The 60,948-nt window shown below is 45.0% G+C and overlaps 10 protein-coding genes across 13 annotated transcripts; 7 read left to right on the forward strand and 3 right to left on the reverse strand.

Annotated features, from left to right (window-relative positions):
• Positions 1-7,089: 7,089 nt before the first annotated feature.
• On the forward strand, positions 7,090-10,301 carry LOC127761087 (probable trehalose-phosphate phosphatase 4). Its single transcript, XM_052285305.1, has 11 exons — positions 7,090-7,462; positions 7,615-7,755; positions 7,866-7,937; positions 8,022-8,099; positions 8,192-8,245; positions 8,371-8,472; positions 8,621-8,698; positions 8,831-8,900; positions 9,100-9,170; positions 9,334-9,426; positions 9,537-10,301. Exons 1-11 carry the CDS (start codon positions 7,199-7,201, stop codon positions 9,615-9,617), a joined length of 1,104 nt encoding a protein of 367 aa, XP_052141265.1. The 5' UTR covers positions 7,090-7,198; the 3' UTR covers positions 9,618-10,301.
• A 6,850-nt stretch (positions 10,302-17,151) lies between these two features.
• On the forward strand, positions 17,152-19,309 carry LOC127761512 (uncharacterized). The gene is made up of 3 exons (XM_052285817.1): positions 17,152-17,557; positions 18,575-18,725; positions 18,841-19,309. The coding sequence occupies exons 1-3, from the start codon at positions 17,152-17,154 to the stop codon at positions 19,055-19,057; spliced, it is 774 nt and encodes a 257-aa protein (XP_052141777.1). The 3' UTR covers positions 19,058-19,309.
• Positions 19,310-19,972: 663 nt separating this feature from the next.
• Positions 19,973-21,026, forward strand: LOC127761387 (PLAT domain-containing protein 3-like). Its single transcript, XM_052285674.1, has 2 exons — positions 19,973-20,201; positions 20,268-21,026. The coding sequence occupies exons 1-2, from the start codon at positions 20,100-20,102 to the stop codon at positions 20,745-20,747; spliced, it is 582 nt and encodes a 193-aa protein (XP_052141634.1). The 5' UTR covers positions 19,973-20,099; the 3' UTR covers positions 20,748-21,026.
• A 6,060-nt stretch (positions 21,027-27,086) lies between these two features.
• Positions 27,087-28,455, forward strand: LOC127763765 (uncharacterized). The gene has a single exon (XM_052288558.1). The coding sequence runs from the start codon at positions 27,166-27,168 to the stop codon at positions 28,102-28,104; it is 939 nt and encodes a 312-aa protein (XP_052144518.1). The 5' UTR covers positions 27,087-27,165; the 3' UTR covers positions 28,105-28,455.
• A 1,157-nt stretch (positions 28,456-29,612) lies between these two features.
• Positions 29,613-34,053, reverse strand: LOC127761946 (inactive TPR repeat-containing thioredoxin TTL3). Its single transcript, XM_052286282.1, has 6 exons — positions 32,989-34,053; positions 31,744-31,939; positions 31,435-31,607; positions 30,986-31,319; positions 30,727-30,882; positions 29,613-30,165 (listed from the first exon to the last, which is right to left on the reverse strand). Exons 1-5 carry the CDS (start codon positions 33,900-33,902, stop codon positions 30,733-30,735), a joined length of 1,767 nt encoding a protein of 588 aa, XP_052142242.1. The 5' UTR covers positions 33,903-34,053; the 3' UTR covers positions 29,613-30,165; positions 30,727-30,732.
• A 6,115-nt stretch (positions 34,054-40,168) lies between these two features.
• Positions 40,169-40,973, forward strand: LOC127764167 (calmodulin-binding protein 25-like). The gene has a single exon (XM_052289004.1). It carries the CDS (start codon positions 40,200-40,202, stop codon positions 40,770-40,772), a length of 573 nt encoding a protein of 190 aa, XP_052144964.1. The 5' UTR covers positions 40,169-40,199; the 3' UTR covers positions 40,773-40,973.
• Positions 40,974-41,817: 844 nt separating this feature from the next.
• Positions 41,818-44,105, reverse strand: LOC127764166 (annexin Gh1-like). The gene is made up of 5 exons (XM_052289003.1): positions 43,865-44,105; positions 43,620-43,765; positions 43,305-43,523; positions 42,523-42,735; positions 41,818-42,272 (listed from the first exon to the last, which is right to left on the reverse strand). Exons 1-5 carry the CDS (start codon positions 43,938-43,940, stop codon positions 41,982-41,984), a joined length of 945 nt encoding a protein of 314 aa, XP_052144963.1. The 5' UTR covers positions 43,941-44,105; the 3' UTR covers positions 41,818-41,981.
• A 3,441-nt stretch (positions 44,106-47,546) lies between these two features.
• LOC127763105 (uncharacterized) lies at positions 47,547-51,020 on the forward strand. Of its 4 annotated transcripts, none has more exons than XM_052287715.1 (7): positions 47,547-47,947; positions 48,466-48,700; positions 48,798-48,972; positions 49,068-49,281; positions 49,362-50,147; positions 50,314-50,450; positions 50,555-51,020. In XM_052287715.1, exons 1-7 carry the CDS (start codon positions 47,900-47,902, stop codon positions 50,667-50,669), a joined length of 1,710 nt encoding a protein of 569 aa, XP_052143675.1. In that variant the 5' UTR covers positions 47,547-47,899; the 3' UTR covers positions 50,670-51,020. The 4 variants fall into 4 exon arrangements, with proteins under 4 accessions (XP_052143675.1, XP_052143676.1, XP_052143677.1 ...); XM_052287716.1 differs by having other exon boundaries at positions 49,071-49,281; positions 50,555-51,019; XM_052287717.1 differs by having other exon boundaries at positions 47,549-47,947; positions 49,503-50,147; positions 50,555-51,017.
• A 251-nt stretch (positions 51,021-51,271) lies between these two features.
• Positions 51,272-54,611, forward strand: LOC127763108 (uncharacterized). The gene is made up of 8 exons (XM_052287720.1): positions 51,272-51,677; positions 52,446-52,954; positions 53,036-53,108; positions 53,363-53,443; positions 53,532-53,595; positions 53,876-53,963; positions 54,072-54,156; positions 54,241-54,611. The coding sequence occupies exons 1-8, from the start codon at positions 51,567-51,569 to the stop codon at positions 54,322-54,324; spliced, it is 1,095 nt and encodes a 364-aa protein (XP_052143680.1). The 5' UTR covers positions 51,272-51,566; the 3' UTR covers positions 54,325-54,611.
• A 396-nt stretch (positions 54,612-55,007) lies between these two features.
• LOC127763104 (DIS3-like exonuclease 2) lies at positions 55,008-60,080 on the reverse strand. Its single transcript, XM_052287714.1, has 6 exons — positions 59,398-60,080; positions 59,249-59,302; positions 59,095-59,160; positions 56,082-58,292; positions 55,927-55,998; positions 55,008-55,843 (listed from the first exon to the last, which is right to left on the reverse strand). Exons 1-6 carry the CDS (start codon positions 59,794-59,796, stop codon positions 55,442-55,444), a joined length of 3,204 nt encoding a protein of 1,067 aa, XP_052143674.1. The 5' UTR covers positions 59,797-60,080; the 3' UTR covers positions 55,008-55,441.
• Positions 60,081-60,948: the final 868 nt, after the last annotated feature.

Below are 60,948 nucleotides of genomic sequence, written 5' to 3' on the forward strand. Positions count from 1 at the left end.
ATTAGGATACAATTCAAACTAAGTAGTCCTAGTCATCCTTGAGTTAGACTAGTGATTTTAACCTCCCAAAAACTCCTTGTGTTGATCGGGCGTTTATTTTTTTTAGCCATTTTCCTTATCCCCCAGGTAAAAATCCAATGGAGTAGGTGAGAATAAGTAGTTTTACGAAATTTGAATGCTGAAGGTAGCTATATATTTTGGGGGTGGAGTGAGTAGTACATTATATTATTCTAAATGAAAATAAATATACAATTATACGAAACAAACATATAACTCATAAATATTGACAAATTTAAATGCCAAAAATTCAAGCTTAGATAAAAAATAAAGTCAAACCACATAGTATAACTATAACATTGTAGTTAAAATCAATTAAAATTTACATATTTCATAGCACTGTAATTTTAGTACTATCAAGGCATAATTTTTAGGTGATTAAAAATTTACAAATTTCTGAAATCTAGCAAATCCGTGTGGGCGTGTGTATGTGTGATTTTAGAATGCTTAATGTTGTGTCTGCTTCATTCTATTGATAGATACCCCTAAAATGGATTGAGATTAGGTGCAGTTGGTACCACAACTACACAATAAGGACTGCAAACAATCTAGACCATTTGTGTTTTCATCCAACGATCCAGATTCGTTGTTACAATACACATAAAACAATATTTTTTGCTACAGTATACATGTGCTACAGTGCTGTGTTGATCTGAACCATTGACGCTGGTGCAACTGTTTAAGTTACTGTTACATTAGCAACTGTACTGGAACCCAATCCCCCTAAAATTTAGTTCTGGACGACGTGACTGACCTTGATGCGTGTCGTTACAGTACCCAAAATGTAACACTGCTTATAGATAATAATGTTAACGTGTCCCACCCTAAAAAAAGGACCTATAGCCATTGCGCGAATTGAAGAACAGGCCAAAGGCTACGCTGCACACCTTGGCACTGTGCGTCTGATCGCCTACGCGCGGCTACCACATCCAATTAAGCATGCCAACGTGACAGATCAAAGGGCGGAGTACTACGTGCACAGATACACCAGTGTGTCTGATATGGCTGCACAGTTTGGAAGCATGGTCATTACTACTTTGGGCTCCTGTACAAGTTTAGCGCCGGCCGCGCCATGCATAGGCCATAGTAGGGTGGTAGCGTCGGGCCGTCGGCAAGCAAGCATAGGGGATGCACCGTGCAGAGGGCATGCAGTGCGCAGTGCGGGCATCGAGATTGGCAGCCAGCCGGTACTTGCAGCGCCTTGGGATTGGGCGCACGGCAACCGAGGTGGGAGCTCGCTAGCGCTGCAGCCGGAAACCGGCCGGGCGGTCAGCGAACCAGACCGTACGTCCATGCAGCCTGCCCCTGCTGCCGCCTGTCTCGGCGCGGAGGCCTCTGGTCTCACTCGCGCACCGCCCAAACCGGCCCTCCTTTAAAGCGAGCGAACGACCGTGCGTGAAAGGATCGGGCATGCATGCACACACGCAGGGCGTGGTAGTACGGAGTACGTTTCTCCCGTCGTCTCGTCATGTCCGCCTCCCGCTCTGAGTTGACGTACGTGCATAGGAGTACGCCAAGAACGCCCAACTGCGCCAGGCGAGAAGAGACGCTGCCTCGGCGACCCGGCCCCGGACGGCGGGGGGGAGCTGCACGAGATGGCGAAATCGGAACGATGCGTGGGCGACGCGGATCCACTCAGCTACGCGCGGCTGGGGCGGGTTCGCGGCCGGGCGCGCGGCCTCCGGTGGTTGTGCCCCCATGGAGAGTACGGGGAGAGTGGAGGCCGGCCAGATCGTCGAGGCGCACACGCGCGAGGGGAGGGGGGGTGCGTTCCATGTGAGCGACTGACCCCCGCGCGCGCGGGAATGGCCGAATGGGCACGTACGCGAGAGGCACCGGCCGGGCTGTACAGTATTGGTAGCCCTTGTCGCGTTACGTACCGCGACCGGGTCACCGCGGTTGTGCTGGTGAAACGCCAACAACTACTGCACACACGTGTATGTGCTCGCGTGCTAGCCGCTTGTCGTTTTTCACCGTACGCGCGCGTGCAGTGTGCTACCTGGAGTAGACCGAGTGCAAGCAATGTAGCAGTAGCACGATATTTTTCAAACGTCACGTCCAGTTTTATGCAGCAGGTACTCCTTCCAACCAAAAAAAGATGAGAAGATGGTTGCATTCCATGGGCGCAAGGTACATTTTGGAGGGTATAGTTTATCCGGCGAACGGTCGCTAGTTTTTTTACTAGTGGACGATGGTTTAATGGCTTTATGCACGCATATATTGCTGTAGCTGGGGGTCACCACCATCCCTCCTTATCCGCCCGAAACACTTAGAAGGAAGAGTGAGTTTCTATTCTAAGTGTACGGGTGGAAAAGTGACATTCGAACAGGAAAATGGTAAAATGCTATTCGAGTTGGAAACACTATTCAAGCAATTTCTTATTACTAAGCCAGATCTGTTTTGAGTATTGTCTAAACCAATGACAGGTAAACTATCAGTCACTAGGTGAACAAGAAAAGGTGGTCGAATGGTCGAGATGGAAAAGACTACTTGCCAAGGAGAAGACTCTCTGCCATGAAAAAGGCTCGTTCTCATGGAGAAGACAGTTCGAGCAATAAAGATGCCACGAGAAGATTCCCGGGGACCACTCAACCACTCCATCCAGCTGGCACCAAAATACTATAAAAACCTTCGAAATGTACTAAATTGCCCTTGGAATTGCTAACATGGTAAGGGCACAATTGTAACTTTACATAGGCCCAATGAGGGCATAAGTGTAATCTCATATGTACAAGTTACAAACTATATAAAGCAGCCAAAACCTGTAGCGAGAAAGGACATATTGGAATATAAAAAATCCTATTGATCAAAGGGCGTGCATTTTGATGTTCGGGTTTATTTCTTAGGATAGGCGGGAAAAGAGTGTTTTTCCGTTTATCCCCAATCTTATCCGTGACGTTGGGTCACGACATATATATAACACTACGTTACCGCTATGACGAGAGCGAGGAGAGGGCCTATCAATGGCTGTAGCTTACGACGACCATGCATGTGTGCACCCCACATTGTTGTCCAGCGCAACAAAATTTTTCATATGTAAAAATATATTTTTTGCAAGGAAATGTAAAGAGATTTTGTACCACTTCCCTCGACTTGTCCTGTTTCAATAATCAAACAATTCTATTTGGTCAGATGATCAGCAGCTGGGTAATGATTTTTTTAATACTTTCTCTATTTGAAAATATAAATAAGATTAGTTGATTCAAGGGAGTTTCAGTAGAGAGTGCACTAGGTCACAGTGAACTTTGCTAGTTTTTTTTTTCTACTTCCTTCATTTTAGATCACTTGTTATTCTAACAAATCTCAAATATAAATAAGGAAATGTGACAATTTATATATTACCTTCTTAGGTACTAGCTATTAACTATGATCAACAATTGTGTGTGACTGAGTTGATGAAGGATAGGAAAATCACCTCTAAAAACTCTTTGGAATTTAGAGTAAAAAAAGTTTTGGAATTAATGTGAGAATGACAAGTATTTAACAAAATGAATGCTACAATGATAAAATAACTTATAATAGATGGAGTAATCTCATAGTGTAGGTAATTATGAACTGTATAAAATATTGGTCTGTCTTAACCTTGGACACATCAAGTCCAATTTGCTGCTCTTCCCTACTTTATTTGATCTGAAACATTATAGATTTGTTATGGCTGTTAAGGAAACGAGGCGGCAATTTGAGGTGATTTATTAGTGACAAAAGGCACTTTGCAAAAACAAACAAAGAAAAAGGCAAAAGGAAGAGAGGAAGAAAAGGATGCATACTTAGGAGGGACGCGGAAAGCGGTCTCGATCTTTTTATGCGACGATGTTTTGCCATCTCTTAGCTTTTCTTTTATTCCCCTTTCTTCTTCCCATTTTGCGCGCACTAACAATCCCGATAGCGACGGCCCAGAAAATCTAAGCTTTTCAGTGCCAAGTGCGCAGATAAATTTTCATCTCAACTGCGCATAATCCCTGATCAAGTGATCATTTAATGATATCTCTAACCATTTTGGGCAAAATCGACCTACCTATCCCCATCTTTCCGACCCATGAACACGTTACTCAATTCACTACGATGTGTTGTTTGCAGGTAGCTAGCTAGGCACACACGGAGATATGATATAGTAGTGTAGAAGTAGTTTGTTTTAAGTTGGTTTCTATCTTCTGGTTGTTATTGTTGCCAGCACTACCGGCATAGTTGGTAATGTTTTTTTGTTTCTTCTTTTAACCAAGCGTATCAGAGAAAATAATTTACAGCAGAAAGCTTGAGGAGATGCTGTCCAATGAAAAGTTAGTATGCCCCAACTTGTGTTTTTTAAAATTGTTGTTTCAGTTGACCATCTTTCTTGTTAGTGTACTGCTGCAGCACTTGGCTGGAACAGCAGTAATCAGTACGTGCATCTTGAAATCGGAGATATTTGACAGTTGCTAATTAACGTGCGAGAAACTGAAACTGTACCTTGAATATCAGACGACAGAGAAGAATATTAGTATGAGGGGAAGCTGAGGCACGCAAATAAGATCAACAGCCAAAACTTTTTCAGGTGTACTGTCCAGAAATTGCAACCAAATGAGGCCCTTTAATTTCTCTCGAACGGACTTGAAACCAAATGTCCAACAACCAGAAAAAGGTCTGGGACTACTCTGTGTTTCGTCCTATTGGTAGAATAGCAGAACAGCAATGCAAGAGTAGTTCTGCTCATGATAGCCATCAATTATCGGAACAGAATTAACTACTCCAAACTACAGTGCCCTGTACAAAGTTCTATGCATGATACACTCTCCATTCTTTTTGGAAAGATGTCCAGGTTCAGTGAATTTAGTGTCCTTGGTAGTGCCCAAGCACTGTTCCATTCTGCAGTACTGACATTGTGTAGCATAAGGTGGTATTAGAGTAAGGTTGTCTCAGCTCACAGCTGGAATTTTACGATTAACCTAAAAGGTTACAGTTTTACAATCATAAACCTTTCAAGGTTCACGCTTAACGTTTGGTCGATGTGCAGTTCGATCTTTACTTAGCGTGGTTGGTTTGATACCTTATTTTAAGCCCTTGTGGGGTCTTTTGGCCTTTTGGCCTTTTGGCCGGCGCTCTGATAGTCACATCACATGTTTTTAGTTAACGAAGTAGATGACTCATCAATTATTCATTAACTCCATCTTGGTAATATCTTAAAAGGAAAGGTTAATGTAGTGGTAAAATTTAGATAAAATTTGCAAAATGCCATCGTGGAGATTTTTATGATGGTTCTAAGCATATTGTCCATAAGGAAAAATATGAAGGCAGTTTCAGTCCTCCAGGGGTCAAGATTAAGGTTTTAATTTTTAGGAATATTGAGGTTATAAGATGTTGCGTTTCGTATTTCTTCAGGTTTGAATTTTACACAAATTATTGATACGGAGTTTACTTAATTAACATGATAAATTAATATTTTCAGAAGCAAACGTCATAAATAGCTTAGAACCATTGGGATCTAAACAATATAGTGGAAGCCTTTTACAAGTCTAGAGCAAATAATCTGTGATAATAACAAATCTGAAAAGAAAATTCTAAAAATAACATGGCCAAATAGATTTTGAAATAAATTATTTCCCTGCGGAAACCCTTTACTCCTAGTTAGTTCTTTTCGAAAGACGAGCAAAATGCCCATACTATACTATGGATAAAGAAAATATATAATAATATATCATAGACATATTTACTTATTTGAATATATGATATTCACTTGATTAAAAAATAGACTATTGTATAATATCAGAAAATATAATCATCACCACCACTGGTGTCTTTTATAATAGTATAGATACCAACTAACCATGCATCAATTCTCATCATAATTTTAATTGTCTAAGTATAATTGAAATAGCATTGCAACAAATCCGTGCATGTCCTAAAACTTACTTGACCATCTAGATTTCAAGTGATTAAAAGTTTAAGAAATTTTAGTCGCTTTTGATTGTTTCTTTTTCCTTATATATAACAAGTTGAACAACATATTTAAACATATAAAAGGTACAAAATTATATGAAATAAATTTACAATTAAAAAACTCATACCTGAATAAAAATAAAGTAAAGCAATGCTACTATATATAACAACAAAATTACAATTAAAGAGAAATAAAACTACACATGGCATACTACTGCAATTTTGTACAATCTAGTTTTTGTCTATTTTTTCTAATTAAATATACATATTAAGGTTTAACCTTGTTTTTTTAAAAAAAATGAGACGCCTTTCTTTATGTAAAGTACGTTGGCAACAAACCAACTTGGTTAAAAAAAAACTTTGCTTCACATCCTCATTTGCGGTTTGCTTTGTAATCATAATTTTGTCAGTCCTTTTACATACCGACCTTGACAAATGTGTAGGTATTTGAACACACATCTTGGGAAAAAGGATTGCAATTGTAGGATAGAAGCACGGGCAAACCATTACGCAACTGAATGCCCGATGAAAATTATGAATGTGCTAGAAGCCACTTAAATTTTACTCAGTTAGCGCTTTTAGGATTGGATTTCCCGTTTAAATTTTACACCTCTTGGTTAGTTGGCTTCACCACTCATGCGTGCGTACTTCTTCACAAATGGGGCTACAGTCGGTGCCAATGATACAACATGCTCACAGATCCTTCAGTTTGTGTAGGCGTACACTTCACAGATTTGGCACCGGGGCTCCACATTGCCTCTTTTGGCCCAACGACATGGCCTCCCCCCTCTCCCCCACCTCCATCTTCGCCATTGGCTAGCGAATAGCAGTGCAACCCTAGCTCGCGCCTCGCGGCTCGCGCGGGTGGACTCATGAACTCGGCCTACGCTTTACACTGGGCTAGAAAACAAACGATACGGCAGGGGATGCCCCCGCCGCGGCCTACCAGCTAAGCAGGCGAGCCCCCCCCCCCCCCCCCCCCCCCCCCACACACGTAGGATCCACATATGGTGACATGGGATCCACGTGGCGGCCCCCCACGTGCCCTATCGCTGGGCCCACTCCTCGCAGCTATAAGTACCCCGTCCCCTCCCACTCCGCCTCCACCCACCTCTCAAACTCTCGGAGAAGCGAGCACACACACTCACTCCCTGTCTCCTCCTCCTCCTCCTCCCTTGAGGCTGTTCGTCTCGACGAGTGCTTGGCTTTGTGTTTGTGGTGTGTGATCATGACGAACCAGGACGTGGTGGTTTCGGAGATGGGCATCGCGGCAGGCGCGGCGCTGCCGGGAGGACCGGCCGGCCCGGCGGGCGGCCTCTTCGCGTGCCGCAGCGCGGCCGCGTCGATGAGGCAGACGTACCTCGACCTCGCCGCGGCGGCGGTGGCGGCGCGCTCCGCGAGCTGCACCAGCTGGGCCGACGCCATGCGCGCCTCCTCCCCCACCCGCTCGTCCCGCTCCGCCTCCGACGTCGACGAGTTCACCGCCTGGGTGGTGAGTGTTGTAGCTAGCTAGCTAGCTCTCCCCTTAGCTTGCTTGTCCTCTCCTTCTCGCGGCGTTTCTCGCGCTCGGTGCCCAGCCCCCGGCTATTGCCTTTCTGGAGTAGTGTCTCAACCTTTCTCTGTGTTTCTTGGTGGTTCGAACAGAGGAAGCACCCGTCGGCGCTTAGCAAGTTCGAGGAGATCGCCGCCAAGTCCAGGGGGAAGAAGATCGTAATGTTCATGGACTATGACGGCACGCTCTCTCCCATCGTCGCCGACCCCGACACGGCCTACATGAGCGACGCGGTGAGCCACCAATCCATGCATCGTGCCGCGATCTGTTCCGGCCACCTCTCCCATCTCTTCTCTTTTGCTGATGACGCTCTCTTTCCATGGCGGTGCGCGCGCGTGCGCAGATGAGGGCGGCGGTGCGCGAAGTCGCCAAGACCTTCCCGACGGCGATCGTCAGCGGGCGGTGCCGCGACAAGGTACATTGCCGGAGCCACTCCTCTCGCCGTCCCAGACACCGTGACACTCTCGCGCGTGTATTCTGATTCCTCTTTGCCCTTCAGGTTCGCAACTTCGTCGGCCTCTCCGACCTCTACTACGCCGGCAGCCATGGCATGGACATCAAGGGACCAAGCTCCAACGTATGCTCGCTGCACCTCTTCATCCAATCATCTCCTCATTCCCAGCTCACTCTCGCTAATTAATCTTCTTCTTCTCCCATGACAATCTGCAGCCGGAGTCTGCCCTTTGCCAGCCAGCAAGCGAGTTCCTCCCCATGATCGACGAGGTACTAACCTGCCTCGCTAATGAGGATTAATTAGTAGCTGGACACTTGTCGATTTGTGATTAACCCGCACTGATTACTCGAGACCCATAGATATTAATGGTGATGAAATATTCACATTTTGTCAGGTGTACAAGACGCTGGTGGAAAAGACGAAATCTACACCTGGAGCCAAGGTGGAGAACAACAAGTTCTGCCTGTCCGTCCACTTCAGATGTGTAGATGAAAAGGTAGGCAGGACTCACTCTATCTTGGGATACCAACACAACAGCTTCACTTAATTACACTGCTTTATAATAACGGGCAGCTGCATCATGTGCGGCCATAATTTATCCACACCCATCGTCTCAAGTCTGAACCATTACTGCTCTCTTGCAGAGATGGAATGCTTTGGGGGAGCAGGTCAAGGCCGTGATCAAGGAATACCCAAAGTTGAAGCTTACTCAAGGAAGGAAGGTAGGCATGCATAATCTTGTTAATCTCTAATGAACTTACCAAGTAATTACCCAGAAAATCAAATCAGTTAGAGATACCTAGTGAGGATCTATTTTAACGAAGATTGCAACTTTGTTTTTGTCTTTTTTTTAGGTTTTGGAGATCAGGCCGAGCATTAAGTGGGACAAGGGCAAGGCTCTGGAATTCTTGCTTGAATCGCTGGGTATGTACGAACATCTGGACATTTTGTCTTTTCTCCACCTTCTATGAGACCATGACTCTTGCTATCTTTTTAATTAACCTGTTCGTGTCAGCGTCGTCACAGTCGCTTTCGTTTCGGTTTTATTTCACTTGCGTTCCACACCACTGTCGTAAAAAAATCGGCTGATGACACTTTGCCCCTATTCGCTGTTCCTCCCCAGGATTCGCCAACTGCGGCGACGTCCTGCCGGTGTACATCGGTGACGACCGCACCGACGAGGACGCCTTCAAGGTAAACATCACATCAGTTTAACAAGAACACAACATAAATGCATGCATCTAATCATCACTTTACCGATTAATTCATGCTTGCCTCGGTGATTCCGACTGGTGTTTGTTTTACACACATGCAATTAACTTGGTCAAAACCTTTTGCCTCGCTATGTTGAAACCAGGTGTTGAGAAAGAGAGGTCAGGGCCTGGGAATCCTAGTCTCCAAGTGCCCCAAGGACACCAACGCCTCCTACTCTCTCCAGGACCCAACAGAGGTAAACCCAGCTCAGACAAGAACATGTCCAAATATTTTACCTTTTTGTACGTATACACACGAGCACAGCACGTACAGAATATATAAAACGTTTTTGACCCGTTTCTGCAGGTGATGGAGTTCTTGCTCAGGCTGGTGGAGTGGAAGCGGAAGTCGTCGTCGTCGTCGTTGATGATTCGTCCGAGAGTGTAGCGGCGACACGGTGTAGAGGCCGTAAGAAACTGAAACTAAGATGGTCAATCATGCGAACATGCGAACATACCCCACCAACACCACGTACTACCCCCATTTTTTTTCCGATGATTTCTGTGGTTGGCCTCTGCGACGGACTCGTGGTGGTTACACGCTAGCTGTTCGATTCCGTCCCCTGTGCCGCCGAGGAAAAGGAGACCACCGAAAAAGAAGAAAAAAAAACTCTCGCTTAATTAGCTCTCGATCAGATTCCGGCATGTTTGGGCGCGCAGCGGCCGGCGCCAAAGCAAGCATGGCTCCAGGCATGTTGGTCACTGGTGGTGTTGCAGCTGCAGTCTAGAACAGTAACCATGTCTACTACCCGGCAATGTGCTACTACTATTACTAGTAGTCTACTGCTGCTACTGCTACTACGACTACGACTACTACCCTTGTTATTATTATTTTTTTGGTCCCATGGACTTGGAAGGCATATGCAAAGAAACCTGCCATCCTAGACCCTTAACAAAAAGAGAAGGTTCTATCTCCATCGATCTGTTCATCACCCCATGTAAAATGTACTACTACTAGCTAGCTAGAGCAAGACTTAATTCATCCGTTTGTCGACAGTTCGTCCTCGATCTCCCTCTGTAAAATGTAATGGAGTTAATTAATTAATAGCAATGGATTATTTCGCATGTCGTAGTACCTCTCCATCGATCTGGGATGCTAACTTTCTTTGCTCTTTCGATGATCTCATGACGACGAAGATATACTGTGATGTGAGCATGCATGAGCACCGGGAAACAAAAGGAGGCCAGGTGGCTAGCTAACACCGTACACATACAACACCTCGCGGGAAGCATGTGAACGGCTTGCTGCAGGATCTCCCTGCATGATCACCTGCAGGGTTCTTGCGTGCAGTGACAAACTAGCTAGCTAGCTCCAACAAGATCGCAGGGCATTGTTTACAGGATTAACCAGGTCGCTCTGATTCGTGTCGAGCAGCCGTGATTAACGGGTACATCTCGCGTGTACGAACGTGTGATATATATTAAACGGGGGAGGGTTCTGAATTGCTTTTCAGCCTGTGCTATACTATGGAAACAGCTTATTAAGACGGAGACGTGTGTATCAGAGATCTACACATGTACACCTATATTACTAACCCAATAGCTCGATCATGTTGATGATTCCTTGATCAGAGACACACGATAGGCTGGCTCTTCCAACCATGCATGCTGTGGTCCTGCCTCGCTGCCCGTCAATGTGTGCAATATGCAATGTATTCTATATGTGCTGCATCTTTGAATATTGGTGTAAGTTCTTGATATGATCAGATTTGCCGGTAAAAAGTAGAGCGGAATTAAGCACAACCTAATTAACAATCTCTGTGCCTTGTGGCCTTAATTAGGCCGCAACTCCCTCTTAAGACGACTCATTAATATAAGTATAGCCAATTGTTAATCATCGGTAGATGTATAGTACCACTACTATATATACATGCATTAAGTGAGTGAAGCCTCTCCCCCCTGTCCAGATGATTCCTCACAATGATTCGATGCATATTCTCATGTGATTGCATGGCCATAGTACAGTTCTAGAGCACTAGCTCATGTTCTTCTGCTGGAAAAGCCAGTGCTACTTAAAATGTTCATCTTTATCAGAAATCATTCATATGTGGAAGCAAGCCTCTGCCAAGATTGAGCTAGCTAGCTGACTGTTTGGGACCACCAAAGTTGCAATTATCTTTGATGTGTCACTTCCAGTGACCAATTGATCATCCTACCACTTTTTTCCCAGACGCAAAGCAGGTTTCCTAAGACATGAAAATGAGTAACTGCTGCTGGAAATGAAAGCATTGCCGATCCAATCACGCACACAATAATGCGCCCTTGTGTGTGCTGGATTTAGTAGGTCCTTGCCCCTGTTTGTCCTGCATGCCCAGTATATACCAATGTGCACTGTACTGCAGACACCATAGCACAGGAACTCGCAAGCTAGCTAGGCCATTGGTGGTTACATATTCTGATGCAATTTATGATTGGGATTCAGTGGTACATCTGATACTAGAAAACATCCGCCAACCGAAACAACTTTAATTTGAATACTGCTAACCTAGCTTATCAATCGCCATCAAGCTGCGAGCCCCGCATTTCACTGCTCCAACCAACCAGAAGCACCCATGCACACACATCCTCCTCACAGCTGCAGCGATCCATCGTCCTCTGATCTGCAGTCGTCTCTCTGATGGCCACGCAAGGTAGGGTTTTGTTGGACCCCTTGGTCCTATGAAAGGTGGCATGTATGCGATGCGTTTTACGGGCTCAGAGTGGCCTCATCATTCGTACTTTATGCCTTTTTGGCACCAGCAACCAAACCCCTCTTCTTGGGGCTCAACTCATCATCCAAGTGTTATTTGCTGCAATCAAGAGCCGATAAAATGCATGCGTATCTCTGCAGCAAACGACGGCGCGTGAGTTGATGAAGCTGTTGCGTTGCAACATCCGTCGATGTGGATATATATATACCCAGGTGGTGATTTTGTGCCATACCATAGGGTCTTTATCATTGTTACTGCTGCAGTGTCACCATCTTAACTGCTCCTATATATTATCTCTCTCTCGGCTGGTAGCGATCGAAACTTTCAGTACGTGTTATATGTCTTCTGTCCCTTGCTGTAGAAGCAAAAGATTGCAGTTTTGCTAGCTGGCAGTCTATACTAGGAGTCCTAAAAATGTAGTAATTAACAGAAGAAAATTAACAAGCAGCTGGTCTCGGAATCCTTTCTTGCGTGGATAGATATATGATATGATCCAAACAGGCATACTACACTCGATCACTAGCTAATTATCCCTGCATTGTTTCCTATAAGTTTTAGCTACACTAACCCAAGCCAACATGGAATTATTAATTAAAGCCGGCGCGGTTTTGAGCGCGCGCGCGCGCGCACAAGCGTACAGTCACTGATCGTGGTACTGATTATAGAATTGGCCCCTAATCTGGCATTGAGATCCCCAAATTAACCAAGCCAGCGATTAAAGAAGAGGTTAAAAAGGATCAGGGCAATAAAATAGGCGATGCAACCATTATAGGGTGCAGCGAAATAATGCTTGTTTATACAGATCCAAGCTGCTTTGCGTGGATATTTTACGCCAAAGGCCTCGTAGAAAGCTGGCTGCGCTTGAATCAAGTGACAATGGCGAGCCAGACCCCCACAAGCCCCACATGGCTCCCAGGTGGAGAGATCTATCCGGTATCCACTATTCACCTAAACAATCTAGAACTCTTCACAAGATGCATATATAATTTTTACATGCCTCAATGTGGCACACTCCTGTTACATGTACTAGTGCTACTATTATTGAGTTTGTTACTGGTAGAAGATTATATTAGCATGGAGTGCTTCACATTTCCAGAGGCTTATCACTAGTTCTGTTAGCGAATAAAAAGGTCAGAAGGATCAGACACACAGCAGGTGAAGTGAGTGAGAGAGAAAGGGGCATTTTTTGTTTGAGAGATACTGCTGCTGCTGCTGCTAATGCTTTTTTTAGGTAGATCAAAAGGAAAGGGGTGACTGGTGATCGAGGCACAAATTATGTGTAAAGGAATCTGATGGTTGAGAAGGGAGTTGGAATCCACTAAAGCCATGGTGCTTTTTATTCTGCAGCACCACCTGCAGTGCAGTGCAGGGGTATTGAGGTATTGGTACACAGGCAAGTGTCCAGAAAAGGCTTTGACATTTGACAAGTGCCCCCCTTTCCTATGTGGAAAGGTGTTGAGTCCACTGTGTTTTAGCTCATGATTGGTGCCTAAGCCACCGTATAAAATAACTAACCCTAGATGACCCTCATTATTGGTGCCTGGTGGTGGTTGGGTTGGGTAAGTAATTGGGTTTTGATCAGTTGAGCTTGGGTCTCTGTCTCCGATCGAGTCACATCCTGAGAGAGGAGCCACTCCTGCTAGTGCCGCCTTCAACACGAGCCCATGCAAAGTGCGACCAAACAATGCAGGGCAGCCAGCCAGCACAACTCCCGAGAATCTAATGCCTGCCCAATCATGACCTAATCTAGCTAGCCAGGTGTTAGGAGAGGAACAACTGTCAAAATGCCCTTCATGCCTGCATCTGCATGCCAATTCCAGATCTTTTATCTGCCCATACCCATGCGCCATGGGCCTTCTGCATGCATATGCCTTCTGAGTTTACTACTACTACTAGCTTGCTCCAAAAGCATTGCCCCAGGACTAAAGATGGTCGATCGATCGATCACACAAACTCATCCCTACTGTATCTTATTCCTGCCTGATCCGTAGGCAGCCTGTAGCAGCTAGCGTCGCATAGATCAAATCTTCCATGTACAAATTATATATGTACTCTATCTAGCTAGCTATACTACCCTGCAGGACGGTGGAAAGTGGAATTATAGTTACCAATTCGTGCAGCTAGCGATTGGGATTTGACGTGTTGACGAGAACTGTTCGGCTTTGGCGTGCCGGCCAGCTTTAGCGACCAGTAGACCCGGGGGGCCTCGTCCCGCCGGCGTCAGATGTGTCGCGCGCTCGTCGCTCGATCTCCTCCTGTGGCTGCGGGCTCGCCCACGGCGCGCCCTAGGCGGGGGCTTTTTCCGCGGAAAAGAGGCGCGTATGCTTCCATCCGTGATCCGTCCATCAGGTCACACTAGGCTATCCCCATCGCGACCGCGACCCCGGCCGCGAGGCATGGGGGCCATATACGCGTGTCGCCGCCTCGGCCGTGCCGGCTGCGGGTGGACACGCGCGCGCGGAGACGACGGACGACGAGCTAGGCATTACGGCTTGCGCGCGAGGGCCGCGGTTTTGCAGGGAGGGGCGCGCGCCGCACGAGGCCGCGGTTTCGGTGTAGGAGTTGGCGGTGTTTGTTTTGTTTACTGACCCGGGGCGGTCGCTACAGGTGGCGGCGGCATGCGCGCGCGCGTGCACGCACGGCCGATCAATCTGCCTCGCAGGCACGCATCGTACCGGGCCAGCGCGCGTGAGATCGATGGGCGTGTGTGACCGTACCCGTGCGGGGGTTTGTTTATGCGTGGGCGGATAAGTTTAGCGTAGCATCTCAGGGGGGATCGATCGATCAACGTGCATGCGCGTGCGTGTACGTGTTGGTTTTCAATACGTGGAGTGCTATGTGCTTCCAAAAGTTTAGCCATCTGTATATTAACTTATACAGTACCGTACTTGATTCTAAGGGTGACTTAAAGAGGCATGTACTACATACTCCCTCCTTCCTTAAATATTTAACGCCGTTGATTTTTTTAAACATATTTGACCATTCGTCTTATTCAAAAAAATTTATAAAATGTGTAAAACTATATGTATAAATAAAAGTATATTTAACAATAAATCAAATGATAAAAAAAATAATAATTACTTAAATTTTTCAAATAAGACGAACGGTCAAATATTTTTAAAAAAGTCAACGGTGTCAAATATTTTGGGATGGAGGGATTATGTAATAGTAATATGCGTTTTACTACCTCAAAATGCATGCAAGGATATGCTTGGATGGGTAGTGTTATCTATTATAAGATCCAAGCGCGCGAATGAGTCGTGTACTACGCTATATGTTTACTCCCGAGTCCTAATTAAACTAGCTATCGTATCGTGCCATCCCTAGTTGTTGGCGTCCTATTTGTCAGGAAATATGAATCGGATCTCGTGTACAGTCGTGTCCACCTTTTCCCATTAATGAAGATCATGTGGTGGTGGTTCAAGTAGTATTGTTTTTGCACGCACGTAGTTACACGTAGCGATTGTCTGACCATGCCGAATGTATGGTAACATTGTAACATGTTCGTTAATGATCAATATTAAGGCCTGGCCTTCATTGGTTGACTAGCCAGCAATAGGAACAAATGGATGTACTAAAGTGCTATAATGTAATGCAGTTGTACTAGTCCTCAAGCATACAACTGCAGATCAAGGAAATGACAACACTAGTAATTAACTAGCTTAACACTGACGTTTCTTTTATTTCTTAAAACTTGTGATAAGACATGAAGAGCATGAAGTACTTGATGTCAAACTCAAATTTATTCTCTCTATATAATTAATTATTAAACTGCCAAAATGTCCAATCGAGTAGCAACCAATTAGGATTTCATCGATCTGGAGTATCCAGCTGACTGCACACGCTGCGAAATAAATATGCATAAGTCTCATCTTCTTATGTTTCTTTTTTCATAAAAAAATGCTACTTCTAGTTAAGTTCTGATTGGCACTCACGACCAGCTAGCTCAAACTAAACTAATGAAGCTTAATTTGATTGATTAAACAAAGATCGATCGAACATTGCCTCCTTCCGGAGTTGTTAAACCGTCGCTTCAGTTGAGAGTCCCACTTTCAGTCTTTCAGAGTGACGGTTGTTGCATCTTCACTTCACATACATTATTCCTTCGCATGTCCTTTTAATTTCTGGTCCTGGAGCATCGACGATGAATGTGACAGAAGAAAACAGAATATATATCATAAGATACTGTACTTATATGTATAGTACTATACTGCACACATAAAGAAGCTGAGAAGTGAAAAAATGCAGTGTAATGGGCCAATGACTGCGATATGATCGATAATGACGCCACTAAAGAATAAGATCGCCGAGAACATCACCGTGTTGCTGACTGTACTTGACATCAACTCTTGTCCTTCTCGGCGCCTCGGCGGCGAGTCAACTGTCCGACCTGGCGCCGCCTGTGAAATATCTCCGTCGTCCAACCATCAGTGACCCGGTCGTGAAAGTTTTTTGCAGGCCCACTGCCCAACCGAATCACTATAGAGAAAAGTGTGTAGTACTACTAATAATTACCAGTTGTTCTATCCAAAAAAAAAAAACCAGTTGCTGGTATGTGGAATTTTATTAGTACGGCTTAACTAGTGTAATAGTCATCGTCAAGATTGTCAGGTTGGCGTGCAGCCACACGCACATGCATCAATTGTGTCACGTGTGGGTTTTACAGGCAAGCAGTAAGGTGAAGAACGTGGTTGGACATGGAATGATTTAATCATTTTGTTAGGAGCGTTTTTTCTTTAAAAAAAGGTTAGAGCATATTAATATTGTAGCTGTTGGATAAGGCATGTTTGGTTGAGTATTATGGATGTACAGTCCTTTTAGAGAAAAATGACTGTTTTGGTTTGATGCCAAAACTTACCCTACCTAATAATTGGCAATTTAAATAGTACTTTGTAGATGTTTGGATTGATTCCAATATTTGCAATAGCTAATACAACTCATATAGTCCAACTCTACCAAAATATTGGTAGTGCCAAAACATACCTAAGATTTGGTACTACCAATGGTTTGGTAGTGGTAGGGCATCAAACTAAATGAGTCCAAAAAATATTTTGGGATGGATTAGCAGCCCAGCCAATTGCAAAGAATTTGGCCCATATGTGATATTCAGCTTTGGGTCTAAATTGTAGTAGCAGTATTTGGCCCATATGTGGTTTTGCAGCTTTGGGAGTTTGGGCCCAAATTGTTTCTCAGGTCCACTAGGCCACTAGCAAAACCCAACGAACGAACGGCATGCGGCTCGAGACGAACACGGAGATGAGTTTGTCGCTTCTGCAAGGCTACTCCTCCGCCGACGAAGACGACCCAGCCGCCGCCGGCGCCGGCGCTGGCGAGCTGAGCGACTCCGGCGACTCCTCCGCTGAGGACGCCGGATCAGACGGCGAGGAGGCTTCCGCTGCTCCGAGGCCAGCCGCGAAGCCCCGCCCCCGCCCAAACCCTAGCCGCGGGGATGCTGGCGGCGGCGGCGGGGACGGCTCATTGCTGCCCTCAGCACTGGATGCCTTCGCGGAGATATCGGGCCCGCCGGAGTTCCTGAACAATAGAGTCGCCGAGCCCGAGGAGGCCGTGGAGGCGCTCGGAGTGCTCGACCGCCGCGGCAAGGGCGGGAGGGGAAGTGACAGCAAGCAGCCGCCTCCTGGTGAGCCTTCTCAGCTAATTGAAGCGAGTATTGATGTTCTCTCAGAAGTTTATTAATGAGTAGTGTTTTTTAGACTCGATTTGACATCTGCAGTACTAGAATGAGCCCTCTATTTCGTCCCTTTTGGCAAAGCAATTATCAACGTAGGTTCAAATCTGACATTCTCGGAAATCAGAATAGTAGATTACACTTTCTGGATTGAATGATACTATCACCTATACTTGGTGTGGTGATCTTCCTTTGATGTATAGATATTTTGATTACAGTGTGTCTGTGTTGGATAAAAGTTCTACTAGAGTCAATCGCTTCAATTCTAGAAAGAATTGCAATGTGCTGGTTGAGATTTTGGTCCAAAAATGGGTAATCTGCAGTGGTGTTGGAGGGCCTTGGCCCTTGGGTTGTTCATACTGCTCAGTGCTTTGATTGATGTGTGCCTAGTCTTTCGTGTTAGATGTCTATACAGATACTAGGGAATGCGCTCGCATGGAATCAAGATCTTGGCACAATTGGATGCCTGCCAAGTTCCAATTGAGGGGTGCAGCGCAAAAGAAGGGAACATTTTTTAGCCAGGCTTTCTTTGACATGGTAGCTCCAATTGGCACCCCTGATACATGTAGGACAGTTAGAAATTGGATCTTACATTCGCATAGCAAAATAAGGGGATAAATTCATTCATGTTATGCGTTCAATGGTTGATTTTTTTTTTCCAAAAGTACCGTACTTCACGTTTTGCATGAAAGTACTGTCAAAGTGCAGCATGTCCAAAAAAAAAGTTCCCATCGCTGATGACTGTTTATAGAATGGGCTCTGTTCTTACAACTGCTTTGAATCGGATTGGCAGTTTATATTTTGCAAATTATTGATATGTTTGGGCACAAGGTACATGGTAAATCGGATCTGATCACTGTATGCGCTTCTATGTGCTTAGTATTAGTGTGTCAAGTTTCTGCGATAGCACTTATACTGTTTCCAGTTCATGTTACATCTAAGAGTGATCTGACTGAAAGCCTTCTCCAGGTGCCGTTGTGGTCGCAAAACCTCAATTGGTTGCAATTCGTGAACGAGTTAGCAGTGGAACAAATGGTGCCAACCCTCCAGTTTCTACTGAAGGAAAGAGAATAATAGGTGCGGCAAATCCTGGTCCAGAAGATGCTGCTGATCTTCTTAGGTTGGTCATTTTTATCAATACTACAACAAGATAACTTGAAAACTTAGCTGAATTCGTTATATTCCTGGTTAATTATTTTACTGCTCTTAAAACTGTGTTTCTTTTCAATCTGTAGAATGTGCCTCCAATGTGGTATACCAAAGACCTATTCACACGCACGAGGTATGGTGTGTCCTGTTTGCAACGATAGACCAGAGCAGGCAAGAGAGCCAGAAAAGAAGAAAGGATCGACCGTCAAAGACAAGGAGAAGATCAAAAGGATGAGGGGGCAATCATCACACGCTTCGTGGAAGAGTGAAACTGAGATGGCCCTGCGGCAACAATTTGACTGATTACTAACTAGTGCCACCTCCTATACTTGGTGTCATGTGTTATGTACACTGCGAGTACTTATGTAATCCTATCTTCATCAAAATCCCGTAGAACTGCCTCCAAGAGTCATAGTCGGTTCCCGATTGTGTTTGCTGTATTTTCAGTTTTCCACCATGAATATGGATTTGCTCGATAAGCTGAGAAATGTTTCCTTGCAAAATTCCGTCGAAGCCAAAGTTTGAGCCAATTGTATGATCATTTACTATTTTTCCTCTTGCAAATTGTTCCTCAGACAAGACTGGAAGTGGCAATCCTAATGTTGGGTCATGACTCATGAGTGCCTGATGCTGTAGGACTGATGCGGCATCAGAATTCTTCGACGCAAGGAATGAAATGGGTTGGTTGGGACTTGGGACTTGTATTTCGTCTCCGAGGCTCGTCCATCGTACTGTACGGACAGTTTTAAATTTTACTATCTATAAGCAGGGATAGTCATGTGGTGTAACATGGCCAACGTGCAATCGGTCCAAGGAGATAGACACGACCGTACCAAGCAGTAAGCAGATCCCTCCGTCTACCATTATTATTCGTCCTCTACTTTCTCGGATCCCTCCGTTTCGTGCCTGGTTGCCAGTAACGTTATCCGGCTCATCCAACCTGTTTTTCACTGCCATCCTGGAGCCTCTACTGGTTCATTTTGCAGTTTTGCTGTGAAACCAAAAACAGCGTTAATAGTGAAACTTCTGGGAGAAAGACAAACAGTTGCCGCCAGATGTACGAAGCAGGTGGAGTAGCCATGGCATATGGCCCATGGGGCCTATCCAGCATGATTTTCTCGTTAGAATAATGCGCGTTCATGTCCGATCGAGACGAATGCGGCCGAAGAAATTTTCCGCACCATCAACACTGTGACAGCGAGGCCCCCACCGCCACGAGCCCACGACTCATCAACTGCTTCCATTTTTATACTGATCCACATCCACTCCCCCCGATCTCCGCAGCTCACACACCGAAACAACACACATCGCCACTAGCTCCCTCGATCCGATTCGGATCGGATCCATGGCTAACCTCGCCGCCTCCCTCCTCTTCCTCCTCGCCGTCGGGTCGTCCGCCACCGTGCCAGCGCATGGGCGCCGCGACCTCCTCCCGACTCGCATCAAGGTACGTCGGCCTTGGATCTCTGGCACCTCGTCATCGATCGTTTAATTTCTCCTTGCGGCTTCGCAGCTGGTGAGGGGAGCCGACGCCGGCGCCGGCGCCGTGGCCGGCGGGGACAAGATGGAGTGCGTGTACACGGTGTACATCCGGACGGGGTCGATCTGGAAGGCCGGGACGGACGCGAACATCACGCTGGAGCTTGCCGGCGCGGACGGCAACGGGGTGGGGATCACGGACCTGCCGTCGTGGGGCGGCCTGATGGGGGAGGGCCACTCCTACTTCGAGCGCGGCAACCTCGACATCTTCAGCGGCCGCGGCCCGTGCATGGCCGCGCCGCCGTGCTGGATGCGGGTGGCGTCTGACGGCACCGGCCCGCACCACGGATGGTACTGCAACTACGTCGAGGTCACCGTCACGGGCGCGCACAAGGGGTGCGCGCAGCAGCTGTTCACCGTCGAGCAGTGGCTGGCCACCGACGCCGCGCCCTACAAGCTCGAGGCCATCCGCGACAAATGCTCCGCCGCAGGAGCGGGCGCCGCCGCGGCGTGAGCGAGTGACGCGGCCACGCCGTGGGAAATAAGCTCGTACCCTCACCTCGCGTGTTCCACGGGGCTCCGCGATGTGGATGTGCTACTAGTCGAATAACCGGGAGGCGGGAGCCGTGTGATCTGTGGTGAGTGGCATCTGTAGACTGTGGGGGCTATTCATGTTTTGATTTGTAAAGATGGTAATCCGCGTGCGTTATCATGTACGGTGGATGCTACAGACTATCCGACTAATAACTTTGCGAGTCGCCGGTGATGAACCGGCGTTGTGTTTCCTCGGTTACGCATCGTCGTGCCGCCTCGTCATACAGAACAAAATGGAGGAAAAATCGCCTAAGACAGCAACGCAAAGTGAAATAAATCCAGCTCAATGACAACAATGGAAAACTAAATAATTAATCGGTATTGCTAAAAATATGTCGCCACAAATTATGATGGATTTCAATCGGTTGTTTCAACCATCAGATGGGATGCAGAAATCACCGCATGTGTACACATATCCCTCCGATTCTGTTCTCTTCTTTTGTTTTAACGTTATTTGCTAATCAGGATTACTAATTAATCTTAAAAACTAAATATCTGTGTCATCACAAATTTATAGTTTTGTGACTTACATCAACTTACATATGTAATTTTGAGAATTACATATGTAATTTTAGGACTTACATATGTAATTTTGGAATTTACATTGTAAATACATTAAAATTACATACGCAATTTAGGGATTTACAATGTAAATACATGCCGACTATTTTTTGATGAAAAATATGGCGCTATAAATATAGTTACTCCCTAATTAATTAATGCGCCATAATACTATGAGCTAGCTTTCGGATTTTGCGCCTAAAGTCATAATAAATCTGGGATATCATTAGCGATGGATCGACGACTTGCTGGGTATCATCAGCAGGCTGGCCCATCAGCTCATGGCATGGGCCAGTAATGAGCCTCCCCTGAGGCCCTGTGGCAGGCAAGCGCGCGCCCAATTAGCCTCGTTTGTGAGGTCCAATTTTTCGGCCCATCGTCGCGTTTGGGCCAGAATTTTAGTTCGACGCTCGAGTGGGCCCCAGCCTATCAACAAGACACAGAGAAGTATTAAACTTCCAGATGCTCAGATAACTAGTACCCTCGAATAAAAAAAAAGGATAACTACTACCCTGGGAGAGTTTGTTTTTGAGAATTCATTTTTAGTTCAAAATCCTAGGTCTAAATTCTATTGGTTCATTTGATCCGTATCATTACCAATATACTGAATTAGAAAAATACCATTACCATACCATCGCCATCAGATTTTCCTTCCATCTTCATTCTTTCCTCTTCTTCTCCCATGGCGATGGTTCAAGAGTGAGGCATCAAGACGATGAAGAAAGGACCATGAGTGACCGATCAACGACGGGGTCCCAAATTTGCTCCTGGAGCAATAAAGGAAACTGAGGAGGGAGGAGGCCAAGCCACGCATCGGTACTAGAGTGTTAGCCTTGCCGCTCTACCACCCTGACCGCCCTTGCAACCTCTCCATGCTGACCGCGCGTCGCCACTAGAGGCTATGGTATTGAGCCCGTCTGCTGGAGCCAAACTCTTATCATCTCGCCCACTAGAGTTTGCCACTCTTTGTCACGTTGCGAACCTCCTCAAGCCACCGACACAAAGTTCTTCTCGTCGAGCTCCTCGCAGCCAGCACCCTCATCGAGCTCCTGCACCACTAACGACCTCCTCGAAGCACCGCGCTGAAGTCTTCTTCTGCCTCTTCATCACTACCGCCATGAGGTGGTGCCATCTTGTTCTCCCTAGCATGACGATTCTGCTGCTACTAGTTAAGCTTCAGCACAGGAATCGGTGAAACCGAGGAGGTTGAATAAGCGCAGGCCATACATGGAGGAAGGAGAGGAATCTAACATGGATAACAAAAAAACTAGATGATAATGGCATTGTTATCGATTTGACAAAATTTCAGTAGCACCCAATAGATATCGCAAATAGTAATGATATTTTTTTCGACAAATTTGCTAATGATATTTATGGATCAAATTAACCCAAATTTTATTGTACTCAGATAGAAACTGACGGGAATATGAATTCTGCCGAGAGACGGCCTCCCTTAGCGTGCCGAGCAAAGCAACTTCGCAATAAATCGATGGCTTTGCCACTGCTGCCGGCCGGTGGAGCATGGGCCTAGCGCCCTAGCCACCCATTGCCGTCCCCCATACCTTGCATCCCTCTCAAGTGCATCTCCCCTTTCATGATTGCACCAAATGTTCTTAAATTTGAGCTAACTCCCTTTTACAATCTTTACACATCACCGGGTTCACTCATGCACACCAACCTCTCCCAGCTTATCATTGGCACACAGATAAACAATCACGGCGACCTCATTAGTATTGATCGAAAGTGCTAATGGTACAAGAGAACCATCATTAGGTGAATTTTATTATCTCAACAGAAATAATTAACTAACCTAGTAACCTATATACTACCGGTGCCCATCGGATTGAAAAATAAGTCCACTAATATATGCAGTAGCGTTTAGTTTGCTTTGAAGTTTCATGGGCAGTTCTTGTGATGCTGCAATGATCAATCTCTCTTCTAAATAAATTCTGCGTCGCCGCTTGACAATTATTAGGTTTGGCGCCACCGCGGCAGCCACACCTCTTCTCGCTCGTAGAGACCGTGACAGTCACGAGGCACTGGACCTCTCATCAAGTTATGGAGCTGTACACAATTCATTGCACCACGGCACGAGTTGTAGTAGTGGAAATGCAGATATGTTCACCATACTGCATATCCTGTAGCATTGCCATTCGCCGCAGCTGTAGATGCGAGCTGACGAACGAACTGTGCATGCACGCGCACTGCACTTAAAACACACAAGTATTCGATCGGCAGAAAATAAAGTTCAGAGCAAGAAGGTCCAGGTGCCATACCTGTATCTTGTAGTGGTACGACAAAAGTAGTACTCCCTCCGTTTTCATATAAAAACGTTATTAACTTTCACAAGGTTATTTTTAAAGTACCTTTAATGATAAAATAAGTTGTGACAGAATAAATATTATTTGCACATTTCTTTAACAAGATGATAATGATGAAAACATCATATAAAAATAAAAAAAATCATTATATTTAAAAACGGAGGTAGTGTCAATTCAGAATTCAGATTCGGTCATGCTTGTTCCAGATTATCCATCACCACGGCAGATGCAGATTATGCACGGGCGCGTTATATTTTGTTCCCAAATTAAATCTAGCGAAGATCACCTCTCAGTTCAGTCTACAGTATTCCTCAATTTTTTAATAGATGACACCATTAATTTTTAATTAAATACACGATTAACCGTTTGTTTTATTTTTCTCGCAAAGGCATAAGATATAAATTATGCTTAAAGTATTTTTAGCACAACAAAATAAATGATAGTTACGTAAATTTTTGAGTTATTTTCATAAAACTACATGCATTTTAACACGTTGTATCACTAAACTACAAATTGAACGCTAAAGTCATCATAAAACTACAAATTTAAAGCTAAGTATATCAAAACTACCTATTTAATATTGAAATAATAAAGAAATTGCATAATTTAGAGTTTAAATTCCTATCACTACTATTATATTGGAGTTATAAACGTTATAGTTTTGTGGTTAAATTGGTGCTAAATTTATATCAAAGTATCTATAGTTAAAATTTTCTTAAATTTTTTTAATAAGACAAATTCAAACCTGTATCCGAAAATTAACGGCGTCATCTATTAAAAAGCGGATGTATTGTTGTTGACGAAAAAAATCGAACACACCGGTCTGGGAGATCTGCTTAGCTCCTACGCAGGTCCAAAGATTGATGAGATGCGGGCGTGCCAGTCAGTTTGATACTGCAACTGACAAGATATGCAAATAGTAGATCTAAACAGCCGATCAGCTGACAAGCCGATGGAGTACCCAGCCGATAGCCAATACCGATACCAGCCGATAGCGATAGGGTTTAAGCAATCGGCTATATGTCCAATGTGAATAATGATATAAAGGCAATCGGCTGATGATAATATAATATAGCAATATAATCAAGTAGAAACCAATCGGCTAACAATATGAAATAGTAGAACAAATATTGATCCGAAGGTTAAAGCACATATCGGCTGGAGGTCCGATGTCATAAGATCCACAAGATTAGATTAAACAGTAAAACCTTTGTTGCCATCGGCTAAATCCAACTTATATGTATATACAATCCCTACAAGCCGATGCAACGTCCAGATAACTTATCGGCTAGCACCCCGATAAAACATTAGCATGAACCTACCAGCTTAACAAGACTTATATTATCAACAACAATCTAGTAGATCGAACCTAACCGATGCAGCACGAGATTGTATATGATAATCTAATACTCGATGAGCCGATAGATCTGTCTAATGTGATGGATATAACAAATCTATTTAGAACAGCATTATGATTGTAGAGATATATCGGCTAAGACAGGAGATCAGACCTAACCGAGACAGTCCCAACTAAACCGATGCGTCTCTAAACACAATGCAATTAGAGATAGAATTGAGATATCAGGTAGGCAAATATATCAACCAATCCAGAGCGATCCAAGAGATCGAATCGATGCAGCCTTCAACAACACCAACGTAGCCGACAGATTCACCAGGACCCGACAGAACGTAGGACTTACCCCTTCGCTGGAGATCGAAAGCCGATGCAGCCTTGCGTCAGGTGCCCAAGTTCCGCCGAAAGATAAGTAAAAACCTCAGGGAAGAGGGTGGCGATGCGCCGAGAGTATTATTGATCGATAGATTGATAGATTACAATGACCCCGGGTGTACATATTTATACCCATAGGGAGATACTAGTCCTTGTCGGACAAGAAAGAAACTAAAAAGGAAAAGATAAAGTCCTTATCGGACACTAAACACACTTTCCTAAAGATAAAAGGAAACTAACAAACTATGCCTAATTAATAGATAACTGTCATGTCGCATCCTTCTTGAACTCGAACTCTTCTAGATAAGCTTCCTTTGATTGATCCGACTCCACCAAGAACACGACATCGTGGCGACTTGACTTCCATCGGCTGATTCTAGAACTTTGAAGCCGATGCTGACTCTAAACCGATGGTAACTTTGGGATTACCAAATTTCACTGTTAACAATTGTCAAATAGTTTCTTTGGTTTTAGTTCAGATTATACATTTTTTCCCCTACATTAAGTGAAATTAGCGGCTCGCCGGTTCGTTTAAAAAAATACCGTATAATCTGTATCACCGTATATAGTCCAGCATAGCATTAATAAGTTAATCCGCGTACTTCGGGAGTATGGCAGTACTTGCTTGCATGCTACGACGCCGGGTTCTTCCGTTCAGAGGAAGATTAGTAGCGGCAGTGGTACAAAAACTGGGCTCCTCTTGCAGTAGACAGTGGACGGACAGAAATAAATTTGGTGCCGTGCAACGTACACGACATACACACATACCCTTGTCCTCCTGCTCCTGATTGGATCGGTAGAAAGGTGGCGGATGCTGGATTATAATAAAAACCCTGTAGATTACACCCATAATAAAATGGTCAAGGACCACGACACCACATAAAGACACCCATCCCCGTGATCAACTACCTCAATTAGCCTCCCAAGATCCCCCTATAATTTACCATAATTTATTCAAACAGGTGGTACCTCTCCTCCGGGTTAATAATACTTATCGTTTTAGACAAGGGCACGATATAAAAAAAACTTTAACCATTATTTTTTATTATAATATGTATAAAAGTATTAACAAATATATGATTTTATTAAAGTACTTTTTAAAACTAATCTATACATGTAGTCACCATATTTAATAGACAAATATTTTCAATACAATTCATAATCAAAGATTCTCAAGTTTGACATCACCTTTATCTAAAATAACAACTATTACCAGCACCGAAGGATAATACTAATTTGAACATATTCACCCTACTACAAATCTTAATAAAATCTGAACAATGGTCTATTGGAGTTATAGTGCTATAATATATCATTTTCCTTAGTAGGGCCGAGTTTGGTTCTAAATTTTTTTTCGAACTTTCAATTTTTTCACCACATTAAAACTTTTCAACACACATAAATTTCTAACTTTTCCATCATATCGTTTTAATTTCAACCAAACTTCCAATTTTAATGTGAAATAAACACACCCTAGGTTACTGTATTTTGGCACTGAGGCGGCACACATCAACAAGGGAACGCACGAATCTCAAAGCAGATGCTCAGGCCGAACGCCTCCATCTCTACCGTTCACTGCGCCACGTTGGTGTCCTTTTTGCATGATGGATCGCTCGCTACGAGTTTTTTTCTTTTTTAAGCGGCAGCGGCAACTGGAAGGTGGAAGGCTCTCCTCTGCTTTTAAGACCAGCGCTGAGACAGATCGAGCGATCAGTCGAACAAACGAGATGAAGGGAGGAAGGGGGAGCAATGGCGCCGCCACCGACCTGCTCGTCTGCTTCCCGTCGCGGGCGCACCTGGCGCTGATGCCGCCCAAGGCGATCTGCAGCCCGTCGCGGCCGTCGGCGTCGGAGCCGGTCAAGCGCCGGCACAGCACGAGCAGGTCCGGGCCGCCGCCGCCGTCGGCCGCGCTCTTCAAGGCGGCGGCCAGTGGTAGGAACCCGAGCCGCCGCGCCGCGGACGTCCCCGTCGACGACGAGCCGTCGTCGCCGAAGGTGACGTGCGCCGGCCAGATCAAGGCACGGCGGCCGGCGGCCAAGCCCAAGATCAGCGGCGCCGGCGGCGGTGCCGGGGGAGCGAAGGCGGCCAAGAAGGCGACGTGGCTGCAGGCGCTCGGCATCAAGAAGGACGCGCTGCCGTTCTTGAACGCCGTGCACGGCGCCTTCCGCCTCAACGTCGCCGGCTGCTTCGGTAGCTTTCCCGGCGCCGTGGTGGAGTACACCTCCGGGGAGGATGACGACGACGAGGAGCTCGCGGCGGGGAAGGACACAGAGCACGGGGCTGCATTGGCCAAGTGGTTCATGGTGCTCGAGGAAGGCAAGAAGGTATCAAGCAGGAAGCGGGAGCAAGAGCCGCAGAAGCAGCAGGAGGAGGAGGAGCAGGACAAGAAGGAAGCGGACGTGGCGCCGCCGGCGAACGCCCTGATGCTGATGCGGTGCCGGTCGGCGCCGGCTAAGGGGTTGCCGAGGAGGTTAGGAGGAGATGCAGAGGAGGAGGTGATCAAGAACTCCAAGAAGGAGGAGGAAGAAGAGGATGAGAAGGAGGAGAGGCTTGTGCTCATGAGCTACGCCCCTGACTTCTTCAAGGTATCCGTCGACATCGCCAAGGAGACGTGGATCGTCGGCGGCGACGACGCCGTCTTGCGCTGCCGGAGCTGGAAGAGATGATCACCACAAGGATCGTTCTGTGAGCAACGTATGTGTGTTTTGTTCTACTTTTTTGCTACATGCTTGCCTTTTCTTTTCCTTTTTTTTCTTCCCTCGGAGAATTATATATTCTTCTTTATATAAAGCTCATGTAAAGGGTTCGATGAGCACGCAGCAGATTCTTCATTTGTTCTGCCAAGGCCACCACAATGGTCTCTCTGCAGAAGGATTTCTGCTCTGTAAATAGTGCTGTAATAACCTTTTACTAGATGCTAGTACACGGTGAATAGTACTTTTGTTTGTGAAATGTAACGAGTAATATATATATGATGAGCTGTATAGCTCACTTTAATTTCCTACTTTCCTAGTGGAGTTAAGATACAACCATTAGCGCTTTAGCCTTGTATGATAGATTGGAATCTCTATGATGAACTTTTCAGAATATCTTGTTTTCTTTTTGCAAACTGATAATCATTTGCTGGAGTGGTTGGTTTACCTCTGCTCAGCTCATATTAGCTGTGATAAAAAGGCATGATCTTAATGTTGTATTTGGCCACATTTTTTAATGGATCAGTCACAGTTCGTTAGAGAAGGCCATGTTGTTGAAAGAATTGTCCTTGTATGCCCAGAGGCAATTGTTGCCACTGTTGTTATCCGACAGATGTACAGGGGAAGTAGTAGGTGGATTAAAAGCTGGTTCTAGTGTCAACTCGGATTTCTTTTAGCCCATTTTTTGTCATTCCTTTTGAATCACTACTTATTATTACCACATCCATTTCAAAATATAAACATTTCTATATTCTTTAGGAAAACTACGTTAAGAGAATTCAGTGGTCAAATTTTGAATTTTGAGTTACTCCTTTCCAAGCATCTCATTGGTTGAAAACGTAAAGATTTCTATGTAATGGAATCAGTGCCTAAAAATGTTTATTGCGGTACAAAATTTAAATCCTAGAAATGTTTATATTTTGAAACATATGGAGTAGTTATTAGTCTCCGACCTCTGTATAATGTGCAAAATTTTCGGAAAGTGCTAAGAGAAGTTGATTTTTCTAAGTTTCAGAGCATAACTGAACCATCTCACCTGTTACGATCTACAAACTAAATCTTATGGAGTACTTTACAATTATTGAGACCAAACTTAGTGACAAATTTTCCGATTGTGTTTTCTGAAAAATCAACGGAAGGTTGAATAGCAAACAGATGCAAGCATTTTTTAATTTTGAGGATTTACATAAAAAAGATCATTTAGAGAAACATTGAACTTGTAATAGAATTATAATTCTTCAGTAGCCCTGTTTACTAAAGAGTTTCTCTAGTTTTTATGAACTAAATCTGCTCGCGGGAAGTGTACATCTAGAGCTCACATTTCTCATCCCCGGAACTAGCATTAGCCTGCCTTAACTGCTGGACATTACCAATTATGTGTTCAGCTTTAACAGATTCTGGACAAGCCGAAAAATGCAAACCATTCTCAATGCCACATAACAGGTTCAGAATGAAGAAACTACAAGCAACCATATGTTCAGACATCCAGACCATTGTGCCAACCAAACTGATAAATGAAAGCCATGCACTACGGTGTGCAGTACTGAAGTTCAGTTACATATACGCACCATCAATAGTACAATCAGTCACACGGCACAGCATTTAGCAATGCATGTCCTGCAAAATTTTGTACAGGCATCCGGATTCCAGATATAGTTTCAGCAAGAGGGAGCCATGCTCAAATGGATACTCACTCATTTTCTGTTTGGGATGGATATTAGTTTTGTAGTACAAAGTACAACCCAGTATGTTTTTTGTGTGAGGCAAACTTAAATCTTCAGAAACTTTCATGGTTGCTATCACTGCCAACCCACATTCAAATTAACTAGCTATACTTCTCGGTGCAGCAAGTATTATGTACAGTTTCATTATTCTCAATTCTCTTGTAATTTGGCGTATAGTGCACAAAAAAAAGAATCATACTGACTTGACACTAACAAACCGCGCAATGGTGCGTGCTGCATTGTTTTGTCCAAAGTCTTGTCCTCTTCAGATCTTGCAGTTGATTTCGGGTAGCCGACAGATTAAAGAAGCCTACAAGGAAGAATAAACTTATATAGAGATCAACATGCCAATGCTTTGTTCTAAAGAAGAAGCACAGGCGAGAATCTCCCTAATTTTCAAACAGCCTTTTTATTTCTTTATCTGCGCGTGGTGATCAACTGCTGTCCTTGACCTAACCAGTTAAAATTAAGGTAGATAAAGAGTACTGAAATTCTTTTTAGAGCCGACACAGTAGTGCCCAAGTACTATAGGGACTACGATGCAGTTTTGGATTTGTTTCTTTCCAGTATGCAAGCAATCTACACAATGTCTCCCAGAAAAGTACCGATGAGGGCTTTTTTGAAATAAAATTAAGGAATTCAAGGGCATGAAAATATGTCTTCACTGTCCATTTTACTTGATTTTTGTTTGATTGAAAAGGACCTGGTTTTCTCTACGACTGATTTATCATTTTCTAGAACATATATTAGCAAATAGTACATACTTATATTTCTCTTTGGTGTAGTACTATGGTGAAACCTAGTAGGAAAATTATTTTGACGGTATATTCGATGAATGTAAACATGAATTGGTAAGGCTAGCTGTGGTTACATGGCGTCACTGTTGTGATCTGCTTGCAATGCCCCCATTCCTCTGGCTCCGGAGCTTGGCTTCGACCTCGGACAGCGCCTTCTTCACGTCCTCGTTCTCCGGGAGTTCTTGGATCAGCACCTGGTAATCTCGCAACGACGCTTCCCATCTCTCCAGCTGATCACAAAAACACAGACAAAAAGTTCGTTGACAAAAATGAGATCGCGCATTCATGTCAGGTATGGCGATGAAAATTTCCGGCACGGCGGAGGCAGCGAACCTTGACGTTGCAGTCGGCCCTCCTGAGGCGCGCCTTGCTGTACGCCGGCCGCATGGCGAGCGCGCCGTTGCAGTCCTCGACGGCCTTCTCGTACCGCGCGAGCCTCGCGTGGCACGCGGCGCGGTTGCAGAGCAGCACGGCGTTGCCGGTCTCCCTGTCGAGGCCCTCGCCGTAGGCGGCGCACGCCTCGGCGAACCTGGACGCCTTGAAGAGGTCGTTCCCGCGCAGCCTCGCCGACGCCACCACCTTGGCCCGCCGGTGCACGTTCGCGATCTCCCGGTTGCTCGGGTCGAGCTGGCACGCCGTCTGCGCCGTCGCCACCGCGTCCTCAAACCTTCACACATCCAGCATGAACACGACGGCATCAGAATACAGCCATCTCATCTCTGTTGATCCCCATTTGATCGAGGAAGAGGAAAAAAAAATAAAAAACAACGTTGAGAACGAACCTCCCAGCAGCCATGTCGACTTGAGCACGGATCATGAGGACGTAGGCATGGGCGACGGTGCCGAAGAACTTGGTCGATTCGTCGACGCCGAACCGCGGCGCGCCGCCCAGCACAGCGTCGGCCTCGTCGTGCCGGCTCAGCTTCACCAGGGCCTCGGCTTGCAACGCCATGACCTTCCAGAAAAAAATTCCATCGTGACAGAGACGTATGATCAGATCGCTGCATTTGATCGGATGCTGGTCGTGTCGCGTAAACGTTTTCTTTCTTTTTCTTTTTCTTTTTCTTTCACGTGGCGCGAGGGACGCTCACCTGTGGGGCGCAGTCGGCGCCGTCGGCGACGGCGGCCTGCGATTCCTGCAGCACCGTGATCCAGTTCCTCAGCTTGCGCGCGTCGCCGCACTTGGCGACGCGGCTCTTGACCGACTGTGCGCGCGACACGTCCGCGCCCGTCGAGTCGTTCGCCGATTGCTTGAAGTGGTGGATTGCCTTGTCAGGTTCTCCTAATCTGAGCAATAACAGCAATGGCTATGTTTAGTTCACACTAAAATTGGAAGTTTGGTTGAAATTGGAACGATACGACGGAAAAGTTGAAAGTTTATGTGTGTAGGAAAGTTTTGATGTGATGAAAAAGTTAGAAGTTTGAAGAATTATTTTGGAACTAAAAACGGTGTAAGTTTACTATCGATAAAAATCATCGTGGTGTTGTGTAAACAAAACAATGTCAGTACTCAGTACAGAGTAGGCAGTAGAAAAATGAAGTGTGTGTGGACTTGTTCTCTGACAGATCGCAAAATTCAACAAGCTAGTACTAAGCTAGTGCTGCAATCATTCTCTTCAAAAAGAAGTGTGAGAATGCTTGTCGAGGAAGTGATTAGCTATTGGAATTACCAATCATCAATGTGATCGCAAATGGCTAGAGTAATTTACGGCAGAAGGTCTTGCTTGACCTGCTAAACCAATGATCAAATGTTCCAAAGGAGCACATGTATCAAATTGTACTATTGCCTAATCACAAACAATGGGTAATTCCATTTCTTAAGGGAAAAGTTTGAGATTTCCAAGAAAGAATAGCAGTACCCCTACTCAACCATGAATTCATTTCTTTCAAAAAAAAAAATGAATAAGTCATCATTGACAAAGAGCCAATGCTGATGCAAATTAGCCATTCCATTAACTAATTCCCCAACATCTAAATTTGGTGCACCTATTTTCGGCCAAAATAATTGCCTACGAAATATTAGTGGGTAAAGTTGAACAATCAGTTGTCGTCTTGTCAAAAGCCATGATCAAATCCCTTTTCCAATAGAATTAGATCATGCTACTATAACTATGGTGCTAGTCAAATCTGATTTCCAAATCAAGTCACGATATGAACTGACCTAATTCCAGTTTTTTTTTTTACTAAAGACCTAATTCCAGTTGATCAGTGTCCTTAAGAATTCCTGTGCAAATACTAGTTAATTTCATTTCTTTTGCCGGATTCCTTAAGATTTCAATTGCACTAATGACATTGGTGATGAACAATCTGAACGCCCAAATGCGGAATGCGCGTACCTGAGATACAGCCCGCCGAGGCGGTGGTGCGCGCGGCCGTACGACGGGTCGATCCGGACAGCCTCCCTGCAGTCGCCGACGGCCTCGATGAGGCGGCCGAGCGCGGCGAGCGCGGCGGCCTTGTTGCTCCAGTACGCCGGCCGCGTTGGATCCACCATAATGGCCTGGTCGTAGAGCGCCACCGCCTCCGCGTAATGCCCCTCCCGGTACTCCTCGTTGCCCATCTCCTTGAGCTTCTCGGGGTCCGTCCGGTGCGACAGCGCGCGGCACAGCTCGGACGATGCCGGCGGCGCCCTCGGCTCCTTGACGATGTTCCCGAGGCCGGAGAACGCGTACCCGTTGGTGGCCTTCCGCTCGTTCGCCGGCTTGTTGGCGGGGTTGCGTTCCAGCGAGCTCCGCGCCGACGCGCCGGGGACGCCGGCATTGAGGTTGCCGAGGTTGCGGTGGAGCATCATGTTGCCGGAGGTTGCGCGCACCAGTTGCGTGGTGCCCTTGACCCTCTGGTGATCGAGGATCATCTTGTCGAGCTCCGCTGCCATCCCGGTGTACTCCGCGGCCGGTGCCGCCGACGCCGCATTCCTCGCCCCGCCGTTCGCCGCCTTCGTCGCGTGTACGGCCCTGTCGCTTGCCGGTGCATGGGCACGCTGCGCGCCGTTGTTCGTCCCTGGGAGCAGCTTGGCCGGGCGGTGCGCGAGGGACGAGTCGTCGTGGACGCCGCCGCCCTTCCGGTGCGCCTGGTTCGCCGGCGCGGAGGCCGCCTTGGCCTCGGCCTCGTGCTCGTGCTCGGCGGTGGCGGGTGGGACCCCGTTGATGCGGGCGATGGAGGACATGGAGTTTGACCGGCGTCGCCGGAACATGCCGCTGTAGATGCCGAACATCGCGCAGCCGGACGGCGGGCGGCGCGACTCCGTCATGGCGACCGGCGACGTCCGCGGCCGCGCGCCCGCTCCGGCCGTTGTGTCGTGCCGCGTCGTGGCGAGCGCGCGCACCGGGAGGCGGGGAAGGGGGTCACGACGAGGACGAGGGAGCGCGGGCGTTGGCTTCTGGCTGGCAACGAACGGCGGGGTTGCGAGGTTGGGGTGGGAATATTTTTGGAGGAGGGGGATTTAAATTGGGGAATATTTACATGCACCCGCTTGTACCTGTTCAGTTCATCCTGTGGGCCATTTTGGGCAAGTTCTATTATCCTTCCTCTTTTTTGTTTTATTTTGTTTTGTTTTTCTTCTTGGAGAGTTGGAGTAGATATGAATTTCTTGGACCATGGTTTGGTTGGGGAGGCATTCATGGTGGGAACTGCTTGGTTGGGTCGAATGTCTTGGAGTTTATTAATGTTCTACTGTGTTGATGAAGTTTGAACCATAATTTGAATTTCTTTTGTTGAAATTTGAGGCACATGGGCACCAACGAAATTAGTTTCTTCGGGAGAATATGCTAAGACAAAATGGGGCCACTTACTGTTTACCATCATAAGACAACAGAGGTTGATGGAATGGCAGGGTCAAGACGATTAGTAGTACGCCTCTGTTTTTAAATATTTGATAATGTTGACTTACATGTTTAGAATGAATAGGATAAAACTTAAGTGACGAAAACAACAATAGAGAAGATCGGTGTAGTGTAAAAAGAGTAGAGAAGCATGAGGAAGGTAGAAGGCAGCGGACATGTCGGGAGGAAAACTGGTGTGTGACCTGAGGTTTGCTGAAGTGTTGCTAAGAAGAATGGTTTATAATTCTTTCTTAAAAAAAAAAAAGGAGAATGGTTTATAGCTATAGTCGTTGCACTAATCTCAAAGCAATCCCAGGCTCAAAAAAAATGTTTGGTAGTACCAAGCATGAACATATGTGCAACCTCGTGAAATTATTTTACTCCAGTGCCTCTCAAGAAACGCTTATAAGGGACGTGGGTCAAAAGGTTGGTACAGCATGGCTCGCTTCCTCAGTGCATGTGTAGCATGAGTTTGCTTGATTGTTTTAACTTTGGTTAAGAGATGCTTGCTGTCCGTCGCTCTGAAAATTGGGTGTTAGGCGTGAGAAGAGAAGAGAGGAATAGAGAAAATTGAGAAAATATGTAAAACGAGATAAGCTACTAGTGCGTAATTAATTTAATATTAATTATTTTAAACATAAAATATAGATTATTATTTTTTAAAGCATTTTTTTTATAAATAGTTTTTTCAAAAAGTATCATTTAGTAGCTCGGGAAGCGTGCGTGTGAAATACGATGTTCTTTTTTTTTCTCCCTTTTCAACTCTCAAACAGCATCAGCTTGTCAACTATCAGGCAAATTCTGATCAGAAGACAGATAACACAACAGCTATGCATGATCCTTTTATTTTTCACTACTACTACTAAAAAACAAAAACTTGGGGCGGTTGACTCCTGACCACCACTAACCTGTTGGATCGCTGGAAAATGTTGGACCAGATCAAACCACGCTGGCACGACTTAGCTAGCAATCTGGACTTGGGTTTGTGTTGGCCATTTTTGTGCTCCACTATTATGTGCACGTACGCACCGTCACCGACGACGTGAATCGTGATCGATCGATCTGCTCCAAAACGTGTTCGACGTGCTAAACATGGATAGCACATCACTAATAATAGCGTATTGCGCGTTAGTTGGCAAAGCAGCTAGCAGGTCTCCCATCGTTCTGGGAATTTGGGGTCACTGTATTTTAGACCAAAAAGTTAAGCAGCACAGGCACGAACAAATCTTTCTGTGGTCAGCGTCGTTTCTCGCATCATTGCATGGTGTGACGGCAGATTGTTATGATATCATAAAAGTATAAAACCGTTGCCGCGTAGCATCATCGGATTTCAGTATTTCAGACTGATATATGAATAGTGGTTCGTTAGAGCTAACAACCCTGGTGTTTGTGGCTGATGCCGATTACCGACAATACAATACTGGCCGTTGACAACCGGTTGATCATTATTATAAACCTATTCATGGTTTGCTGCTACTGTCAATTGCAATTTGCAACCGAGCGTTGAAGAGCATGTGAACGTTGGATCAGTATGTGCCATGAAATTAAGTATAGTTAAGCAATCACTAAGGCCACATTCCTGATCTCCCCTGTCAGTTTCCTGAAACTAACTCTGCAGCAGGAGTTAAGCGCGATCGAAAAGCGTTTCCATGTAAGAAATGCCAAAACACTCCTGTCTCGGAAGAATTGGTCGTCTCTCTGTCGTACGGAGTAATGCCTAGGAGACGTCCAAATCAAAAGCCGATGGCATGTCTAAATCGCACTACGAGATCGAAACCGCCCTATTCTCAACTCAAGCGCAACTACCGTTTCAATACAGTGATGAGCAGCATGGGACAGCGATGCGCATGGGCTTACCGGACCATCCAATAGTTACTGTCCTTTATACTCCCAGAATAAGTCTATTTTACTCCCCTCAACTCATTTCCTTGAATCACATCCCTTGATTGCAAAATCAGGTATAACCCATCCTCTAACTCCAAAAACCATTGCAATCGACTCCCAGGGTGGTTTCGGAGGCAGTTTCATCCGATGTGGCAATTGACTTGTTGCGTCATCAAATAGGACCCACTTATCAGTGGCCTCCAACTCATCCTCACATTTCCCCCTGACCCCTCCATCTTTCATCTATTCCTCTTCTCTCATCTTATCAGGGTTATTGATACCACATATCCAATAGTAATTGATTAAGCTCGGTGAGGCCCATCATATACCAAGTCTTATACGAAATCATAGCTCGTATATAGAATGAGTTTCAGATAAGGAAGGACTAGTAGAGTTCTATATAAAAACTATAATGACTATTCGAATTGTATCCATATTGGTCTCTCTAGTTCTACTTAGACAAAGGGACATCTATGGGTATAAATACAATATCCCCTAGGAGGAGGGGAGACAGACCAACAAGACACAACAGATTGACACACTAAGCCAGGACAAACCAATACGCCACCAGACATCGACATCAGAGATAAGCCTAGACAGACCTCATCCAGTGCCTGTGGAGGCCGACAAAGAGGAATCTAGTGCTATCTCTGATCTCGACGAGTTCATATTCGAGGAGGAAGACTACCCTGTCATCGACTACGTGTTGGTGTTCGTGCCACCATGTCGACGATAGTTATATAGGTTATCCCAAATATTGTACTTGTGTGATTCAGTTGAATAAAGAGCAACACCGGCTTTGGCCAACATGAGTATGGCTATTACCTGTCAGATAAGGGGCCCTAACCTGTATAAAAACTCTTTTCTCTATCTCTTTTACCTCAATCTCGGTACCAACGATCCCCATACCATGCAAATACAGTAGTCGTGACCTTAAACGTCGACACACCTTCCATCAATAGAGGTAGCGCAGCGGTGACGGCGCACTAGGGAGGAGCTCGCCAGCTGGCCAACAGCGCTGCACGAGTTGGAGGAGCTCGCCGATCGTCACGCTAGTTGGACCGGCAACCTTCTCCAGTTGGATTGGTCGGCTCGCTCATCCCACTTCTCGGCATCCAACTTCATCCACGCGCTGCTTGAGTACTCTAGGACCCATGTTGCACGCGCTACTCTCCGAGACCCACGTTGGCAGCAAGACCGGGGAGGGGGGAGGGGAGGCTCGTGCTCTGTCCTATCGCCGCCTCCTCCATCCACAGTTGCTTGCCGCCATCCATTTGAGAGAGAGAGGGGGTAAAGAGGAAGGAGAAAGGGTAACTGACAGGTGGGCCTGATATTTATTTTTATTGTTTTACCACTGACATGTGGATCCTATTTAGATTTGTTTTCATTTTAGTGCCACATAAGCGCCACGTTGATGTCACATGGGGTGAAGGTCAAGTTAACCCGCTACGTAAGTGTCATGTAGGATGAAACTGCTATTAAAACCACCGAGGGACTCTACTTGTACCGGTTTTTGAAATTGAGGGAGACGTTATACCCGTTTCTGTGGTTGAGGGATGCAATTCACCTAAGGGCAAGATATGAGGGAGGTCAATAGACTTATTCCCTTTACTTACTCATTCCCTGCCTCACTGGGCCTTACCTTTTGGACCTTCCAGGCCATATATGGTTGGGCCGAAAAGGGATTACGTGAGGCCCGTATTTGGATTCCCCCACATATGGTTGGGCCAGAACTGGATTGTCATGTCATGTGCGTTTACGTAGTGGAAGTTGGGCCAGAATAGGACTGTGACGTATGTGCGGCCCATATTAGTCGAGAAACGAGGTTACGGTTGCGTACGGCTCAAAATTATGTGATGGAGCAGGATCCCGTTCTACTACGTACCAATATACTTGTCTTCAGAAAAAATAATAAAATCATACTAGCATATACTAATGGATTGTGCCTTGTGGGTCTCTCTGCTTTGATTGCAACCAGCTCGCCATGCCGACTCACTTCATCATGGCTAATCCTTATCCATTGTTTGATATAAAGCGGATTTTTTTTTCGAGACAGAGATAGGGCGGTTTGATTTCATAATAAATCAATGAGTTTTCTTTGTTTATTAGCGAGCACTTAGCTCAGTGATAAAGCCATGCCCGCTCCAGCCTGCAGCTGGCCGGCACATCGGTGCCTCCTTTTTATCAGAAGATACTGTCGCATTCGCACGTGCATGACTTCTCTGTGTTAACTGCTAATACGTGGAGTACGTCAGTAAAATACCGCCTCCAAAATTGTACCAGCGTATAGTAGCTTTTTAAGGTCTGTTCACTTTAATGACATTTTCAACCTTACCAAATTTTAGTAAAGTTACTAAAAAAAAAGTGGCTATATTTAGTTTGCTGTCAAATTTGATAACTATATAAGAAATCATGCAAAAATTTTGGTAAGTATGCTAATTTTTGGTAAGTTTTTTTTTTTTGGCATTAAAGTGAACATGCCCTAAGTGTGTGCAGGTATGCGGTAATTGATTAATTATCCCCATGCTTAATCAACAGGCCGAGAGTTCAACTACGTTGACGCCACGATAGCAAGTCACGAACGCACTGAATGACGCGTGTCGTACTAGTTAGCACATATATTCCTCGTCTATCTCACTGTATGACATCGTATACATGGTTACGTTACACATTGACGGTATGTACACACCATCTCCCTTGGCAGCTAATTAGAAGTCGTCAGTCAAGCTAGCTAAGCTAAGCTAGCGCGTGCGTCTGGATGATAATATTGCCCACACGATTCTTCCATGCGTCGACGTTATGGAAACTGTATGCTTGCTAGATCGATACTGCTGTACTCTCGTCTGAACTGAGTTTCAGCTACGTGATACATCGACCATCGTGACCGAGAAATTATTGGCGTACGTGAGCTTGACCACGGGATTTCAGTTGGGAATCCACTAGCAGCGTGGTCACACGAGAGAGCAGCATCCGCAAACCGCAAATCATATGAACTACCTGTCATCGAGTTCATATCTAGAAAGAAATGGCCAATGGAACTATATCAAGTGCAACAAAAAGGTTTGCTTTACTCGTGAACAGAAGTTAATCTACCGCGAAAAGCAAGATGTGTTGCATGGAGAGGCAGAGCAGAGAAGAGAGAGTCCGTCCTACTTGACCTGCCGGAAAAAGCTTAGCGATCGCATTGCCATTTCACAACGCTCCTCAACTGTTTGATCTGCCCCCCACTGGCTTGTAGAACACCCTCCTTGTTTAAACTGACGATCACTTCACGAGCACGAGCACAGGAAGAACTAGGATAAGGATCAACTCGCCATGTACTAATGTACAGATTAATTACTAATCGAAGTCAAAACAACCCAACTCGATTGTTCGATACACTACCGTCTGATTAAACATTTAGGTTCCGTTCTATTCTACAACGATAGTTGGATGAAAATAAAAATTTTCGTGGCACGCTTTTCAAACTGCTAAACGGTGTGTTTCGTGGGAAAAATTTCTATACGAAAGTTGCTCTAAAATATCATATTAATCTATTTTTTAAGTTTATAATAATTAAAACTCAATTAATTATACGTTAATACCATCTTATTTTGCGTAAAAAAATTAATCTTCACCTTCATCTTTATGTTTATCTTTAGGAGAAAAACATCACCTTATGTGTCTGCTTGGCCCAAAAGATCGTCTGCCTGGAGAATATACTACCGGGATAATCACCGAAGAGGTAAAAGAATTTAGACCCAGGCGGTAAATTCCAGCTAAGTATATATAAGTAGCCATCAAACGCAGCTATTCCACTGGCAAACCTACACACACTATTGAGCCTCTGTCACGAGAAGCCAATGTACTCGTGCGACCACGAATGCACGGCGCCAACGCACACCGCGTTCGGCGCCAAGTACCAGCCGTGCATCGGTGTCTCGGGGCGCCCTGACCATCACGCCGTCGGGAGGCTGCAGCAGCCGGCTGGCAAGGCCGCCGCCGCCGCCGTCGTTTCCGCGGCCGCGCAGCCTCAGCGCGCCGCCAAGAAGAGGCATGCGGCGGCGGCGCCGCCGCGCCCGTCGGCGTCGACGTCGCGCCGCTCGTCGACCACCGTGGTGGCGACCGACGTGTCCAACTTCCGCGCCATGGTGCAGGAGCTCACCGGCTTCCCGGCGGCCGCCATCTTCCGGCCGCTGCCTCGTAGGATCCCCGTCCACGCGGTCAACCCGTCGCCCGCGGTGCGTGGGTACGGTGGTGGCGCGCTGCAGGGGCACGGTTCGGACACGGCGACTGCTGCCGGCAGCAGCAGCAGCAGCAGCCCGGGCGTCCCGACCGTGCAGCTGATGCAGTGCTCGCCGCCCGGCGTGTTCGATGGGCTGCCGGACCTTGGGTCGCCGGAGTTCGACTCGTGGCCCGATTTGTCCGACGAGTAACCTCTCCTTGTCGGACTGGTCAATGGAAGCCAATACAATACTGTAGTAAAGGTTTGGTAATTGGCAGTACAGTACTTTCTTTCTGCGCATGCATCTCTTAAGGTTAGTGTGTTACAACATCCTTGAAAAAAATGATGGCGTTTGTACTCAAGCTTTCCCAAATTTGCAGAAATATGCGTTAATACACTCATGTAATCTCAATTCTTGGTTGGCTTTTTTGGACTTCGTTACTTACAAGATTGGTTGAAATTAGTCTAGCAATTCTGTCGGATGTTCTTCTTTCAGAGAGAAAAAAAAGCTGTCAGATGTTCAACTACTTCTTGGAATTGACCTGTCTGTTAATATTGTCTGTCTTAATCGGTTGTTGACATGAGCCGGCCTAATGGCATACAAGCACCAGTATACACCGTCACGAGTGACAACATTGCGCGGACATACGAAAAACGGAAGGTAAAAGATCGCCGCTGACATGCTCAAAGAAATTAATTCATGTACTGTAAACAGGAAGAGTACAAGAGCCTGATAAGTTCGTGGAAGAGGTTTCAGCGTACAAGTAACAACTGTCATGTACTCACTACTGCAGGTTGCCACCTTCTGATAATCTCCTGAAGTCAACTCCTGATACACACGAACCATGTAAGAGCCATGCGTAGCAAGTTACTACACTGTGACAAGTCTTGGTCACTCGTGAAAATTGACAGCCGATCCAATCTACGCCGCAAAAGTGCCATAGTATTCCGGTCATCTGGTTACAGCACGAGTTGAATATACCATGAGATTCTCATGGGAGTACCCGACAAAACATGTTTAGCCTTAAGAACAATTAAGTTTCCACGATTCTATGATCTCCTATGTCTGTAACCATCCTCTGCTAACTCATGGCACCCTATTCCCGAACGATGTAACTGGGTTTTTTTTTTAAAAACCCTATTCCCGAACGATGTAATTGGTTTTTTTTTTTTTTTTGAAAACTACCTGAATTCCCCACGCAACAATAACGCTTGATAATGAACCAATACTCCAATAGTATCTGAAGCAGCTCAGATGACAAACCAGTATGCAGGACAGATTTTATTATATGAGCACTGCTATGCAGACTAGCTCACTTGTATCATTCAGAAACAACAAAATAGAACACAGTTCTATGCAGATCTTATTTTCCGATCAAACAAGGAGGATCAGACAGACGAGATGGAGCAGATATACACCTCACTCTGCTCCAAGGAGGGCAAGGAGTATATCCTCGTAGTCTCTGGTTGTATCTTTAGCAACAGCTCGCTCCAATGGGACACTGTTTCTCTTCTGGTAGGCCTCCTTTATCAGCTTCAGGTCTACCTCGGCACGAGTTGTTATGATCCTTGTAAGAGAGTTCTCGTCTGTGCCCATTCCTCCTAGAGCCAATCGAATGACTTTCTCAAAGTATCTGTCAGGGCAAGTGAAGCATCTTATGATCGCCCTTAGTGTACCAAGTAACTCGTCCTTAGGATCAGCTTTAAGATCCTGTCAGTGTGCCAGAATGTGTTAGAAGAGTTTCAGACAAGGACAGGTCGGCAAACGACATTATGGACCACTAGCAATGTGTAATAATTTCAGTTCCTAAAATACCATGTTCAGTGCAAACAATGGCATGTTACTGAATGAAACATTTCAATCCAATGCATGTTATCATTCAGCTTAGTGATTGGACAAGGAATGGTAAGTAAAATGTTTTTCAACGGGAAAAAAAAACGGTTATCAATGCTATTATTACCTTAGTGATTGGATGGCCGAACTGATCATTGTAACTATTGAATGTTGCTAGTAACTGTGCTTTGCTCCTTGTGGTGAGAATCCTGATGATTTCATCGTCACTGTAAGCCTTGTCATGGATCTTCTCATGGAGTATTTTGGCTTCAGAATGTGCCAACGATGTGTTCACCTCTGGCCCATCATAGCGATATACAGTCACAAGTGGCACCAAAAGCTGCAAGAAAGAAATAAAAATAATTCATTTTGGTAACAAGGGTGTTCTTTTTTTAGCATTGACGTATGCAATTTAGTAGTATGTCACAAATTTTAAAGCACAATAATAAAATGGTCCAGTCAACGTAAACTGAGGAGATGGTCACATTCTAGTATACAGACCAGGGTAACTGAAGTGATATCATCTCACACAGCTAGTAACTGCATTATCTTCTCAGATATGATCATCTAAGAACTACGTTACCATTTATCAATGCCCACACAAAATACAAATAAAAAAAGTGGAATTGCAGTATACTAGAGTTAAATTGAAGAGATGATTTAGATCCTTAACAAAACAATTCATCTTCAATATTGAGTTATCCACTATACACTACATACTAATCATGAGAACAAGGAGATCAAGAAGTAAACATCTCGCATAAGTCTATTGTCATGATAAACATCTCGTATATCCCTGAGAAGCATAGCAGCAAGTGTAAAATTCATGGTTTCTGTGATTATGACAGAGATATCGATCTATCAAAATTTCAAGAACTCCGTGGTAGATGATAGATTCAGGATCATCACCTTACGGTAGTCGCCGGTGATGTGCGCCGCGACGTCCTCCTCGAGCGACCTCTTGAAGCGCTCGTGGTACGCCTGCTTCGCAGCGAAGAGCTGCGATGGCGTGCGCGTGCACGCGATCTCGACGAGCGCGCGGCCCCCCGGGTGCCACTTCCTCGCCTCCTCGTTCGCCAGCACCGCGTCCCGCTCCGCCGGGTCCAGCGTCCACTGGATCACCGCCCTCTGACAAAATCCCAACCCCCACACGAATCAAATCAGACAGATAGCGACGGAGCTAAAGGGGGGAGCCGATTAATCCGCACAAGCTAGATCGGGGACCTCGAATTTGCCGTGGATCTCGTCGTTGAGGGCGCGGAGCAGCTCCTCGCCGTACGCCTCGGCGTAGGCGCGGCGGATCGCCCGGCGCTGCGCCGCGTCGCGGTGGGCGAGGATGGAGATGATGAGCTTCTCGTTCGTGCCCCACCCTGCGGGACCACCAGTAAAGCAGATCGCGTCAGCACCCGGTCCGGCCTCGCGCCGGCCGGCGGAGGATTAAGGCGAGGACGGCGGAGCGCGCGCCTGACCTTTGAACGCCTTGCGCAGCTGCTCGCAGTCCTCGGCGACGGGCGGCACGGCGGCGGGCACGGTGAGCGTCGCCATTGATCCTCGCTCCGGTGATCGATCCAATCACGGTCTCTCACTTTATGCCTCAGTGAGATCGTGCGACGCCGCGGGGCGCGGCGGGGAGGCGAAGGGGATTTATGCGGCGGGGAGGAGTTCGAGGAAAGTTTGGACACGGAGTGTGCGTGCGTGCGCGCGCGGTCGGTGACGGTGGCGACAGCGTCGCGTCGCGTCGCGCAGGCCGCAGGGTATGGAAAGACACGATCACGGTGGAGAGGTTGGCAAGGTGGGACCCGAGACTTCAGTACGTGTCCGTGCCTGAGACGCCACATGTTGGGCAACTGGACGCGGTGATGGCATCAATAGGAAGGTCTTGATGACGAATAATTTAGCTACCTTAAGTGGATTAGGTGGTGGTCAAGACCGTCCAAGGCGTTAATGCGTGTGACTGTCATCATTTGCAAGTTTGTAACCGGTAATATGTGTGACAGTGTGACTTTGTCAGGATGTGTAAGTTTGTGGATGTTTCTCGTTATGGTATTATTAATTGTTGATCTTTACGAATATAACATGCTATATTAGAAAAAACAATAAGTTATATTTCTTCGTTGATTTGTGAAGGTCAGTTTGAGGGGCTTTTATGTTCCGATTAATATTCGTTACCGTATTCGTTTCGATTCGTATTCGCTCCGTATCTGTATTTGATAATATTCGATTCCGTTTTCGTATCCGGGTTTCCGATTCCGATTTTGATTTCGAGAAAAAAAAATGAAAACGAATATGATAAAGGTAGTTTCCAACCGTATCCGATCCGTTTTCATCCTTAGTCCAAGAACAACCATGTGTGCGCTTTTCATAGTGCATTTGGTGGTGGCGATAGATTACTTGGATTGGGGGTGGCAGCACGGAGATTAAATTAAATCATGCTGTATTAGGGCTGGTTGTAACAATGTGATTGGGACACTAGCTTGTTTAGGCCGATGGTTATACTTATACGCCGTTGCTTAGCGCGCCTAACTTACTATTGACGGATCATACAGGGTTACACGCGTAACCGTTCTTACTAGGAATTAAAGCAATGTGCACGCAAGGACGCAACAATCCTAACATCCTTAGCAGCTTCACATCTTCACCAAAACTATTGCCTGCCCTGCCCGGCCGTCAATGGATGGCCACCACAGAAAGTCGGAAAACGTTTTGCTGTTTAGGCTGTCTGATGTTTGAACTTTCTAGCCCATCGTTCCCTTCCTAGGGTGTGCTTAGTTCACACAAAAATTAGAAAGTTTGGTTGAAATTGGAATGATGGGATAGAAAAATTAGAAGTTTGTGTGTATAGAAAAATTTTAATGTGATAAAAAAGTTAGAAGTTTAAAGAAATAATTTGGAACAACTCTAACTAATGGATACCATACACAATTCTGACTAGTGCAACAGTGACTGCACAGTTAGGCACTTATTGGGCACAGCCACGTAGCCAATTGACCTCCAAAGTTTCTCTCGAGATATGGCTATATTTAGGTACAGTGGTGTAAAATTTTGGCGTGTCATATCGGATATACAGACACACATTAAAAGTATTAAACATAGTTTAATAATAATACAATTACAAAATCCGCATGTAAACCGCGAGACGAATTTATTAAGTCTAATTAATTCGTCATTAGCAAATATTTACTGTAGCACCACATTGTCAAATCATGACGTAATTATGCTTGAAAGATTCGTCTCGCAATTTACACGCAATATATGTAATTAGTTATTTTTTCGTTTATATTTAATACTTTATATATGTGACCAAATATTTTAAAGTGACAGGGCTAAATTTTAGCGGGGGGATAAACAGGCGCAGTAGTGCCGGTAGGGCGATGAATGCATGGCCATCGAGAGAAACATTAAATGCGTTTGTTTTCCTGTCGTTGTTTTTTAGGCCCTTTGAATCACGCGAATAGAAAAATAGAGGAATAGGAAAAATATAGGATTCTGACAGGAATGTAAGTGTAAAATAGAGGATTGTAAAACACAGAAAAAACATAGAAATGACTGTTTGATTGGACCACAGGAAAAACACATGAATTCGAGGAGAGATAAAGACTCAAAGGATTTCTTCCATGAGGTTCTACCTCTTATTAAAATTCCTCCAAAACTTGTATGGGAAGAGGCATTCCATAGAAATTTCATAGAATTCCATAGTGTTCATTCCTTTGATTCAAAGTGCTTTGTAGAAAAAATTCCTATAGAAATAAAATCCTCTAAAATTCCTAAATTCCTATAAATTTCCTCCGAATCAAAGCGGGACTTATTTTTTTCTGGACGGCCAGCTTCAGAGTTCAGAACGAACATAAAACAAGCATTTTGACGCGATGATGATTTGGAACGTACGTCACCGTTCCTGCGTCATCGCTTTGCCTAAGGTTTCGATGAGGATTGAACTGGAATGAGATGAACACAGAACAACCCCGCACCCCAATCTTTTTTCACTTATGCTTATGTTTATTAGTTAAAATTTAAATTTTTAATCTTAGATTTAAAATTAATTTTAAGTTTTCTTCATCAAAATTTATTTTTAGCATTTGCTTTTAGATGGTTAAGAATACATATATAAAAATTTTATTCATAAATTATTTTTGTTTGCAAATATGTACCCGAAGTCAAATAAATTTGACAGAGGAGTATTGAGTCTATAAAACCTGGACAACAAAAGCTTGAAGAATTCCTACCTGTGGTAAAACAGCATCGTCCACGGTACGGTGCGCACACAGACACACAAATCGAACACTCTTGCACTAATAAATTCATGGTGTGTTTAGTTTTTTTTAAAGTTTCTTAAGTATACGAACACACATTTAAAGTATTAAATGTAGACTAATAATGAAACAAATTACAGACTCCGCCTGTAAACTGGACAAATTTATTAAGCCTAATTAATCTATCACTACTAAGTGTTTTACTGTAGTATCACATTGTCAAATCATGACGTAATTATGCTAAAAAAATTCGTCTCGCAATTTACATGCAAACTGTACAATTGAATTTTTCTTTTCATATTTAATGTTCTACGCATGTGTCTAAATATTTAATGTGATTTTTTTTGTTAAAATTTGTTGGGATCTGGCCTCAGCAGAGATCTTCTCCGACGTCCCTGACGAGTTACAGTAACAAGCTACTCCAGCTTTCCATGTGTCAAATCCAGGCTAGTGTGATAGTGTCACGCCCGCTATCCTGTACCGTTGCACATCGATCGTGATTTGTCACGTGAAATTTCATTACCACGCCAGAAAAAAAAAAAAAAAAGCCCGCCCGGGCCGAGCCGAATCGCTCGATTATCCGTCCGTCCGAGCGCGTCTATCTCCCACCGCCACTTTGCCATTGTCACGAAAGGCGCGAGAGCGGAGAACCAGTTCCGCTTATGGGCAGGCGCGGTCGCGGAACCTTTGAAACGTGACGACCGAGACGTGACGTATCCGAGCCGCGCGCGGAGGCGAGCGCGACGTCGCTGTCGCGCGGCCCGTTTCTGGCGCCCTCCGCGGCGTCACGTCGCGGCGCGGGTCGGCCACCGCTGCTCTTCCGGCGCGAAGAGTCTTGTTGGTTGGGTGACTCGATCCCCATCCCCAACCCAAAGCATATCCCTCCTCCGGGACAAGCGTTCTGGCGCGCACTTGGCCCAGCGCCTAACTCCCTTTCACCCAACACACGGTTCGGCGCCGATGCTAGCTGCTGCTGCCTCGTCTCGTCGCGTCGTAGCCTAAGCACCGCAACGCTAGAAGCCGAGACTGGTCTATGGCTAGGCTAAAGCTTGCCCGATCTGGAGGTTAGGCGCGCGCCGCAACGGGGGGCGACGATGATATAAATGGCCACTAGCGCTAGCTACCCCTCCTGCTCCTTGCCGAATTGCCGTGCACAGTGCTTTTTTTTCTTCTTCTTCTTCGTCTTCTCCCTTGCCATCTCTGCGCTCCGATCCTTGGTTGAGCTGCTGTCTTGTTTGTTTGGCTGGATCAATAATGCATGCGTCCGTGGGGAGGAGATGGGGGTTTGATCCTTGCGACGAGGTAAGTGTTCTTCAGCTTTGTCGTTGCATGATGCATATATACTGCTTTGTTTCTCCAGCTTGTTTGATCAGTAGAATCGATGTAGTATCTTGTACTTTTGTTGTGATCTTGCTCAAAATTAATATGGGTATTGGCCCTCCAAGAAAGAACTTATGGTTATTGTTTGGTTGTTAACTTGTTATGCTTGAAGTTCTTTTTTTTTTTTGAGAACAATTATGCTTGAAGTTCATGTACGGAAACGGAGTCGTATGTACTCTGTATAGTTCAGTACAGTAGTTGGTATGGACTGGAGTTGATGCTGCTGACTTTCATTTTGATCTACTACATCTGATCTGCGAACTAGATGAGAGTCATCAGGAAAAATTGAAGAAATAATAACTAGCCGTTTAACAGTACAGAGAAAAAATATCATACTACTAGTACAGAAAGATTGGTACTGCTATAAATTTCTTACTGTTGAACTGTAATGTTCTAGTAGCTTTTCTGGACTACTAAAGATGAAGCGATTTTTTTCTCAGGTCACCCACGTTGTTATGAATGACTTTGCTCTGATGAATGACCACACCGTGCTGCTTCAAGGCCATGACAAGTCAAGGATCAGCCCAGCTGGTTATTTGACAAGGTCAGGACCTACACAGGGCGGTGGCATCAGAAACAATATTGGCTATTGTGACGGGAGATCCATCAATGAATCCTGCGGTAAAAGAAGCACTTATCCACCAACTTACAAGAAAGATGTCACTGTTCCAAAAAGTACGCAATCTTGCTTGTATCTTTCCTTTTTGATAATGGAGCTTTTATGATGGATAGTTCTAGTCTAAGACCATGTCTATGAAATGCATTCATTCAGGTACAAAACCAAGCATTTTTGATGCTGATGAATATGTCAGTGTTAGCAATGTTTCAGACGTTCCTTCGTCAGAAGGCAATACTATGCAGGATGAGCACAGGAACAAAGGGAAAGATTTGTTATACTGTGATTGGTCTGAACTGCTCAACTTGGATGACCTCGAAGCAGATCTGAGGTAATCTCTTGCTGCCTCCAGCATCTATCTTTATCCATCAGAAGCTGAGTCCTTTATGTGAATCTTGAACATTTTTCTTTCATTTTTTTCTGAAGAAGTTTCGAGTCCACGTTTGAGATAGGAAGTAATCACTTTGAAGATCCACTGTGGTCTTCAGTTTGCTTACCAGATGCCCAGCTAGTACCAAGCAGCTGTCTCTTGGACAATACCAATTTGTCAACTGTTTCGAATGAGAGCACAACAAAGTCTATATTATCATCAGTTTCAGTTTCCGATACTACTAGTGCTGAACCATTGTTCCTTGACCAGGTACTTCCAAACTTTTGATCTTTCTAATTGATTTCCCCCTAATTTTATAGGTTAGATGATGCCGAGGGTTTCTTCCCCAGGGTAGCTTCTCTTGTCATTCCGAGAGTCAAGATCTCTGGCCTCTTCAATATGCAACAAATCTCCAGATCATATGTTTCCTCAAAATAATCTTGGTTCCATATAGGAACATTTTAACATTTCTCTTCAATTTATCTCTGCAGAGTAATATGGCAAATCCTATCAACATACAACAACCACCCAGCAAAGGAAGAAGTTCGGCAACTTTGAATCATGAAGCACTTGCCTGTTCTTCCGGGGAAATCGAGCGATTTTCACAACATTCAGATGTTGATGTTTTCTACCCATTTGACAATGTAACAAGCTCGGAACGCATAAGTGGCTGTGAGGGACTAGAGGCTATCTTTTGCACAAATCAGGAAATGCTAGCCCCAACAACATCAAGCATCATGTGTGATGATGAAATTGTATCTTCATCGACTTTCTCAGCACCGGATCTCGTTGCAACCTACGTTCCGCGTTCGATGAAGAGATCTCATGATCCACTGAATGGAACTCCAGACATGATCCTCGACGAAATGGCTGGAAATCCACTAGAGATGTATTTCCCTCCATCATTGACTGCATATGAACACCCAGAACATCTGAATAACGTTACTTTGACACAAACACACCAGTTTCCTGAAGGATTTGCAGGTGACGATGTTCTGAAAAGTGCAGACTTACAGTTCCTCTCGAAGGGAAAGACTTCAGCAGACTTATGTGTGAACCCTTGCTCACCACTGATTCTAGAAGCTGTGCCAGTTAAGGATCTTGGCTTCCATAAGCTTCAGGAAGGAATGAATCAGGTATACTAATAGTATCAGTAACTTAGAACACCCTCTTGCAACCCTTCTAGCTATGTTGCATTCTTCAGGAATTTGTGAATGCAATTAGCTATTATTCAGGTTGATAATATTTCAGATTGTCCATGATAAGTATTCAACTCTTGTATCCTTCCAATGTACTTTGCAGTTGGACGTGGCATCCAAAGCTCGCATAAGAGATGCCTTGTATCGATTGGCCAATTGTGTTGAGCATAGGCATCGCATTGCTAGTACAACAGAGACCGTTAACCAACTTGGAGTTATGGAATCATCAGCTTCAAAGAGGTACAACGGTTTAATGTGATCTTCAATTATGTTTAGGACACTTGAAGTGATCGACAGCTGAGTTTTTGTGAAGTGTAATTTTCTGACATGTTCAAATCAAACAGGTGGAGAGAAATTCAGATGATGAACCCTATGGATCGCTCAGTGGCACAGCTGCTTCTCCAGAAACCGCTCCACCATAAATCTCCACCTGATTCGGCGCTCGGCATTGGTCCCTGAATTGTACTGCACCGTGAAAAACACGTAGGAGGGGCTGCTGATGCGATGTGGTTTTTTTTACTGCACATGTCTGATCGATTCAGCATTCTAGGTCCGGCAATTTTTTTTCCCTCTCGGTTCCGGTACGCATGTATATACAGTAATCACTAAAGAGTACAGACTTACTAGATGAAATGTAATGTGATAGCAACGCTTTGCTGTTCAGAGATGTGATTCTAAATAGAAACTACAGTGTTTTTTTTTGTTGTCTTCAGCATTTACCTGTGACTTGTCAGATGCCCCATTGTACCGTCCAAAAATTTCCTCTATTGACGGTTACCCCTTGGTCGCAGATTTACACGGTTTCTCTTATTGACGGTTACCATGGTAATTAGGCTTATCACGTGTGCGGAAACGATAAGTGCCGGATAATTCTACCAAGTTCAAAGAAACTTAAATGTAAACTCTCTCCAGTTTTTTCACGGTTCATCACGATAACCGCAATGGTTACCGCGGTCGTTGGAGATAAACCCTGTCGCCGAACCGAGCCCGCCTGTGCACTAACCGCCAATTAGAGGAAAGGAAACAAATCTTGCAAGCGTGCAAGTGACCGGGCTAGATAATCCAATCTTGACTTGGCAGCTGTGTTCGCCACCGAACGGCAGGAGAAGCGAAGCGTGGGGAGGAAAAGGCCCAAATCCTCGCCTCCTCCTGCCTGCAACCACCGCCTCCGTCGTCTCGTCTCCCCCGGCAGAGGAATCCCCAACCCGGAAGCTTTCGGGAGTCGGACGAGCTCGCCTTGACTCGCGTCCCCCTCCCTCGCGCGCGCGCGCGCTCGTCGCCTCCTAAACTTAGCGGCCGCGCGGGACGCGGAGGGGCGCTCCCCTCCAGAAATAGGCGGGGTGGGTGGCGAGGAGGATGGGGTACCTGCCGTCGTCGCTGGGCAGCAAGGCGGCGCACTTCGTGTCCGACCTCACCACCGTCATCCTCAACCCAATCTCCGAGCGCGAGCCTTCCTCCCCACTCCCCGTGAGACCCGAGATCTCTCTCTCTCTCTCTCTCTCTCTCTCTCTCTCTCTCTCCATCTCTCCTCTCTACCGTTCCTCGTAGTGCGGGCAGTTTATATCTGGTTTTGAATTGTGATCGGTTTGCGGCTCGCGTCCTAGATTTGCGCGATCGGGCTGAGTCGGATGCTGCCGGTAGAGATATCAGCGTGGTTTGGACTTTTTGGAGTGATTTCGCCGCAGGGATCATCCCGTTGCTAGGGTTTTTGTGTAGGTTGCTGAAGTTCTCTGCCTGTCTTTGTTTAGTTTTCTGTGGGGGTTTGCCGCGATCTGGATGAGTGGCAGCGGAATTGGAGAATGCTGATAGATAGTGGACTTCGTCGGGTGGGGATATTTGTGTTCTTTTTGACATGATTGAGGACTTGAGAAGTTGAGGTAGCTGCAATAGTAAAGTTAGCTCACCTGTATGTTTCTACTTGCTATCTGAAAGTTGTTCTTCGTATTGTCAGCTTCTGCTAGTCTCGAGAGGGGAAATAGTTCTGTTCCATCTCAGTGCGCTTTTGGAAGCCTACCCCAGCTGTTTATCTGTTGTCTTTGTTGATGTATCCCTTTGCATTCTGTTATAGTTTAAAGATGGTTTGCATTGTTGATTGTTTGAAATAAATTGTTACTGCATGTGTTTGATCTTTGATGCCAGTTTGTAGCTATGAATTGCCGCTAATCACTGACCCGTGTTTCACTCACCATCTTGTTTTCCAGTAAGCTCACATCTCAAGTTCTTTGATCGTTGTAGGAGGTGGACAAAGACGAAGAAAAATCAGAGGATGACAAAGATTCTGAGCAAAATTCTGACACCCCCGATGGCCCTGACACATCTTCCTTTAGAGCATTCTTGATCTCATTCCTGTCATCATCTGGTTCTAGTAATGGTTCCATGGAGATAATTCCTGATCAGAATGGGGAATTGGGATACCCAACTTTAACACCAATGGGGAAGTCAAAAAAGGGAAAGTCTGGGCTCCTAAGTAGAGGAAAACATTCCATTGGAAAAATCATTAGCAAAGCGGCTAGAATTGGTGGTTTCAAACAAAATGTGGAGCCTAAGATTGATAGAGAGGTGGTAGATCATGTTGAATCAGTTTCACCTGTATTGGAGCTTGAAGAATCAAAGGAAGTTGCTTCCTTCATTAATTTGCCAGCTATGTCAGAACCATCTGTTCTTTTGTCAGAAGTGATGAGGTTCAATATTTATGCATCTTTTCCTGTTCTTGCCAAAGGAATGAACTGGGTCTTGCTATACAGGTTTAAAACATGTCTGTTATTTAATATGGTATGACTATATGCATTAGCTAAAGTCTAATGTTTGCGTTCACAATTGTGCAGCACATGGAGGCATGGAATATCTTTGTCTACTCTATACAGAAGGAGCATGCTTTGCCCTGGTTACTCTCTCTTGGTATTCTTCTTCTGTAGCTTGAAGCTGTTTGATTTTTATAGTTTAACTGGTACTCCAAGGCCAGCAGCCAGTTTGCCAATATACATATTGAAGTTCCAAATATTCTTACGTGGGTGATACTGTGATAGCACTTTATTCCAATAAAATTCTATGGTTTAAATATCGGTCTCCATAATTTTAGCTCATGTTAGTTCAGTTTTTACAAAACTTCATTTTTTTTTGTTTAGTAATAATAATAATATTTTCCCTAACAGGTAGTTGGGGATAAAGAAGGTGCAGTTTTTGGCGGTTTAGTTGAGGCTCCATTGCAGCCAACCAGTGCAAAGAAATATCAGGTTCCACCTACACATTCTGAATTTCTGATACCCTTTTTTTCTGGTTTAATTACCTTTTGCAGATTATGATGGAATCTTAATATTGCAGGGGAGCAATAGCTGCTTTGTTTTCACTAATTTACACAGCAATCCTAGTATATATCGACCCACTGGTAATATTTCACCTCCTGTTTTCATGTTCTTTGCATAAGAACATCAAAAGCTGCGAAATAATTTTGTTCCATTTGACCCTACCTTCCAGACTACTAGATGTATTTCTCTGTGTAGCAGTGACTTATGATTGTTTTTGTCCCCTGATTCCTGTTCAATATATATAACACTAGCATACTCCTACAAAAATTCTGGGGGATCAAGTTGCTGAATATGTTACTGTTAACACTAGCAAAGACTTAACTCAGGAGAGCCCCTGAGCATTCATTTCTGGTATTGCAGGTGCTAATAACTATTTCACAGTGTGCTCCACCGACTATTTGGCATTAGGAGGTGGAGGTCATTTCGCACTTTATCTAGATGCCGACCTGTAATCTCCCACCTCTTAAGCATGTCTTTCACGCCGTCAAATCTGCTGGTTTTATTGCCTTTTGTCATTGATAGCTCTCATCTTTTCTTCTGGGTTACCCTTTTTCAGGTTGAGTGGTTCAAGTTCCAATTCAGAGACTTTTAACAACATGTGTTTATCTCATTCCCCAGACTTCGCGGTAAAAGATGTCGAGGTATCTAATTGTGGGCTTCTGGCTGAATGCTATCATGTTCATCTGGGATGCAGATATGTAACTGCTGTTTTCTTTGCAATGCAGCTGTGGGGTTTCGTCTATCCTTCCAAGTACGATGAGACGCTCGCCCTCTGCCGTACTGAGAAACCAGGAATTTGCCGGTGGTGATTTGGTGGTCCTTGAAGGCTTGAATTGTGCTGAATCTGCGAATGATGCATCTGTACAGTTTTTCGTAGACTTGAGAGAGAATTTTAGTGCACAGGATCGTGTAGGATTGTAGGAGTGATGGAAACTTGCGTTTCTCATGCGAGTTTGCTCAGAGCTGTACATATTTGTAATTTTCTCGCTACTGTTAGCGAAACTTGGACGCGCTGGTTATTTGTTTCAGTGTTGTCAGCTTGTCATTATATGAGAACAATATTACTGGCGAATCAGGAGATAAATGACCTGCAATCTCCCCATGCCTCTACAAGAAATTTGCATGCAAAACATCACTAGAACTCGCAAATCGTGTGACCGTTCTAGGCTTCTAGCGAATCATTTTAAAGCAGCTGAGGCGCAGCGATAACTGTTAGTGCTAGCTACCATTAACCACTGTTTATAGATAAACCAACTGAAGACGATTACATTACATACGGAAAACGTAAATAACATATTTATCCCCTTTTATCAGAGTTATTCGAATCACATGACGCGTGCAAAAGGATAACTGACGCGTGCAAAAGTATAACTGTGGCTGCGTTTTATAATACGATCACTCGATCAGACATACGAGAGGGCACCATCGTATTTCGCTTCTCAAGTCAAGCTCAGGTTTTGAAGGAACAGATGGAATTTAAAGAGCTTGAATATGTTATTGAAATATTCAATAAAGCTTCAGTATTTTTATTCTTTTCCAAAGTAACAAAGCAAGATGACAAACATGTGTAAGAGTTCACCAGTATAAAAAACTGCAGGTGGCTCAACACAAGAACAAAAGCATCTAAGGAGCAACTAATGAATACATCACCGATACAGAGTCTTCTGTCAAAGCTGAATCTGGGACTTGGTCAAGTGGCCTGAAGTAAAAAAGGAAGGCTACTTGACCGCGAGAACCTTGGATGTCAAATGGAGGTAAATATGATAACGGAGAAAGAAGCTACACAGGAATGGAGCATCTGCAACACTAGTTGATATTTGCTTGCTGAACCCTGAAAGGAACTTTTAAATGCTACTCTTCTGTCATTTTTTTTATTACTGTTGTTCACCAAAGAAAATAGATTTCTGTCTTAATGCTTATTTCCTATCACTTGAAATATGATGACATGTATAGTCTTACTCCAATGTCCAACGCAGAGTCCTCACCACCAATCGCATGAAGAACCACAGGAATTTCGCTCAAGTATTGTATCACCAGAGGCAGGACGGCCGGGGCAACTTGCGCTTTCACTGCTTCATCACTCAGCAAAACTGACTTGGCAGTGTCACAACCAGCTTCTGTTGCTCCAGATTCCTCATCTTCTTCGGAGAATATTGATTCAGATGGGTTAACCATCATGGCGACTTCCTCAAATGCTCTATACTTCACCTGATTTCCCCTCCTTTGAGGAGGCCTGTTCCTGCATGAATCAAGCACCAATGTTCCAGTGGCTTCCAACCACTCAATAGATAGGCCCTCAACTTCGTCATAATGTATCCTCCGTTCCATCTACACAAAAAAGATTGATCACATCAAGGCTAAGAAGAAAACAACAAAAACAAGTGCTTCCATGAGGTTAGGCATATATATACCGCTAGTTTGGGCACATAAACTGACATGAACTTTGGTCCAAGCCCCAGAACTCTAGCATTGGCAACCAGGACCTGCAAAAGTAAAACCATAAGCCTTTCAAAATAAAGCTTAGATAAAATCAGTTGCAGAAGCCAAAAAAATGATACCACGGTACCTCTTTCCTCTTTATCAAGGCCCACATGTAGAGCTTCTGACCAGCATCTTCTGCACGACGACTGGCCCACTTTCTTTCGTTGCAGTGTTCAGCAACCTCTCCAAGATTATCAGGGGAAGGGACTTTAAACTTCTTAGCAGCAGCAGATAATGCTTCACTCCCTTCTTTGGATTCAGCAGCATCCTTACTAAATTGGAGACATGTAAAGCATCCGTGCATCATCTCACAAGATGCGGTGTTGAATCCGTTTTGGCCTGTGAGAGATCTCCTGTGTTTCAGATACATCTTTTCAGCCTCAATTACTGCATTCAGTGTTCTGTGAACAATTATATCAGGATATCTTCGAAGTGGTGATGTGAAATGTGTATATAGAGGGACAGATAACGCATAGTGAGCCCAATCATCCCTCTTGCTTATCAGGTCTGCTGTGCAAAAGTATTCTGCTGACTGCATTTGCTTTGAAGCATAAAACATGAGAATATCAAACAAAACAGGATCATCCTTTAACTTTTCCTTCATTCTAGAAAGTGAAAGGTGAAGTTGACCAGATGATGAACCATCCAATTCAAAACCATTCCTAGCACAAAATGCCTCAAACTCTCTGGACTTCCGTAAATTCGGTTCAGGGTGCCTACGAAGTAACGCACAATTTGGGAATGCATTGGATATAACTTCTGCAGCTGACATATTTGCTAGCAACATTAACTCCTCAACAATAAAACAAGCATCATTCCTCTCATAGCGAAAGCTATCGCATGGAGCTCCACCTTCATCAAATTGGATCATAAGCTTTGCAGTTTCAAGGGACAAAGCTCCACCCTTAAATCTAATCTCCTTCAGATTCTTTGAGATCTCATATAAGCACCTAAGGGACTTGATAACATCATCTTGTTCAAATATGCCATGTACTTGAAGAGAAGAAGCAGATTTAAACTTAGTTCCATCGCTACAAATCAAATCCTGCACAAGATCATATGACAGCTTGCAGCATGAAGAAATAACAGTACGTCCAATCCAACGATTAATTATGTTCCCATGAGGATCTATGTCCCAAATGATCGAAAAGGTAAGCCTGTCTACCCCAGGATTAAGGGAGACCAGATCTTCTGAAAGTCTCGAAGGCAACATTGATATTTTGCGTCGTAAGGTGTAAACACTAGTAGATCGGATCTGAGCTTCAGCATCCAGTGCAGTCTCAGGATGAACAAAGTAAGAAACATCTGCAATATGCACCCCAATACGCACAATTCCCCCTGAAAGCATCTCAATAGATATGGCATCATCAAGATCAGTTGCAGTAGGGGGGTCTATTGTAAAGGTCAAGACATTTCTCAAATCTTTTCTTACTTCAAGTTCTTCCTGAGGAATTTTCCAGCAAATATCAGGAAGGCATTCCATGGACTCAGGAGAGAATTCAGCATCAGATATTGCATTTTCAAAAAGTATAGCATCCATGTGTGTTTTGACTTGTCCACCCTTCCCCAACAACTGTATGACATGAGCACAGGGATAGAGACTTTCCTCATTCCAATCAGAAATTCGTGCAGCGACTAATTCTTTAGCTGCATCACCTTCTTCCAAATGGTTTCTGACACTATCTGGCAAAGTACTAACATTAACAACCATATGAGGGAATTTGGAATCAGTTGGCAAGAGAAGAATCAGTCCTGAAAAATAGGATGATGCTCTATGGTTCATCCTCTTTGAAAGCATACTCATCTGATTTTTCTGCTGCTCTGGATCAGGACACACTGCGAAAGGAGCAAGAAAACCTACAACAGTGTCACGGCGAGGAGACTTCTTAATAATAGCTAATACCTTTCCAGTGGGACGTCTGCTTGGGTTAGAGTATACCATAGAACAGATCCTATGCAATGCTCTAGAAGCCTCAGATTTTCCTTCACCTGAGTCCTTTCCACAATTTTCTGGGACAGTAGCATGACCATTTTCACACGTAACAGCTTTACTAAAACCACTGTTCTTGTGACGGTAATGCGTCCTGTCCGAAACAGGTTGGCCATTGCTGCAATTTCCAAACCTGCAGTTGGCATCTGTCTGACCTTTCTTCCCATCATGATTCCCATTTGTTTCACCAACTTCACGAACAGCAGAACCCTCTCCTATAGCAGGGTTGCACGTAATGTTTGGTCCTTTCATTCTAGTCCAGTAAGCAACAGGTTCAAGTGTCATAGCAACAAGATCACCTTCAATCTGCAAAGTGGTTCGTACAACATTGTATCAAAAAAAATAATTTAAAAAACATTCACTATGGATACAGGAATGGTATATGCAATGAAAATGAGCAGAACAACGAATCCATTTCTAACGAACTATATGGTCATTTCTAATAAACTATATGGTAACATGGCAAGACAAGACAAAAAAGTTTTACTAGGAATCTATCACCTAAACATTTCTCCTGAATGAATTGCTTCTATAAATAAGGTATCATGTTGAATGCTGTTGTAGGATTATCACCAGTAAAAGAGGTAAGATGAATGCATACAGCATAATAAAAGTTAGGGGTTCCAAAAGTTAAAGTGTACCAGAAGAAAGGATGGCCACGAGAAGACAAGTCAGAGATTTTTTGCACACGGTCACAAACTAACGACAAAAATAGAGGTGCCCAATCCAGTGACATGACAGAAACTTAAAAAAAAGTGGCGTTGTTAGATCATGGGAAGGAAAGGTGCAATAGTGTTGCACATGACTTTCCCTGAGGCTCATATGATACCAAATATGACAAACATTGCATTTCCTGATTACTCATGAGGTATCTATAAACGTGGAGTTAGTGTATTCCAATTCCTCATATATGTAACCAGTTAGCGAGACGTGTGTGTGACCTTAACATGCAATTCAACGCTACATACATGATAGACTAAGAGTAGCACCCTGCATTTCCAATATCCACTAGTGTTCTCTAAAAGAGTCACTACTAATTACTACACAGTTAGACAACATTATAACACATACATTCAGGTAGCACAAATGCATGTCAACCAGAACTTACCGCTCGGTTTTGCGCCACCCCAGTAATGAGAACATCCACTGGTATACCCTCAATCGTACAGTACGCCTACAAAAATCACATAAACAACATTACCACACAATTGCATGGAAACAGTACAACAAGCAATCAAAACTACGAAGCAAGCAATACTTGCCTCATTTCGGTTGTGTGCATTCACACGGAACTTCCCCACGAAGGCATTCCCTCCCTGCACGACGGACGCAACAGCAAAGTCAGTGGACCAGCTCGCACGAAATTTCTACCGCAAAGTTGCAAGCCACCAAGGCGGCATCAGCGGCTAACCTTGATCGCCTCCTCCACGGCCTGTTCGGGCCAGTGGGACTGGAAGAACCGCCTCCCAGCAGCTCCTCGTCCCATTCCCGCCACGGGCAGCGCCTCCACGGGGCTCGGCGTGGGCAGCAGGGGGCATGACCGGCTCGTCCCCGCGGCCTCCTCCTCCTCCACCGCCTCGGCATCCAACGGGGCGCTCACGTGCATGGACGGCATCGATCTGCACGACCTCGGCCCCGCCGCCGCCGCCGGCTCCTCCTGCTGCGCCGCGGCCTGCTTGGTCCTCCGCGGCGCGCGTCGCCGCCGCCTCCTCTCCTTCTCGGCGGCGTCCTCCGTCACGGCCCCCGGAGCCGGCAGCTGCGGCGGCGCGGGGATGGGGACGGCCGCGGTGTGCTCCCCGGTGGCCCTCATGGCGCAGCCTCACTCGTGCTGCTGGGTTTGGCTAAGCCTCGAGAAGGAAGGGGAGAGAGCCCTGGGCGGCGGGAACCCTAGATCTGGAGGTGGAGGAGGCGCCCGCTTCGCCGCCGATACCGACGCGGAAAAAAAAAACTTGAGGCACCGGAGGGCGATGCGAGGCGTAGGCGAGGAGGGGATAGATAGAGGCAGAGGAGGAGGAGGAGGGGGCAAGGAAGGAAGAAATGGGAGGGGAGGAAGAGGAAGAGGAGGGTGGTTTTGGAATAATTTTTGTTGTGGATTGCGGGGAGGAGTACGTGTACGTGGTGTGTGGTGGCGTTCGCGTCGCCTCGCGGGACGAGATGGTCGGCGGCGGGTGGTGGGGTTACCGCTTTTTTTTTCTCTCTTTTACAATGCGACATCGCTCTCCTTGGGTTGCCGGGTTTGCTTCTTTGGCTATCAGGTGGCGGCGTACGGCCGATTAGGCCTAGGCCGGCGGATGAGCGCTGATCTGGCCTTTGGATTGCTTGCGCTGTGGTAGAATGATGGATCCACTGTTAGGCGCAGCGCACGTGAGATAGCATTGAAAAAGGAAGGCATCTTTTCAATCGGAAAGAAGTCACGGAGAAGGCAATTTCCGTGTTAATGTTTTTGTGCTAGTCGATTTTTATACGACTATACGTCGAATAATGATGCTCCATGAAAACAATTTTTGTCGCACTTATTTAGTCGCCACAGTCGATAATGCAACAATACAAAGTTGTCTATCCTGTATTTGTTTTATCTTTATGATATATTTTTGAAAATATCTTCACAATACACTGACCTTATTGGTAGAGAGGTTATGCTGAAATATTATATCTTACTGGATTGAGATCATCTAATCTAAAATTAGAGAGATGTGGTTGCTAACATGTGAGTACTCGCTGACCACGTTACGAGGACGTTAAGTTAGAGGACCCCTCTCCGATATTGTACTCGCTAGTAGTAACTAATAATATGACTCTTTTAAAGATACTTTTAACTTGCTTACTTAAATACCAAAATAAGTCTTACTGTTTGTTGGTAAAGTTGAAGATTGGCGATGCTAGATTTTGACAAGGCTAAAGACGTAAAGGTGGTGTTTGATTTGATACATATCAAATTTTGGTGTAGTTTTAGGAGTAAAGG

Source organism: Oryza glaberrima, chromosome 2 (genome assembly GCF_000147395.1).
Source record: "Oryza glaberrima chromosome 2, OglaRS2, whole genome shotgun sequence".
Classification (NCBI taxonomy): domain Eukaryota; kingdom Viridiplantae; phylum Streptophyta; class Magnoliopsida; order Poales; family Poaceae; genus Oryza; species Oryza glaberrima.

Excerpts from the sequence above, each read along its gene's own strand:
- LOC127764167 (XM_052289004.1), top strand. The coding sequence starts at position 40,200 with ATGTACTCGTGCGACCACGAATGCACGGCGCCAACGCACACCGCGTTC.
- LOC127763108 (XM_052287720.1), top strand. The coding sequence starts at position 51,567 with ATGGGGTACCTGCCGTCGTCGCTGGGCAGCAAGGCGGCGCACTTCGTG. Across the intron at positions 51,678-52,445 it reads AGCCTTCCTCCCCACTCCCC|GAGGTGGACAAAGACGAAGA; the intron begins GTGAGACCCGAG and ends TGATCGTTGTAG. Across the intron at positions 53,596-53,875 it reads TAGTATATATCGACCCACTG|GTGCTAATAACTATTTCACA; the intron begins GTAATATTTCAC and ends CTGGTATTGCAG.
- LOC127761946 (XM_052286282.1), bottom strand. The coding sequence starts at position 33,902 with ATGACGGAGTCGCGCCGCCCGCCGTCCGGCTGCGCGATGTTCGGCATC. Across the intron at positions 31,608-31,743 it reads GCGCCGACTGCGCCCCACAG|GTCATGGCGTTGCAAGCCGA; the intron begins GTGAGCGTCCCT and ends TTTTTCTGGAAG. Across the intron at positions 30,883-30,985 it reads GGGCCGACTGCAACGTCAAG|CTGGAGAGATGGGAAGCGTC; the intron begins GTTCGCTGCCTC and ends TTTTGTGATCAG.
- LOC127763105 (XM_052287715.1), top strand. The coding sequence starts at position 47,900 with ATGCATGCGTCCGTGGGGAGGAGATGGGGGTTTGATCCTTGCGACGAG. Across the intron at positions 49,282-49,361 it reads AACCATTGTTCCTTGACCAG|GGTAGCTTCTCTTGTCATTC; the intron begins GTACTTCCAAAC and ends TTTCTTCCCCAG. Across the intron at positions 50,148-50,313 it reads TTCAGGAAGGAATGAATCAG|TTGGACGTGGCATCCAAAGC; the intron begins GTATACTAATAG and ends TGTACTTTGCAG.
- LOC127763104 (XM_052287714.1), bottom strand. The coding sequence starts at position 59,796 with ATGAGGGCCACCGGGGAGCACACCGCGGCCGTCCCCATCCCCGCGCCG. Across the intron at positions 58,293-59,094 it reads GGGTGGCGCAAAACCGAGCG|ATTGAAGGTGATCTTGTTGC; the intron begins GTAAGTTCTGGT and ends ACCACTTTGCAG. Across the intron at positions 55,999-56,081 it reads CCTTGATAAAGAGGAAAGAG|GTCCTGGTTGCCAATGCTAG; the intron begins GTACCGTGGTAT and ends TTACTTTTGCAG.
- LOC127761387 (XM_052285674.1), top strand. The coding sequence starts at position 20,100 with ATGGCTAACCTCGCCGCCTCCCTCCTCTTCCTCCTCGCCGTCGGGTCG. Across the intron at positions 20,202-20,267 it reads TCCTCCCGACTCGCATCAAG|CTGGTGAGGGGAGCCGACGC; the intron begins GTACGTCGGCCT and ends GCGGCTTCGCAG.
- LOC127763765 (XM_052288558.1), top strand. The coding sequence starts at position 27,166 with ATGAAGGGAGGAAGGGGGAGCAATGGCGCCGCCACCGACCTGCTCGTC.
- LOC127761512 (XM_052285817.1), top strand. The coding sequence starts at position 17,152 with ATGCGGCTCGAGACGAACACGGAGATGAGTTTGTCGCTTCTGCAAGGC. Across the intron at positions 17,558-18,574 it reads CAGCAAGCAGCCGCCTCCTG|GTGCCGTTGTGGTCGCAAAA; the intron begins GTGAGCCTTCTC and ends AGCCTTCTCCAG. Across the intron at positions 18,726-18,840 it reads GATGCTGCTGATCTTCTTAG|AATGTGCCTCCAATGTGGTA; the intron begins GTTGGTCATTTT and ends TTCAATCTGTAG.
- LOC127761087 (XM_052285305.1), top strand. The coding sequence starts at position 7,199 with ATGACGAACCAGGACGTGGTGGTTTCGGAGATGGGCATCGCGGCAGGC. Across the intron at positions 8,901-9,099 it reads ATTCTTGCTTGAATCGCTGG|GATTCGCCAACTGCGGCGAC; the intron begins GTATGTACGAAC and ends GTTCCTCCCCAG. Across the intron at positions 9,171-9,333 it reads CCGACGAGGACGCCTTCAAG|GTGTTGAGAAAGAGAGGTCA; the intron begins GTAAACATCACA and ends TGTTGAAACCAG.
- LOC127764166 (XM_052289003.1), bottom strand. The coding sequence starts at position 43,940 with ATGGCGACGCTCACCGTGCCCGCCGCCGTGCCGCCCGTCGCCGAGGAC. Across the intron at positions 42,736-43,304 it reads TCACCGGCGACTACCGTAAG|CTTTTGGTGCCACTTGTGAC; the intron begins GTGATGATCCTG and ends TCTTTCTTGCAG. Across the intron at positions 42,273-42,522 it reads TCGGCCATCCAATCACTAAG|GATCTTAAAGCTGATCCTAA; the intron begins GTAATAATAGCA and ends GCACACTGACAG.